This window comes from Vicugna pacos, chromosome 11 (genome assembly GCF_048564905.1).
Source record: "Vicugna pacos chromosome 11, VicPac4, whole genome shotgun sequence".
Taxonomy (NCBI): Eukaryota; Metazoa; Chordata; class Mammalia; order Artiodactyla; family Camelidae; genus Vicugna; species Vicugna pacos.
This window is the reverse complement of record NC_132997.1, coordinates 76,631,495-76,703,583: the sequence shown is the minus strand read 5'-3', so window position 1 is coordinate 76,703,583 and position 72,089 is coordinate 76,631,495. Positions and strand designations below refer to the sequence as shown.

At 40.7% G+C, this 72,089-nt stretch overlaps 1 protein-coding gene and 1 long non-coding RNA gene across 2 annotated transcripts; both read right to left on the bottom strand.

Annotated features, from left to right (window-relative positions):
* Positions 1–31,695: 31,695 nt before the first annotated feature.
* Positions 31,696–44,863, bottom strand: LOC140699830 (uncharacterized). The gene is made up of 3 exons (XR_012078075.1): positions 44,758–44,863; positions 39,990–40,103; positions 31,696–34,336 (listed from the first exon to the last, which is right to left on the bottom strand). It is a non-coding gene; the product is annotated as an uncharacterized lncRNA (long non-coding RNA).
* A 14,047-nt stretch (positions 44,864–58,910) lies between these two features.
* On the bottom strand, positions 58,911–70,394 carry SCD (stearoyl-CoA desaturase). Its single transcript, XM_006210520.4, has 6 exons — positions 70,172–70,394; positions 69,365–69,647; positions 65,351–65,481; positions 63,696–63,901; positions 62,016–62,248; positions 58,911–59,263 (listed from the first exon to the last, which is right to left on the bottom strand). Exons 1-6 carry the CDS (start codon positions 70,196–70,198, stop codon positions 59,064–59,066), a joined length of 1,080 nt encoding a protein of 359 aa, XP_006210582.1. The 5' UTR covers positions 70,199–70,394; the 3' UTR covers positions 58,911–59,063.
* Between the last annotated feature and the right edge of the window lie 1,695 nt (positions 70,395–72,089).

Genomic DNA, 72,089 nt, shown 5'->3' with positions numbered 1-72,089 from the left:
GCTGCCTTAAAACCCAGAGATTTAGATAAATTCTTGCTCTATGGCAGAAAAGAAACTGACCCTGTTTAACTCCTTTGGAAAGAAGCAGAGGTAGTGATCTCTTAAAGCATGAGGGCAGAGCCAGAGTTAACCTCTATATCCCAGTGCCTCTTTCTGATTTGGTGGCTGAGTGGAGCAGAGAAAGAGAGAGAATGAGAAATGGACAGAACTGAGCAAGACCCAGTATCATTATGATACATCATTTGGAGTAAAATGAAGACAAGTTAAGGAAAAACATGTTCTAGGCCTGTTCGTTCCAGATGCCTAAATGTATTGGGAGTGAAAAGTCAAATTGGTTCTTCTCTGACCACCATTATAACCATCGCCATCTGCTTGGTTTATCATGAGTTCCCATTCTCTCTCTTTTTTTTTTTTTGCAGCCTTTAGGATTAAGAAAAGCAAATCTAAATAAGAGATTTTTCTCAAGTTACTAAAGGAGAATTCTCTTCAGAAGTGTCCCAACAAGAAGAAACTGTGGAAAATGCTTTTTTTCCCCCCAATTATCTTGCGCTGAGATACCTAGTAAAACTGCATTGTAGGTGAATGTCATCTTTATTCTTTCCTTTTCAAGCCCAGGAATTTCTGTTCATGGACTCTTGTAGACAGTAATTTCAGGAAAGCCTACAATTGAACAGCCAAGCAGAAATTGTGGTTCTCTATTTGTTAAGTGCTTTTGAGGTCCTTAAATAAAAGGTTGATAATGAAGTATTAAGAGAAACTCTGAAAGGCTGTGGTTGGTCAAATTTCTTTGCATGGCTCAAAGGGGAGGATGACCTTATGCAAAACCCTGATAGTTCCACTCTAAGAATAATCAAGATTTAAAGTTAAGTTTAAAAATCTCTTTGAAATGCTACCCAAACCAGACTTTGGCAAAGTATAAATGTTTCATTCAAATTGGGGCTTATAGGGGAAAAGCAATTAAAATCTAATTGCATTATACAGGAGATTTGTACATTTTCTCCTCAAAGTCAGGCCAGGCGAGAAGGGGTTCTTAAACCCTGTTTTTAAATTAGAACTTTCTTTCAATCTCTTTTTTTCTTGTCTCTTTTTGAATCCAGACACTTGAATTTGGACAGACAAGCAACCCAGCCACCTTTCAGTGTGGCTGTGTCAGTATCAGAATGAAATGAACATGACCCCCTCCAGCAGGGAAGGAACACACAGTAAAGGTATTTTTTATAGAACAATTCTTCACACTGCCCTGGTGACTGGGGAGAGGAATCTCGTGTTTCTCTTTTGCTGATACTGAATCAGCTGAAGAATACCATGAACGTCAGAAGAAATGCTCTGAAATAGTCTCCTCTCCCTTTTGTCTTTTTGTTCTCATGAAGGGGAGAGAAGAGAGGTTTTTTTTTTTTTTTTTAAACATGGAATATTTAATTAAAATGCCAGTTAAAAATTGACCAGTTCTTTGCTGGTTCAGTTTATATTCAGAAATGTTGCAAATGATCACATTAAGTTACAAATCATCGTATTTTGGCATAGTTCTTATTAACTCTAATAAAGATGGCTATACTCATTTATGATAAGAATGTATTCTCAACTAGCACAGGCAGCTGATTTCAGCAAAAAAATTCCTATTGTTGCTTTCTCGACAGTTTATGTAGTAATCGGATTCATATCTTGGTTACATAGATGGTCAAAATTAGAACTGATAACGAGAGGAACTGAGTTTCTATCTTAATTGGGGAAAAATTCCAAACACCCTAGCAACATGCATCTCCCCCGTCCTACTTCTGCATGTCTTTGCCTACTAGCTTATTAACATTTCCATATATACATACTCTATGTGGTTTCTAAGAGCTAAATGAAAATGATGATAATATCATCTATCCTTTGCACAATGGTTTATGGTTTACAAAGCACTTTCACACACATTTTCTTACTTTCTCAGCAATTTAGGAATGTGTGTAAGTGGAGGAAATTAAATAAAATTGTAGAGAAGTTTAGATTTCTAACCTAGTTTATTTCAAATATGTTTGTTAATTCAGTATCAACTCAGTAGCTCAAGTAAATTTTTAGTCTCTAGGAAATGTCAGTATGAGCAGTTACTTAGAATACTCTGAAAAAAAAAAATAAAGTCAGAAAGAGCAAAATAAGATCCCAATGAATTTTGTCTCCAGGCTTCACCTCAAAGATCAGATTCAACACGCTGTAGAACTTGCTTTGAACCACCTTCCTCTTCTTCACAATGCTGATGTCAGGACTTGGTAAAAAAGGCTACTGTCCATTTCCCCAAAACCACTTAGAATATTTGTGGTCCAGCAATTTATAAAAGTAAGAACCCCTCATCTTTTAATCCATTCCTTTATTGCAAAAGGAGTCCTAAAGATTTACTAAAATCAGCCATAAAATTTCGGAAGAGCCCTACCCCATAGAGCAATTCTTTTTTTTTCCCTAGGAGAGATCCCAAGACTTCCCACAATGCTGGAAGTGAAAATAAGTTCTTTCCAACATATTACATACATTTACCTATTCCCAGGTTACTTACCAGGTGTGGCTGAGTTGGAGGACACAGGTGAGAAGGAAGATGCACACGGAAGGCTTCGTAAGCAACATAATCCTCTGGAGTAACAAGGATAGAAAATTCTAAAAACTTGGGAGGTGGAAGTAAAATAGGAAAGTGTTCTCAGTGGTAGTGGGATGGAATTCTCCTCGAATCCCAACTTCCTTGGTGTGTAAGCGATCCCAAACAGAGTTAAGGGGAGGTGAAATGGAGCTGCCAAACTTCCAAAGAAGAGATTATCTACTTAATTAAAGTTTTTTTTCTCCCCTCTAAGTCCTTCAGCCAATCAGAATTCAAGTGCCAGAGAAAGATTGAGTCGATCAAAAGAACACTCCAGGATCCTCCCAGACAAATGCAGAAGAAGGGGACGAGGAAAAGGGGACAAAGAGAGGAACACGGAGAAAGAGGACAAAGAAAGAAAGGGGGGAGGAAAAGGGACATAGCAAATCCCCTCCACATAATCACTGCAAGGAGTCTCTCTCCTCCCTCTCGCCTGCGCCCTCCCACCGCACCCCAGCCTCCCCCACCCACGCGCACTCACCGCAGACACAGACACAGACACACACAGAGGGGAGCCTGGTCCCCAAGGGGATTTAGAAGGGACTGTGCTTTCCCGGTTGTCCTTTGTAGGGCTCTGAGACTTAATTTGCATTTAGGGTAGCTTTCTTCAGAGGAAAATAAATAGGTGAACCTCAGCCCCCTGTTTTGAGAAGGCAGGGATATGGCCCAACCATCTCTGGTATTCTCTAAGCTAGGGAGAAGCTTAGGAAACTTTAGGGAGCCCGATGGTTTCTTCCTTTCAACTTTTCCTTGGAACGCTGACTTGTTGAACACCTATTACATTCTCAACCCAACGCTAGGCATTGTGGACATTTTCTAACACCAAAACATGATTTCTGCCCTACAGACATTTACAACCTAGTGAGGTGATAATACAAGAATGCAATTGAATAAGGTATTAGATTTCTGGAAACTGACTACATATTATATCGGCTTATTTTGGGAAGGTTTTCTGAAGAAGGTAGAATTTGAGCTTCAAAGAAGGGATGAGATTTCAATAAGCAGCCAAGTCCCTACCCTCTTAAACTCAATGGTGAAGCCAGGAAGGCACCCAAGCTTCTTGCTCTCACATCTCTGAGTTGCCATCCCTTCTGTTCCACTAGGAAGGGTCACCTCAGTCACAGTGCAGGGGTCCCCAAAGGGCCCCCAACATACTTCCTCATGTCATGTCTGCTTTAGCATCTGCATCACCTTTCCTCAGGGCTCCCCAGAGACAATGGTCTGTCTACTGTCTTCCCTTTTTCCTTGTTTCTCTTGTTTTTGAATCTTTTCTGGCCAGATCTACACTGGTAATCAGAACTGGAAAATAAAGAATTAGATTAATTCATTATCAGATTCAGGACAGATGATTTAGGGCTCTTGACTTGAATATTTTGACCAGGTAACTGTTATCCATTTGGAGTCTTCCAGACCTTTATTTGAGATTCCTTATTGTGAGATGAGCTCAGTCAGTTTTGACCCCCACACAAACAACTTTAGGTTCTTCACTCTCTTTTTTTCTCCTCAGCTTTACTGAGGTATAATTAACAAATTATACAATTGTATATATTTAAACATGTCCAAAGTGATCGTTTGATATATGTCTATATTGTGAAATGATTACCACAATCAAGTTCATTCACACATCCATCACCTCACATGGTTATGGTGTGTGGGTGGTGAGAACACTTAAGATCTCTTCTCTTAGCAAGTTTCAAGAATACAATACAACATTGTTAACTACAATCACCATGCTACACATTAGATCCCCAGAACTTGTTCATCTTACCACTGAACATTTGTACCCTTTGGAGGTCCTTCAGAAAGGGAGTTGCAGAGTATATTTAAGACCCAGAGTCAAGTCCTAGGGAATTGAGGAGTGATGACTCCTGAATTTCCATCTTGACTTCTTCCCTAATGTGGGGATGGGGTTCTCCCCACTTACTTGACAAAAGAATTCCCAGGAGATGAAAAAACTTGTAGAGGCAGAACAGACGGGTGATTTTTATGTGAAAAGGGTGAGCTAATTTAAAACAAGTTCCTTGACATGCTCCCCCACCCCTCAGAATTTTTTCCCACAAAGGAAAAATTTAGTGTTCTTATTGTTTTGTACAAAGTTAATGTATATTCATTGTGAAAGCTTAACCATGACAGAAATATATGAAGTAGTCTCCTTGGTGACACGCCTCCTCCCCACTCCAGGAGAACAACTAGGTTTTGGATAGTCTCTCAGGTTTTTAAATATACATATTTGAATGCAAATATGTACCTTGACATTTTTCACAAAAATGAGATTATATAGATTATATTTATATATAGATTATATATTTTTCTCATTTAATAATATATTAGACAGCTTTCTATGTTAGGGCCTAAAGATCTCTGTCTTTTAAGAGTGAGATATTATAAATCGTCAGGTATATAAATCGTCAGCACTCTCATTTTGTTGACAATTTGGGTTGTTTTCAGTCTAGTAAAGGAATTGGCAAGTTTTAAATTTATTTCAGTTTGGACTTAAGTATTGCTGTTTTAATCATTTTGATACTAGAAAATAGAGTTATCTCAATGTCTGAGGTCCAATGGATTAGTCATAAAGTTAGGAGCTCCATAATATTTTTGTGTTTGTTTTCAACTTTATAATCTTTTTTTAAACATTTTTTATTGAGTTATAGTCTTTTTACAATGTTGTGTCAAATTCCAGTGTAGAGCACAAATTTTCAGTTATACACGAACATGCATATATTCATTGTCACATTTTTTTATCGCTGTGAGCTACCACAAGACTTATGATCTTTTTTTAAGTGGAAATATAATTGCCATAAAACATTGTGTAAGTTTGAGCTGTACAGAGTGCTTATTTGATATGTTGCAGTATGATCACCATCATTGTGTTAGCTAACTCCTTTATCATGTCACATAATTATCATTTCTTTTTTATTGTAAGAACTATTTAGATCTGGTCTCTTAGCAGTCTGAAATTTACATAACCTTCTTAATCTCCTCCTATCTTCTCTAAATCCTAGGTCTGGAGTTCCCTCTCAATGTCCTCAAATCAAGGGTCCCAGGTAAAAATGAACTACATTTGCATTATTCCTCTAAAAATGAACTATACTGCATTATTTAGTAACTTTCAATATTATAGATATTTGACAATAAGATATTCTTAGGTCTCTTGGAATTTTGTACCAGCGTTTGATATATCGAAGCATTTTATAATCAAATTTCTTAATTTTCATCTATCCTAGTTTATCTTCTGAAGATATTTGCTTGATAATATTCTTTTAGACCTTAAAATGTAGAAATTAAGGCACAGGGCAGAAAAGCAATATACCAAATACTCTACATGATGCCACCTTTAAAAATGATTGTTATTAATGTCCTGACACTCTGCTGTATTGTTTAATCCCTATTTAAAACTTTGATGGGAGCACACTTGCTTTGCTGTACTTTTTCCTGAGAAAACATGAAAATGTTCATATGTCTATATATCTAAGTGGCAAAAGCTTAATGGCTGATGATGTGTCCCGTCCTGTGGATGATCCTGAGTTATAGAGAGAGAGGAGGCTGTCACTACATTTACAGTCTGGAAGAAATGGACTAGCAAACACTCAAAAGTGCTAAGGAAGAGAAAGGCATGGAGCACTGTGGAAGCACAGAGACCAGCTACCTAAAGGGGAGGCAGAAAGGCTTCCTAGAAATGCAAAGACTTGGTTGAGTCTTAAAAAAAATGAGTGAGTTCATCAATAGTGACAGAGAGGAAGGGGATTCTGTATCAAAGGGCTAACAGAAGGTACCACAGCCCTGTGAAGCAACAGGGTCCTTTTGGAGAACTGTAATTAGTCCGTTATTGCTGGAGTCTGTGACATGAAGATAGAAGGAAGGCAGGAGAAATTCGGTAGCACGCAGGTGGGAAAGGGCCTTGGGCTAAGGGTTTGGACTTTATCAGGAAGGCAGTTGGAACCCATCAAAGAGGGTTATGCATATATGTGACCTCAAATGTGTGTATCAGAAGGATTATTGGGGGGCAGTGATGAAAGATGGCTTAGGTGACACTAGAAGCAGAGGCAGTTTAGGGCTAGCTGCAGAAATCCAAGTGAGAAGAGACAAAGGTTAAACTATGATAGCAAATAAAAGGATGGAATGAGATAGCTATTAATATAACAGAGGCTGCTATGATTGCATATTTGCTTGGCATTTCATACTCATTAAGTATTCAAGATTCATTTGTTAGTATTTAATCTATTGCTCTCCATAGAATTTTTAAAAAATCTATTAAAGTTGATCTGAGGACAATTCATACCTAGGTAAAAGCATCTTTTTAGATTTAACTAGGCATCCAAAAAAAAAAGGAAAAAACCTGCTCTATAAACAAAATAAAAATACTAATAGAAAGAGAAATACTTTCATCATAGATCTTAAAAAGTAAATTTATTTAATATATAAAGAGTTATTATGAGCTGTTAGGATGAAAAAAATAGCCCTACTTAAAAATGGCTAATTCACGCTTTGCCTAACACCTGAAACTAACACTGTAAATCAACTACATTTCAATAAAAAAATTAAGAATTTTTAAAAATGGCTAATTCATATGATTAGACTCTTAAAAAAATGCATAAGTGAAAATATCCAAAAGGCAGATTAAAAGATTTGGCTTTCTTGATTATAAGAGAAAAGACAGATAAAAACAATGACATATCACCTTCATTTATCAAATTTTTAAAGGTTAAAAAAAATGAGACCCAATATAGACAAAGGAGTTGTATTTTATCAAATGGTCGTTTTATATACTGCTGGTGGGAGTGTGAATCAGATAATGTTTATCAGGATATATCTACAAGGATATTTATTGAATTATTATAAATAATAGTTTTAGTAGAAAACTATCAGAGTGTCTACCCAGCTCATAAGGACTACTTTTATGGACTGTCTTACTTTTAAAGGGGGTCCTCCAGCAGTGATTTTGTACCACGTGACAGCTTTCCCCCACCCCCGCCGCAGTGGTCATAACTAAATTGGTACTCACTCCAGCTGAGCCGATCAGGTTTCCTTTCCTGGAACTTTAGATGACAGAGAATGACAGAGAGTAAGTAGTACCTCTGTCAAGTTAAACTTCCCAGTGTCTCCTGATTAGTCCATGTATTTTTTTTCAAAAGAAGAATGCTGAGAGTAGAAAGGAGAAGCACGGGATAGGAAAATGCTTTCTAAAGTAGATGACAGAGAATCCAAAAGCCCTATAACAGCTTGTAGCCGCATCACTCCAGTCTCTGCCTCTGTCCTCCCATGGTGCTCTCCCTGTGTGTCTGCATTTCTGTGTTTCTTTTCTTCTTATGAGGACACAGTCATTGGATTAAGAGCCCACTCTGCTCCAGTGTGACCTCATCTTAACTAACTGTATTGACATGACTTTATTCCGGATAAGATCATATTCTAAAGTACTGGGGGTTCTGACTTCAAAATATCTTTTAGGGTCACAGTTGAACCTATAGCACAATTGAACCTATAGAACCTATAAATAACTTTAAACATTTAACTCCGACAAACCTTGAACTCTTGTTCAGATGTTGTATAATCTCATATTTTAACCCTTTCACTTGAGTGGTCAAATGCCACATATCAGATGTTGGGAGGGTCTGTGATTCCAGGAGCCTATATTTTTCATACTAAACCTGTTCTCATTGAGCCATTTGATTTATTTTGAAGAGAACCTTCATTTATTTGCCAGAGGGGTAGATACTTCGCTGATGGAGAGAGAGTGGAGTTGATGACTTGGCTGTTGTGTATACAGACTTTTTTTTTTCATTAGATATGCTTATTCATTCAGTCTTACTCAAGATTGCTGAGATGTCTTGTAGCCTAGAAGCCATCTCCTCTTTTCCAGTTGTTAAGACCCATTATGTATTGATTTTAGGGCCTAAATCTCAGGATTTAATCTTTCTTTTTTTATTGAGTTATAGTCAGTTTACAATGTTGTGTCAATTTCTGGTGTACAGCACAATTTTTCAGTCATACATGAATATACATATATTTGTTTTCATATTCTTTTTCACCGTGAGCTACTACAAGATCTTGAATGTATTTCCCTGTGCTATACAGTATGAACTTGTTTATCTATTCTGTATATACCTGTCAGTATCTATAGATCTCTACAGACTTTTAATTAATAAGTACCATGTCTCACTTGTTCCCTCTGTTGTACATGGCTTTTACCAGTTAAGAGCTTCTCCAGGATTTTGAGGAACTGATTAGTGCCCTTAGCTGTATCACTCTCCACATACTTTGGGCAGTAGCTTCCCCTTTCTGGCTTCATTAATTACCCTTTCTTTATCCATTGTCTCACTTCCAAATATTGGCTGAAATCTTTCATTTGCTTACAGACTTCTTCATTATTTTCACCATTGAAATTTAATTTAAGTGTATGTTATTTCTGTATCATCATTTTAATGGAGTGTGATCCTAATAGGAAATGGGGAAAACTGTGTGTCCATAGCCATCTAAAACTTGTGTATATATGTACTTAGTTTTTTGATAGATATCACCAAAGTGCTTTTCCTTTTTAATATTTATATTTCTTGATCATTTTTCTTATTTTATTGCATTGGCTAAACTTAAATATAATGTTGGTGATGATCATCCTTATCCTATTTAGGTGAAAATATTTCACCATTAAGCATGATTTTTGTTGTAGATTCATATCCTTCATGAAACTGAAATATTTTCTTAATATTTCTGCTGAGTTTTTAAAAATTCATAATGGGTTTTGATCTTACTAAATTATCTTGGTAGTATCTATTAAGATGATAGGTCTTTCTCCTTTAATATGTTTATATAATGAATTATATTAATATAGTTCCTAATTCAAAATCATTCATGGATTCCTGATTATGATGTACTATTATTTTACTGCATTGACAGATTAATTTGCTAACCTGTCGTTTCAAATGAAACATGTCATCTATTAGCATAAGTAAATTTGGCCTCCCCATTTTAAAAATGCCATTCTAGTTTGGTGTTGGTAGCAACATTATGCTAGATTTTTGGAACAAATTAGAAGACTTTCATCCTTTTCTAAACCTTGATACAAATCATATAACATAAAAGTGATCATTTTTTAAAGACTTTTTAGGACTCACATACAAATATCTCAGTCAGATGCTATTGTTTTGATGAGTAGGACTTTTCCATTTCTTTTGTAAATATCAGTCTTTTCAGGTTTTCTACATATTCTTAAGTCATTTAAAAGTCTTTAAAATATTATAAAATATATTATTCAGAACTAAAACATAACAAATCTCTGTATCCATCCTACCTCCATCAAATCCAAACATTTTGTTTCACTTGCTTAATTTTTTAAAAAAGAAATAAGAAATTACAGATATACTTGAAGTCCCTGGCATTTCTCCTCCCAATTCTATTCCCTTCATTTTCTCCCCAGACATATCACTATTCTGAATTTGGTGCTTATCATTCCCTTGCATGTTTTATACTTTAACTACATACATATGTATTCCTAAATAACATTGTTTTGCATGTTTTAAAATTTTATACAAATGCAGTCACATGCCATGTAGAGTTCTATATTTTCCTTGGTTTTTTCTTCTTTAGATATTTATTCATGTAGATACATGTAACCTACTTTCTTCATTTAAACTGCTGTGTAGCACAACTTTCATAAATGTACTAAATTTTATTTATCCATTCTTTCTTGGTGGATATTTAGAAGTTTTGTACACATATATTCATGTTTCCTGGAACTCATGTATCAGAGTTTCTATGGAATATATAACTATAAATGTAATTGTTGGTCCAAAGAAATGTGCTCTTTAGCTTTGCCAGATTCTGCCAAAAGTTTTTCCAGAGTATTCATACCAATTTATATTCCACAAGCAGTATGAAAGTTCTTGTTTCTTCACGTCTTCATCCACATTTGGTATTTTCATTTTCAATTTTTTCAGTCTAATGAATGTGAAATGGTATATCATTTTAGTTTGCATTTTATTGATTACCAGTGACAGTTATTCAGATTGCTATTCTGCGAGTTGCTTCTCCCCATCATTTGTGTTTTATTTTGTTTCGGCTTTTATCTTTACTAAATTCATCTATTTTCACTGGATTTATTTTTTTAGAGCTTCTTACATTATCTACTTTATTTTCAATCACTGTTAATTTCTAATATAGACATTTAAATGTTTTTTCCTGAGAACTGTTTTAGCCACATCCCACATTTTAAAGTTTCTATTTTGATTTCATCTCTAATCTGAGTAATTTAATCAAGCTTTTAAAATTTTCTAAATGGATAGATTTTTAAAAAATTATTGTTAATCTTTAATTGTATTGCCTTGTAATCAGGAAATGTGGCCATATGATCATTAGTTTTTGAAATTCATTGGGAGTTTTTTCAAATTATGTGAATGTTTCATTTGTGTTTGAAAAGTGGGTATAAAGTTTTACATGCACTATTACACCTGGTGTTTTAAAATTGTTTTTGGTGTTTAGTGTTTTAATTAAATAAAAAATAAAATTTATAAATACATATTAAAAATAAAGAAATAAGATACAATGAACACCTTTGTAGCTTAATATAATAGAATAATTCTATTATGTTTGAAATACACTTTATACCTCATCCCATTCTTGTCTTCTTTACTCCCCCTTCAGAGATAAACAGTATCTTGAATTTTTTTCTTTAGCATGCCTTTGCTGTTCCCATGTTTTATTTCTAAACAATGTTTGGTTTTGTGTTTTTGTATTTATATTAATAAAATCATATTATATGTATTCTTTTGTAATTTGCTTTTTTTAAGTTTAACATTTCATTCTTGAGATTATCCCTGCTGTTACGTGTAGCTGTAATGAAGTTATTTTTCATATGAATAACCAAGTACCATTTATTTAAAGAAAAAGCTATTTATCCATTTTTCACTGCTCTTTTTTGGGGGGGTTAGATAATTAGGTTTATTTATTTATTATTATTTTTTAATTTAATGGAGATACTAGAGATTGAACCCACAACCTCCTGTATGCTAAGCATGTGCTCTACCATTGAACTATACCCTCCCCCATCTTTATTACCAGCTTTATTTAAGTCAAGTTTTCATTTATTCATAAGTCTATTTCTAGGTTATTTTATTTCGATAGCTACATTTTTATCACTACATCAGTAAGATATGTTTTAATTACTAGGGATTTATAATAATTCTTTATATTTTGTATGGCAAGTCCTCCCATCTAGTTCTTCAGAATCATCTTGTCAATTCTTCCCTCCTCCCAAAACACTTTTAGGATTTTCATTGGAATTTATCAGATCTACAGATCAGTTTGGGGAGACTTAGCATCTTCATAGCACCCGGCCTTCCTGTCTACAACTGTGATGCAGCCCTTTATTTATTCAGGTCTTCTATAATGTTATTCAATGAAGTTTTATAATATTCTCCACCAAGGTCTTAGATGTATTTTGTTAGGTTTATTCCTACGAACTTCATAGTTCATGCTATTTTAAGTGCAATCATTTTTTAAAATTGTATTTTCTAACTGATTGTTGCTGATGTGTGAAAATGCAACTGATTTTTGTATACTGACTTTATATCCAGAAATTTATTGACCTTAATTCTGATATTTTGTGGTTTATTCTTTTGCCTTTTCTATGTTGACACATCATATGATCTGAAAATAGTGACTGTTTCTTCCTTCTGTTTCTTTTTCTTGTTTTTCTGTGTCAGCTAAGAACCGTAGTTCCACATTTAATAGAAATGATGATAGTGGCAACTGTTGTCTTGTTCCTGAAATTAAAAGGAATAATTTGAATGTTTCATCGTAAAATATTTGACATGGTGTTTTTATAACCAGTCCCCAGGACGGCCTCAAATGATCTTTGCCTGGTGACATTTATACCCCAATGCTGAATAAGGCAGACCTATGTAATAGGATATTGTAGAAATGTTGGTGTGTGACTTCTGAGGCTAGGTTACAAAAGATATTGCTGTTTCCACTTTGCTCTTTCTTGGAAACCAGATGCTGTCTTGGGAGTTTACTCAAACAGCCCTAGGGCAGGATCAGTGTGGCCAAGAGGCCTCCTGCTAGCAGCCAGCATCGATTTGCTAGCCCTGTTAGTGAGCCACCTTGGCAAAGGGTCCTCCAGCCCCAGTCAAGTCTTCGAATGACTGCAGGACTGGCCAACATTCTTGACTGAAACTTTATGAGAAACTCTATAGGACCACCCAGCTTTGTTCCCCTGAATTTCTGACCCCCCCCCCGAAATTACATGAAAACATAAATGTTTATTATTGTATTTAAACTTTAAGTTAATTTGTTACATAATAATGGATAACTAATACTGGGAGTTTTTGTAAAGGCTTTAGCAGATTAAGGAAGTTTCCATCCATTTCTAGTTTCATAAGAGATTCTTTTAAAATTATGAATTGACATTGAATTTTATTATATGCATTTTATCTATCTAGTGAATGAACATATTACCTTTCTTTAATATGCAAGTATGATTAATTGTCTTGGTTGATTTTCTAATGTTAAACTAAGCTTGCTTTTGTAGAATAAACCCAAGTTGGTCATAATGTTTTATCATTTTTGTATGTTATTAAATTTAGTTTTCTAACACATTGTTGGATTTTTGCATATATTATTGAGTAAGTCTGACCTACAATCTTCCTTTCTCATACAGTCCTTGCCAAGTTTTGGTGTCAGCATTTTGCTAGCTTCATAAAATTAATTGGGGTGTGACTCATCCTCTTCTGTACTCTGGATTGGTTTATGTAAGGGGGGATTGTTTGGTCCTTCAGTGTATGTTAGAACTCACTAGTAAAACAATCTGGACCTGATTTTTTTGGGGGAAGATTTTAAACTATTGTTTCAATGACTTAATGGTTGTAGGATTATTCAGGGTTTTTGTTTATCCTTGAGTCAGTCTTAGTAAGTTATATTTTTTTTTCTGGAAACTGGTTCATTTCATGAAAGTTTTCAAATGTGTTGGTATATATTTTTTCATAATATAATCTTATCTATTTAATCTCTGTCATATTTAGAGTGTTCTTATTTTTATACCCATTACTATTTGGATCTTTCCTTTTTCCTTGATTAATCTTGCCAGAGGTTTTTAAATTTTAATAGATTTTTGTTTATAAAAATGAAACTTTGGTTTTGTTAAACCCCTCTGTTGTATGATTTTCTTAGTAACTGCCAAGAATTTCAAACAGTGTGCCCAGCACAGAGGAAGTGCTATGCAAAGTCTTATTTTCTGACGTTATCTTTATTATTTACTTCCTTTTACTTATCTTCTTTAAATTTACTGTTTTCCTTTCTTCACTTCTTAAGTTGCATGACATTTTGTTCCCATTCTTGGATCGCTGGCTCTGGACGAGCCAACTGGCATGTTGGGGGAACATTCAACAACCCTTTAGTGATCATCTTTTTTTCAGAAGCATTTAATGTTATAAAATTCCTTTCAGATACTGTTTTAGCTAGATCACATATGTGGTATATTTATGTCACTCAGTTCTCAGTGTTTTTGAATTCTAAGAAAATAATACACTTAGTAATATTGGGTATCTTCTAGATATGTCCATTAGATAAAATCATGAATTACGTTGTCCAGAATTGTTAAACCATCCTGATGAATTGATCTTCTTTATCTCAAGTAGTGCTTTTTGCTTTAAAGTTTATTTTGTCTGTTATTAATATAGTTAGCCAAATTGTTGTTGTTGTTAGTGTTTGCCTGGTATATTTTTTTCCATCCTTTTACTTGAAAACTTTCTGTGTCCTTATGCTTTGTCTCTCTTGTAAAGCCTCATACAGATAGATTTACTTTTAATCAATCTGACAATTCTTGCTTTAAATGGGACCATTTAATCCATTTACATTTTTTGTGATTCCTGACATATTTGAATTTCCTACTTTGTGATTTTTCCCACCTTCTCCACATATATCTTTTTCTATATTTTCTTGCCTCTCTTAAAGCAACGGAAGATTTTTTCATTCCTTATTTCCCTATAGTAATTTAGAAGTTTACACTTTCTCTGTTCTTTTAGTGTTTACTCTTGAAATTTTATTATCCGTACTCAACTTCTCAAAGTCCAAAGGCAATCAGTGTCTTTACCACATCTGACAATAAAAAGACTGTAGAAAACCTTGGTTCTGATGCTCTCCCTTCCAATTTATGTGCTATCATTTTCATGCACTTTAATCCTGTCTTGTTTTATTTAAACCCCATAAGACTTTGTCATTATTGTTTCATTTAGTTATTGCTTTTTTTTAGATTTACCCACATATTTACCACTTTCTTTGCTAATTATTTTATCTGTGATCCCAAGAAATACATAATTTTCCTTTTGCCTGAGTTAACAACCTTTAGAACTCTTGCAGTGTGGTGGCAAACTCTTATCAGTTTTTATTTGAAGTGTTTTTTATTTCATTCTTGTTTTTGAAAGATAGTTTTGTCAAGTGTACATTTCTAGGTTTACAGTTATTTGAGTATATTAAATATATTATTGTTTTCTGGGTTCCATTGTTCCCACTGAAATGTCAGCTGTAGATGTGATAATTTTTCCTTTGAAAGTAGTGATTTTCTTTCTGTCTGCTTTTAAGACAGTCTTTTTGTCTTGGGTGTTCTGTTTCATTTTGTTGATGGTTTTCTTTGCTGTGCAAAATCTTTTAAGTTTGATTAGGTCCCGTTTGTTTATTTTTGCTTTTATTTCTGAAGAGGGGATATGTGAAGTGAGACCTGAAATACAAGGAGCCATCTGACAAGGGTCCAAGGAGGAGCATCCAATGAATGGAGAGGTTCAGAGGCAGGAACAACTGAGGTGGGTTTATGAAACAAAAGACCTGTACAGCTGAAGCAGAGTAAGCAAGAGGAGAGAATAGTTGGAGATAAGGTCAAACAGGTAGAATGAACAGGGTCAGGAAGAGCCTTCAAGATATTTGGATTTGATTCTAAAAGCAATGGAAGCCATAAGAGGGTTTTAAGCAGAGGAGTATCATGATATGGTTTATATTATTGAAAAATGTATTCTGGCTGCTGTGAAGAATACATTAGAAGAATAATAGAACAGAAGCAGGGAGAACCACTTAGCAGACTGCTGTGGTAGTCCAGGTGAGAGATGATGGTGGTTTGGCCCAGGGTGGTAGCAGCAGATGTAAAGAGAAGTGAACAGATTTTTTCCCCAGGACTTTCATTCTATGATTTTCCAAAGAAATTATATTTCTTTTATTTCCAAAAGAAAATAATATAGACATGCAAGAAGTATGAATATTTAACTTTTAGTATCTGTGATTTCACAATGGCTGGTAAACATCCATTGTTTGGGAATGGGAAAGGCATACTTTGAAATGAGAGCACTGATGGAATCAGTGTTCTATTCGTGTTATGAAATGGTCTCAGGGAGGTACGTTCTCTGCTTGGAACATTGACAATGGCTCTTTCCTTCTTGCCAATCCTCTGAAATCATACCATGCTTGTTAGTGATAAGCCCAGAAAGATAATTTATGGCACATCATGCAGAACCTTCTGTGATTGTCCAAGAACACCATATGTTATTTTGTAGGGAGAGTCATCAAAGATTTTTCTGAATAGAGGAATACTCCAATTAAAATTTTTTTATTAAAAATGTTAATTTTGTTAAAGAATGGCTCAAAGGGGAGAGATCCTGGAGATAAGAGAATCACTTATAAAACTCTTGGAATTATCCAGGCAAGAAGTTATAAGGCTTTGGACTAAGATAGAGGGAAAGAGTTTAGAAAGAAAGGGACTAATGACATGACAAAGATTTTGGAGGCTGATTCAATAAGCCCAAGTTACAGATAGAACTGACTGAAATTAGCAAGTAGAGTAGAAGTAGTAAAAGGTTGTTTCTGAGATTTTGAATCTGGATGACTAGGATGTTGTTAAGTGGAGTATACAAAAGGAGATGGCTTGGGGCAAGAGGAAATAGGATAGATCTGTTTCACAACAATAAGAATTATACTTAACATTTCTAAACTGTACACTTAAAACTGGTTGAGATGGTGAATTTTATGTTATGTATTTTTTACCACAATTTTTATTTAAAAAAAATAAGAGGAAACAGAGTAAAAGAAAGAGTAATAAAGGCAAGCTATTTTGTGTCAACAATAGCAATCCTCCAAAGGACAGGCTGGAGAGAGAGAAGAATGACTTAGTTTGGTGAATTGTAGGGCAAATCAAGGAGACAGATGGCAACCATTCAGCTTAAGTCCTGCAAGAGTGAAACATGATGTCTAATGACCATGTGAGCCTGTCCAAAAGCCAGTTCCCCAGGAAACCCAATGAGATTTTATTTTACTCTGGACTCCTGAGGAAATATGTTTCTTTTCTTTTTTTAAAAAATGAGCACCAAGCAATAGACAAAGCTGTCCCCACCGAACTGCGCATACCTCTGCTAATGTCCTCAGGGAGGAGTGATGAAATCACATCTCATCTATGGCTTTAAATGGCTTCTTGCCTGACCATGGTTTCTACTGTTGAGCTACCAGGTTTCCTGAGCACCAGCTTGGACGGCTCCCTAGGAGGGTGTTTTATTGGTGTGTTTCCCAATAGTCATGGTTATATCTTTCTCACTAGTCATATTTGTCTCTCCCTTTTTTAAAATTCAGCTATATTGAGGTATACTTGGTGAATGAAATTCTAAGATATTTAAAAGATACATCTTGATGATCTGATAGACATGTACATGTGAAAGGCTTCCTCCCAGCTAGTTCATTAACACATCCATCACCTCACATATTTATCTTTCTGTGTGTGTGAGTAGTTCTACTCTCTTACCAAATTTCAATTGTGCAATACTGTGTTATCAACTTCTACGCCTCCCCAGCTTCCTGTCAAGCAACCACTGATCTTTCTGTTACTATAGATTAGTTTGCATTTTCTGGAATTTTATATAAATAGAATCATATAGAATATACTCTGTTGGTCTTGTATCACTCAGTATGTTTTTGAAGTTCTTCCAGATTCATTTATCAACAGTTCATTTCTCTTTTCTTTCTTTTTCATCTTTCTCCTTTTTTTTTCCCATTGTATGAATATACCCCATTTTGTTTACGCAGTCACCTGTTGATGGTCATAAGGATTGTTTTCTGTTCTTAGCCTTTACAAAGAAAGCTATTAACGTTTAGTACAAGTCTTTATATGTATATATACTTTCATTTATTTGGGGTAAATACTTAGAAATGGAATGACTAGTTCATGTGGTAAGTACAGGTGAACATTTTAAGAAACTGAAAAACTTTTCCAAAGCAATTATATCATCCTACGTTTCTCCCAGCAGTGACCATTTTATATTTCTCCCAGCTGTTGGAGATGCTGGCAACACCAAATGCCATGAATATGTGGAGCAACAGGAACTCGAATTCATTGCTAGTCGGTATGCAAAATGGTACAGTCACTTTGGAAGACAATTTGGCAGTTTCTTATAAAACTAAACATACTCTTACCATATGATCCAGCAACCCAAAGGAACTGAAAACTTATGTCCATATAAAAACCCACATACGGATGTTTTTAGTAGCTTTATTTATAATTGCCAGAATTGGGAAGCAACCAAGATGTCCTTCAGTAGGTAAATGGATAAATAAACTGTGGTATATCCAGACAACGCAATGTTATTCAGCATTAAAAAGAAATGGGCTATCAAGCCATGAAAAGTCTTGGAGGAACCGAAATGCATGTTACTAAGTAAAAGAAGCCAATCTGAAAAGGTTAGATGCTGTATGCTTTCAACTATATGACATTCTGGAGAAGGCAAAACTATGGAGACTAAAATCAGTGGCTACCAGGGATTGGGGAGGGAGGGATGAACAGGTGGAACACAGAGGATTTTTAGGGTAGTAAAATTACGCTGTATGATACCATAGTGATGGATACATGTCATTACACATTTGTCCAACAGAAACCCATAGAAACCCTGGCATGAGCCCTAATGTAAATTGTTGACTTTGGGAGATTATGATGTGTCAATGCAGATTCATCAGTGTAGATTCAAGCTCTGATGGGAGATAATGGGAGAGACTACGCATGTGTCGGGGCAGGGGGCATATGGGAGATCTCTGTATTTTCCTTGTAATTTTCTGGTGAACACAAAAGAAATCTTTTAAAAATTTATTTAAAAAATCTAGACAACAGCCTACTGTGGTATTAGAAGTCGATACAGGCAGAGGGCCCATAAGACTAAATTAAGGCCCCTTGAACTGCCGTATGTTTTTGTGAAATTTATAAAAATAAGACATTTTTGTATTCTTTTCCTTAAAGAGGGTGCCCCAAATTATATAAACCATATGACCCATAAAATCTAGATCAGTCTTAGTTATAGGGGAGGCGGTTCTGACCCATGTTATTTTCTTCATCCTGAGGGTTCATTTTTGAAACTAGCTAAACCATACCTTTCCTAGAAAAGGGGGATTTGGGTTCTAATCAGTGAAAAACGTGAAGATCATTGAATGAACTTTTAATCCTTTTTAGTTTAGGATAAACTAAAAAGTTAAACATTTTTAAAACATGTATGTTCCCAGTTTAGTTGGGGTCTCCCCCAGCTCTGAGTATAGAGCTAGAGCCGTCACCTTGCCTGCATGTCGTTGGCTGTTCTTAATTCATCTTTAATATTTGTCATTCTCTCTCTCTCTCTCTCTATATATATATACATGTATATATCTTTATAGTTTACATTTCTTTTTGATTTTTGAAATTTCCCTCTTTTCCACCTTCTATTTCCCTTAAGGAGTTATCTGTTGTGCCTGTTCATTCTTGTGTTCCTAATTGTTTAGTCTTATTTCTGAATTTTTTTCTTTTCTTTCTAATTCTTTTATGAATTCTGTCACAATTTCTGAGTATTTCTGTTTCTGTTTTCTCGTATTCTTTTATGGTCTGGCATCATTTAAAAATGTTTTTCGGTTTGGTGTGAAGCAGAGTGTAATATTTTTCATCTGTCTCTGGTGTGGTTTCATTTTTATTGTCTGTAAAAATGTTATCTGCTCCTTATTCTCCCTTTCCTTATAATAAGTTTTACCAGATTGAACCTTGGTACTTTTCTGCTGCATGTTTTTATGGGATGTTGGTTTTCCTGAAATTTTACGAGATGGTTTTGTAGTTAGTGCTTAAAAAGACGGTGTCTTGCTTTTTGTGACTTCCTGGAGTTGTTGCCCTCCCCTGTGTGAGCCGACCTTCTCTTTCCTTGGCTCTGTTATCCGGGTCTTGCTCACTTTTGATTTGACACCCAGAAGCTTTTCCTCAGTGTGTGGCCGTATCCTGGAATGGATCCCTGCCTAGTCAATTTCCAGAGTTTATAGGGGCCAGACTGTTCAAGTCACTTCAGATTTTACTGTGGGCCCTGTGCCCTCATCTACTAATAGGATTAGGCCAAATCCTTCCAGTTTAATCTCTTGTTCTCAGATGGACTCACCTCACTTTCCTCTTGGGATTTTCCAGCTTGGGGGGGCTGTCAGATGTCCTGTTGCTCCTCTGCTTTCTCCCACACAGATGCCAAAATGATGCAGACGTTGTGGCTGTTGGTAATTTGCCCTCATCTGCTTGTATACAGAATTCATGGAGAAAACTTGTCACCTAGTTTTGCAAAATGCAGTCCATGGGTTTTGGCTTTGCTATCTGTTCTCTCTCGGTTTTTATGTGAGGATTTGCAGGGACTCAGTAGCTATGCCATCATCACTGCTATCTATCTAATACAAAAATCACACATTCTACTTGGGTTTTTTGTGTTGTGTTTTATTGAGATATTATGACATGAAATTGTATAAATTTAAGCTGTACAACATGATTTGATATATGTATATATTGCAAAATCATTACCTTGATAAGTTTAGTTAATATCCATCACCTGGGACTAGGTAGTTTTTAAGGCCATGTTTCTCCCAGTGCGATCGAGGGCTTTGTTAGGGTGAAGATGCCTGGGCTCCTCCCCAGGTTTACTTAGTCAGAATCCCAAGAAGTAGCCTAAGACCCTGCACTTTGCATATGTGCTGCTGACAATTAGATTGCTCACCAAACCTGAAAACTCCTGCTAAGGTAATTTCCACCTATATTATTCTAAAATTATAGATGGGGGGGTGTTAAGGATTGATAAGTATATTTATTTTCTCATTTGCTATGATTCAGAGGCAGGAAGGACATTTTCCTTACTTTACTTTCTGTACAGGTTATTGAAGACAAGGCCAAGCAGCTTTCCTCAAAACAGGGCATTAGGAGGCAAAAGGGTACATAGAAGGTTATTAGATTACACAGGTGCTGGAGAGAAGTTCTAGAGACCAAGGCAGCAGGCTACTACTACTACTATCAATAAATAATACTTATCAAACACCATGTGCTGGGCAGCATACTAAGGACTTTAAATTGCCTCATGCGAGTCTTCTAACAAACAGCCTACAGAGGCAGGTATGACTCTGTCTTATTATAAGCAAATGTTCAGAAAGGTTAGGTAACATTTTTTTTAATGTCCCGCAGTTGATGAGTTGTTGAGGTAGGATTCAAACTCAGTTCTGAATGATGCCAAAGATAGCCCAATCACCCTGTTCCCTAACTGGGATGATCGGATGACCAGTACACAGAAGGGAGACAGTGTGGTCTGATACCAGGGAATTATGAATCTCTTGGGTCACAAAGTCTTTGCCCAAAATGAGTGGGAGGAAACACCGAACAGAGGTCTGTTTACTAAGCTCCTAAAGGAGATAGATGGGCTTAGTCAATAAACTGTGCGCTTATTTCCTAGAGAACTCGCTGCCACAGCCTAGATTCTTGCTACATTGGTTGTTATTGAATTGAGAAATGCAAGCCATGTTTGCTGCAAGAACTGATTCCTTTTAAAATACTGTTTTAATTTCTAAATGTTGTATAAATGAAACACGAATGATTTTCGGGAGAGCTTTTCAAAAAGACTGGTGACTGCGTCCGAGTTTCTTGGGGTGGAATCTGGGGATCTGTATCTTTAAAGACGTTTCCCTGGTGATTCTGTTGATCAGCAAGGTTTGGGAAATATTGGGTTAATTGACCCAAAATGAATTACCTGGGCTAGGGGTGTAACTTTCCTAATTGCAGTGGGTCTGATTTGAGTTTCCAGGCAAGCCCTTTCTGGCAGAAAGAGCCAACTTTCTTCCTTAACTTCTCTCTCCTCCTAATTGCCTTGGTTTCCCACCCTATACCTTCTCGGTGTCACCAGTCTTTCCCTGGCTGGCTGAAAAATGACGTTTGGAACAGCAGCGCCACCTTCTGGAGAGAAACAATATAGTGCTACAAAAAGCACGGGACGCTGTCACGGATCACTGGGGCTGCAGTTGCCACTTTTTCCTGCAGGGTGCAGCACTTGCTTATGTTTTTAGGTGAGGAAGTGTCTTCTAGTTACCTACGTGGATGATGTCAGTAAACATCCCCTATGACAAGGCACGGGGTGGAACATCGCGCCAGATCAGAAACCAAAAACCTCCCCGTTGTGAAAGTAGAATAGTCTGGGAAAACTAAGTGCAAAGGCATGCACAAGCCTTCTGCTGACATTAAAAGCCAATCTCTGTGACAGTCTCGGTCAGGGAAGACCATGGTGGTCCCCATTCCCCAGTCAATATGTCTCTTTATTTAAAAAAAAAAAATCTATCCCGGGTAGTACCTGCTGTAAGATATGTCGTGGAAAGATTTATTTTTTTATATGGTACACGTAAGTCAGGCATTAATGAATAGATCAGGTCTCTTATCTGGTGGTATTTCTCCCTAACCAAACGTTGGTTTATTTTGGTGGAGCGGGTTGGGGTACCATAGTGTGGTTCTGACTATGCATCTTTTGATTGATTCCTACCTGGCCAAGTCTCTGTCTCTCTGACTCTCTCTCTCTCACACACACACATTTTTCTGATATTTATACTCGCACACCTTTTTCAGTGGCCTAATCATCTTTAGTGATCCAGCTAAATTAATACAGCTGGAAAGAAGATGTATGAAAGTTTCATAATCCACTAGTCTCCCTGCTTATTCTTATCTAATAGCTGCGTGTAGGCTCCAGGGGTAGGAGGTAGCACTGGGAAGCATGCCCATCTCTGCAGATTTGCATCAGATTTCCTGGTAGATGATGGCATGGCTTCGTTTCTCTACCTTGAGACTTCTAGCTGCTTGGTTTTCTTAGCTTGAGGGTTACACTGGCAGCCTGGACCACCGGGTTCCAGATCACAGTTTCCTCATGGTCTTGTTTGCTCTAATGGATTTGCTGTCTCCTTATCTAGACTGGAAGCCTTTGACTGCAGTCTTCAAGCCTAGATCCCATTGCCCTCAAACACTCACATTGTTGGACATGCTCTGCTTGCTCAATACCAATGTTTGGGTTGATGCAATAATGAGGAAGTTGTTTTAGAACAGTGAGAAGTGAAGGAGAAAGAGGAAGGAATTGAAAAAAAAAAGTTTCTAAAACACTGATTTAACTGACCCTTGAAAGGAAGTAGTTAAGAAAAGGAAAATGGTCTAATCAAAGGCCACATGAAGGGAGGAAATTTGAATCTCATTTTTTCAAAAAGTGGAAATGCTACTGTGGACAGTAATAACTTTTGAGGAGATATTCATGGTGCACACAGGAAGAAATAAGATTTCTTTACCAACGGAGATAAAAATGAATGAAAAAAAGGCATTCTGTGAAAGGAAGTTATACTTTTCAAATGAGTTCCAACTGGTGAAGGAGTCTACAGATTTAAAACAATAGGCCAAGCTTCAAATTCTTCCTAAATGTTACAGTCAAATATTGAAGACCAAAACTGTTTTTTTTTTATTTTTACATTTTTTATTGATTCATAATCATTTTACAGTGTTGTGTCAAATTCCAGTGTTCAGCACAATTTTTCAGTCATTCATGGACATATACACACTCATTGTCACATTTTTTTCTCTGTGATTTATCATAACATTTTGTGTATATTTCCCTGTGCTATACAGTGTAATCTTGTTTATCTATTCTACAATTTTGAAATCCCAGTCTATCCCTTCCCACCCTCTACCCGCCCCCCCCGGTAACCACAAGTCTGTATTCTCTGTCCATGAGTCTATTTCTGTCCTGTATTTATGCTTTGTTTTTGTTTGTTTTTGTTTTTTAGATTCCACATATGAGCTATCTCATATGGTATTTTTCTTTCTCTTTCTGGCTTACTTCACTTAGAATGACATTCTCTAGGATCATCCATGTTGCTGCAAATGGCATTATGTTGTCGGTTTTTATGGCTGAGTAGTATTCCATTGTATAAATATACCACTTCTTCTTTATCCAGTCACCTGTTGATAGACATTTAGGTTGTTTCCATGTTTTGGCTATTGTAAATAGTGCTGCTATGAACATTGGGGTGCAGGTGTCATCCTGAAGTAGATTTCCTTCTGGATACAAGCCCAGGAGTGGGATTCCTGGGTCATATGGTAAGTCTATTCCTAGTCTTTTGAGGAATCTCCACACTGTTTTCCATAGTGGCTGCACCAAACTGCATTCCCACCAGCAGTGTAGGAGGGTTCCCCTTTCTCCACAGCCTCTCCAGCATTTGTCATTTTTGGATTTTTGAATGACGGCCATTCTGTCTGGTGTGAGGTGATACCTCATTGTAGTTTTGATTTGCATTTCTCTGATAATTAGTGATATTGAACATTTTTTCATGTGCTTTTTGATCATTTGTATGTCTTCCTTGGAGAGTTGCTTGTTTAGGTCTTCTGCCCATTTTTGGATTGGGTTGTTTATTTTTTTCTTATTGAGTCGTATGAGCTGCTTATATATTTTGGAGATCAAGCCTTTGTCGGTTTCACTTGCAAAAATTTTCTCCCATTCCGTAGGTTTTCTTCTTGTTTTATTTCTGGCTTCCTTTGCTCTGCAGAAGCTTGTAAGTTTCATTAGGTCCCATTTGTTTATTCTTGCTTTTATTTCTTCTAGGAGAAAATTTTTGAAATGTATGTCAGATAATGTTTTGCCTATGTTTTCCTCTAGGAGGTTTATTGTATCTTGTCTTATGTTTAAGTCTTTAATCCATTTTGAGTTGATTTTTGTATATGGTGTAAGGGTGTGTTCTAGCTTCATTGTTTTACATGCTGCTGTCCAGTTTTCCCAACACCATTTGCTGAAGAGACTGTCTTTATTCCATTGTATATTCTTGCCTCCTTTGTCGAAGATGAGTTGACCAAAAGTTTGTGGGTTCATTTCTGGGCTCTCTATTCTGTTCCATTGGTCTATATGTCTGTTTTAGTACCAATACCATGCTGTCTTGATGACTGTAGCTCTATAGTATTGTCTGAAGTCTGGGAGAGTTATTCCTCCAGCCTCTTTCTTTCTCTTCAGTAATGCTTTGGCAATTCTAGGTCTTTGATGGTTCCATATAAATTTGATTATGATTTGTTCTAGTTCTGTGAAATATGTCCTGGGTAATTGGATAGGGATTGCATTAAATCTGTAGATTGCCTTGGGCAGTGTGACCATTTTAACAATATTGATTCTTCCAATCCAAGAGCATGGAATATCTTTCCATTTTTTAAAGTCTTCTTTAATTTCCTTCATCAATGGTTTATAGTTTTCTGTGTATAATTCTTTCGCCTCCTTGGTTAGATTTATTCCCAGATATTTTATTACTTTGGGTGCTATTTTAAAGGGGATTGTTTCTTTACTTTCTTTTTCTGTTGATTTATCGTTAGTGTAAAGAAAGGCGACTGATTTTTGAACATTAATTTTGTAACCTGCTACCTTGCTGAATTCTTCAATCAGCTCTAGTAGCTTTTGTGTGGACCTTTTAGGGTTTTCTATATATAGTAACATGTCATCAGCATATAATGACACTTTTACCTCTTCTTTTCCAATTTGGATCCCTTTTATTTCTTTCTCTTGCCTGATTGCTGTGGCTAGGACTTTCAGGACTATATTGAATAGGAGTGGTGATAGTGGGCATCCTTGTCTTGTCCCAGATTTTAGTGGGAAGCTTTTGAGTTTTTCACCGTTGAGAACTATGCTGGCTATAGGTTTGTCATATATAGCTTTTATTATGTTGAGATATGTTCCCTCTATACCCACTTTGGCGAGAGTTTTTATCATAAACGTGTGTTGAATTTTATCAAATGCTTTTTCTGCATCAATTGAGATGATCATGTGGTTTTTGTCCTTTCTCTTGTTGATGTGATGTATTACATTGATTGATTTGCGTATGTTGAACCAGCCTTGTGTCCCTGGGATGAACCCCACTTGGTCATGATGCATAATCTTTTTTATGTGTTGTTGGATTCTATTTGCTAAAATTTTGGTGAGGATTTTGGCGTCTATGTTCATCAGTGATACTGGCCTATAATTCTCTTTTTTTGTAGTGTCTTTGCCTGGTTTTGGTATCAGGGTGATGGTGGCTTCATAGAATGAGTTTGGGAGTATTCCCTCCTTTTCAATCGTCTGGAAGAGTTTGAGAAGGACTGGTATGAGTTCTTCTTTGTATGTTTGGTAGAATTCCCTGGTGAAGCCATCCGGTCCTGGACTTTTATTTGTAGGGAGGTTTTTAATTGCTATTTCTATTTCCTTTCTAGTGATCAGATTGTTCAAGTGTTCAGTTTCTTCTTGATTCAGTTTTGGTGGACAGTATGTTTCCAGAAACTTGTCCATCTCCTCTAGGTTATCCAGTTTGGTTCCATATAGTTTTTCATAATATTCTCATATGATATTCTGTATTTCTATTTTGTTTGTTGTAATTTCTCCATTTTCCTCTCTTATTTTGCTAATTTGTGCTCTCTCTTTTTTCTTTGTGAGTTTGGCCAGAGGTTTGTCGATTTTATTTACTTTTTCAAAAAACCAGCTTTTGGTTTGGTTGATTTTTTTCTATGGTCTTGTTAATCTCTATTGTATTTAATTCCTCTCTGATCTTTATTATTTCCTTCCTTCTGCTGCTTTTTGGGGCTTTTTGTTCTTCTTTTTCTAATTGATTTAGGTGGTGGGTTAACTTGTTTATTTAAGATTGTTCTTCTTTTTTGAGGAAGGCCTGTATCGCTATAAACTTCCCTCTTAGTACTGCCTTTGCTGTGTCCCATAGGTTTTGAGTGGTTGTGCTTTCATTATCATTTGTCTCAAGGTATTTTTTAATTTCAGCTTTGATTTCCTCATTGATCCATTGTTTTTTCAATAACATATTGTTTAATCTCCATGCTTTCCTTTTTTTCTCCTTTGTTTCCCTGTTGTTGATTTCCAGTTTCATGGCATTGTGGTCAGTAAAGATGCTTGAGACAATTTCTATCTTCTTAAAATTGTTGAGGTTTCTTTTGTGCCCAAGTACATGATCGACTCTGGAAAATGTTCCATGTGCACTTGAAAAGAATGTATATCCTATTTTTGGGGGGTGTAATGCTCTGAAAATATCCACCAAATCTAGTTTTTCTATTGTAGTATTTAATTTCTCTGTTGCCTTGTTTATCTTCTATCTGGAAGATCTGTCTAATGATGTTAATGTGGTGTTAAAATCTCCAACTATGATTGTATTCCCATCAATATCCCCCTTTATCTCTGTTAGTAATTCTTGTATGTACTTAGGTGCTCCTATATTGGGTGCATATATATTAACAAGTGTAATGTCTTCATCTTGTATCACTCCTTTAATCATTATAAAATGTCCTTCTTTATCTTTCTTTATGGCCTTTGTTTTAAAGTCTATTTTGTCTGAAATCAGTACTGCAACACCTGCTTTTTTGGCTTTTCCATTTGCATGGAATATCCTTTTCCATCCTTTCACTCTCAATCTATATGTGTCCTTCTCCCTAAAGTGGGTCTCTTGTATGCAGCATATTGAAGGTTCTTGCTTTATTATGCAGTCTGCCACTCTATGTCTTTTGACTGGAGCATTTAGTCCATTAACATTTACAGTAATTAATGATAGATGTGTGTTTATTGCCATTTTGAACTTATCTTTGCAGTTGAATTGGTATATCCTCTTTGTTCCTTTCTTCTTCCTTTTGTGGTTTGGTAATTTTCCTTTGTATTATCATGGATTTTATTTAATTTTTGTGACTCCCTTGTAAATTTTTGGCTTGTGGTTACACTTTTTTGTAAATCTATTAACCCATTACTGTAACTGTTTTTATTAAACTGATAGTAACATGATCTCAAACCCATCCTACTGTTAAAAAATATTTTAAAAAGAAAGAAAAAAATTCTGTATTTCCCTGCCTCCCTCTCCCACTCTCAGTGATTTATATGTCTTCTTTTATAATTTCGTGTTTTCTTTATTTGTAATTCATGAGTTACCACCTTTCCAGTTGTGAGTTTCTCATTTCTGTAGCATCCTGCTGCTTTTCTATTTAGAATAGCCCTTTCAATATTTCTTTTAGCATGGGTTTAGTGTTGCTAAACTCCTGCAGCTTTTTTTTTTGTCTGTGAAACTCTTTATTTCTCCTTCTGTCCTAAAGGATAGCCTTGCTGGATAAAGTATCCTAGGCTGCATCTTTTTTTCATTCAGGGCTTTGAATATATCTTGTCACTCCCTTCTGGCCTGTAGTGTTTCTGTAGAGAAATCAGCTGAAAGCCTTATGGGGGTTCCCTTGTAACTTACTCTTTGCTTTTCTCTTGCTGCCTTTAGAATCATTTATTCATCCTTGACTCTGGCCATCTTGATTATGATATGTCTTGGTGTGGGTCTATTTGGGTTCTTCCTGTTTGGGACCCTCTGAGCTTCCTGTACTTGGATATCTGATTCCTTCTTTAAGTTTGGGAAGTTTCCAGTCATGATTTCTTCAAAAACCTTTTCAATCCCCTTTGATCTTTCTTCCCCTTCTGGGACCCCTATTATGCGAAGATTGGGATGCTTTATATTATCCCATAGGTCCCTTATGCTATTTTCATTATTTTTTATTTGCTTATCTGTAGTTCTTCTGAATGGGTGCTTTCTATTGCCCTGTCTTCTAGATCACTAATTCGTTCCTCTGCATTATCTAGTCGGCTTTGCACAGCTATTAGATCATTCCTCATCTCTGTCAATGAGTTTACCCATTCTACTTGGCTCTTCTTTATAGCTTCAATTTCATTTTTGACATATTTTATATCTCTAAACACTATCTCTTTTAATTCCTTCAGCAATTGGATCACTCCTTTTTTGAAATCTTGATCTAGTAGGCTATTGATGTCTATTTCATTGATCTTTCTTTCAGGGGATTTCTCTTGTTCTTTTAATTGGGAAAGGTTTCTTTGCTTCTTCATCCTGCTCATACCTCTCGGCACTGTGGTTTATGGAGTATCAGTTGTCTATTTTGGACCTTAAGGATTTTATCTATTTAGGAATAGAACTTAGGAAATAAAGAAAAAAAATAAGAGAGAGAGGGAAATAATTTTAAAAGAAGGGAGAAAGAGGGTTTGAAAACAGTGTATAATGAATAATAGAAGAGCGAGTTGAAGCAGAGTATTAATCGCGTTGAGACGTCCTTTTAAAACCTTTAAAAAAAGGGGGGGGAGATGAATAGATGTATTTGAAACCTGTGTCTAATCAATAACAGGACATCAAAACCCAAGAGAAATAGAAATGAATTAAGAAGTAAAAATTAAGAGAGTAATAGAAAATAGAACAGGTAAAAACAGATTTTAAAAAAGGGGGGGAGTTGTTGGTGTTCTCCTGGAGTCTGTGTGCTTTTAATGTGAAGTCTTTCTGTCTTCGTCCTGTTTTGGAAGCTCAGCTTGCTGTTTTCAGAGGCCCTCCATTGGCGCCCTCTTCTGTGCTGCTCCCAGCCCCTGTCGGCAAGCAGAATGCACCTCCTCCTAACACTGGGTCAGGTGCAGCTCTCCTCTGCTGTGGGCGGGCGGGTCACTGCCCCTCCGGATGCCGCAGTCAGATGTTGCAGACTGGCCAGGTAGGAGGGCAGGTCGTGACCCCTCCCAGCACCTCGGTCAGGGGCTGTGTTCCTGCCCAAAAGGCGGGGGGCTGCTCTCCCTGTCCCTACGCCGCCGGTAGCTCCGCTGCTCTGTGCGGCTGCGCGCTCCGCCCTGGTCGGCGCTCCGCAGGTGGGCTCAGGGAAGACCAAGGGACAGCCTTGTCCCTGCTCCAAGCCAAAACCACGCTCCTTGTTTGTCTTTGTGGAGCAAGTTCTCTGAGGGATCAGGACGGAAGGATCCTATCTGCCCCGGGCTGTAGGCCCATCTCAGTCTGGCCTTCGAGGCTGCTAAGCCCTTCGGTGCGGATGCAGGTTTCGCCCCCGCCTGGGTGCTCAGCGCCTGAGGATATGGCGGCTGTGCCTGAGCCCCGCCTCTCTTCCCCCCCGAAAAGTTTCCGCGGGTTTTCAGAGATGGCGGTATGCACCCTTCCCTCGAGAGCACATCAACCTTGCTGTTTTATGGAGGGCCCAGGTTGTTCTGTCCTGTACACCCACAGCCCCGGCGCCCAGCCCCTTGCAGTCCCCCGGGGCTGCCTCCGTGCAGCCGCCCCCGTCCTCCGCCCGGCTTGTGCAGCCTGGCCCTGCCCGCCGCTGCCGGCCCGCGTCTCAGGCTGGGTGTCGGGGGGACGCTCTGTGCCCGTTTAACTTAGTTCTGTCAGACAAGGGCTGCTCTGCACAGATCCGAGCCTCAGAGGCTCCCCCTCCGTCCCGCTGGCCTCTCAGTTGGAGAGGGGAGACCCAGCGAGTGAGCGAGTGTCAGTCCTCCTTTTCCGCTCCCTCTCCCGCGCTGCTTTGCCTTTTGTTCTTTCTTTTTTCCTTTTCTCCTACCAGATTTTTGGCGTCTTTATCTTTTGAAGAGGGCGATGATCTGTTGGAGTTCCGCAGGTGCTCTGGTTGGCTGAGTGGGTCTGTAGATGTGGGTCTTGGTGTATTTGTGGGAGAGGGTGACTTACAAGCGTCCTTCTACTCCGCCATCTTGCCCGGAAGTCCCCAAAACTGTTTTTAAACCTTACTTTATTATTCTGTAAAGTTGAACCAGTTTAAGTGTCCAGTAAGATTGCAAAGTTTTGTTTCCTCTTTAGCTCCTTAGTGAAGGGAGGAGAGCCCAGCCTTTCTGATACAGTGTCATCAGTGAGGTACCCTGACATACATAGCATAGTCAATGCTTATAGAGATTCAGAATTTAGAAAGAATTAAGATTTATGAAATAAAAACAGACTTGGAAAATAAATGTTTTATTTCTTATTTTTTACTTGCTTTTGAATTGCACGTATACCTGAAAGAATGCATCTGAAGTGTTATAAAGCAAAACTCAGCTTTATCGTTTCATTCATGTCTCTTTCTTCCTTTCTTTTTCTTTACAATGGAGGAGAGCAGGAGTGCATGTTCTTTTCTCCCACCCAGGCCACCAGGACAAGAGATCACCCTGCCTCTGTAACAAATGTGTTCTCAAATCCCAACCCCTGCCTCTTTAAATGTCTTCCAAGCTTGCCCTGAGGCTCTTTAAAATGTCCTGCTCTCAGGAGCACCTACCACTTTAAATGTCCTCTGTCCCTGAGCTGTCTCCCCAAGTGTCTGCTCTGTCTTGGGTACCTGTCCCTGTAAGTATCTACCCTATCCTGGACCTTGGCCCCTTAATTAAAAAGAAAAAAAAAAAACCCTCAGAATTTTATCACTTCCCTCACATCAGTTTCTTATTTAAATAATTATTTTTTCTGTCTCGGAAGTGATTGTTTTGGTGGTAGCATCTCATATTGTTTGAGGGGGAAATAACCCATTGATTTGAGCAGTATGAATGTGAAATGGCTGGGATCTGGATCAGTGATCTGTTCATGGTTGTAAAGAAGAATAAATAAGTCTAAAAACAGTAATCTCTTGGAATATAGCATACTGGTTAATTGGGTTTCTGATTAACTATGGGTTAAGGGAAGACACTTGTGTTTGAAATCGCTCTAAATTTGCCTCCATGCATTTTGTTGCTTTAATAAGTAGTCAGATGAGCATAATTAAATCTTCTCTTACTGAGTCAGCATCCTGCACTGCCTCAGATCATTACTCTGAACCTAATAAAAAATTCTATACGTACTGTAGCTACAGAAGGTAGAGGAGTTTAAAATAGCTCCTGAACATTTCTATACTTAATGTATTTCTATACTTTTGAAAAAGAAATCTCAGTGATCTGTGTATTTCACTGTATGTAAATTGACCTTAATTAAGTAAATGCCTGTTACATATCATAGAATAACAGACTATATGATCCAGAAGAGACTCTTGAGATTAAGAAATTTAATGCCACTGTTTAACAGAGAACACAAAGACTCAGAGAGTAACAAGGAAGGTCAGTACAGCTAGACCAACAATCAGTGTCTCCTGATTGCAAACCCAGTCGCCCTTTGACTCTCTCATGCTGCAACTTTCAAATGATTTGGGATTCTTGTCATTTGTCTCCTTCCCCCATAAAAAGTGGAGTTCTTTCTCAACACTGGTCATTTGGGGGTTTTGGTTCAATGAATGTAAGTGGCACTATAACATAAGGTCCCTAGGGGAGCCTGTTTTGTTCCCCGATGTCTTCTCAGCACCTAGAACAGTGCCTGCCCCTTGGAAGGCCCTCAGTGAATGTTTGTTGAATGAAAGAATGAAATGAAATTGTGGGATATTTTCTCTATACAGGATAACCTGATTTCAGGCTCATGGGCTCCCTCTAAGCTCTATGTTAATTTACTCAGTATTTATTAAGGCTGACAGTATACGGATTTCAGGTTAGAATCATTATAGTCAAAACTTTGAGTTCCTAATTAGAAAATGAAAGGAAAAGGATAAATGTTAAAGAATTATAGTGAAACATCATAAACTTTTGTCTCACTTTGACCGTGTATCTCAGGTCCAGACACCACGTGTTTGAAGTGAGGTGCCCAGATGTTAAATTGTAAAAACACCCTTGAGATGGTCAAATGAATTAACAAAAGAGAATATGTCACAACTCAGCTTTGCAAAGCTGTTTGACAAATATAAATTCTACACCATATTTAAACACATCTCTTCAAATGAGGCAAACAAAGCCATCAAAACTAGGCAGAACAGATAATTCTCAGACACTGTACCCTGGGCTTATTATCAGATATGCTCTTTGACACTCACAATTTGTGGGTATGTTTAAATCATCTGATAAGTGCTTCAGTGTTAAGAAATACCTCAGAAACAAACTTAAGAATGAATGAATTGCAAAACCTCTCTATTTAAGGACCAGTTTAAAATTTAACAGTGTAAACATCTAAGGTTACATGCATTCACAGGTGGATTGAGACTTGGAGTCGTGGTTTCAACAACAATCAGAAGACAGTACTTATCTACAAAACTAGACCCAGATGTTATCACCTTTATAGTCCAGAAAACGCTTTTAGGTTGCTGGAATTCTTTGAATTTCTCTTTTATTTATTAAACTGTAAGTTCCTCGATAAAGTTGAAGATCATATCTAATTCCCACTTGTATCTACAATGCTTGTTGCAATGGTGGAAAATAAGAGGAACTTAATAAGTATTTGTTGAATGAATGAATAAATTTTCGGGCCAGACTTAAGGGCCTTCTTGTAAAGTATAATGATATGTGGAAACGTCAATAGAAAGATGCTGATGGCATCCAGGGAAACTTAACTGGAGTACAAGAGGTGGATAAGGATGAAAGGAAGTGTACGCTTGTCTTTTTGGACTCCAGTTGTAGATGTGTGTGACCTCACCTCTAAACCCCTCAATCCTCATTATCTCGAATGTCCATTGCGAGAGCCTTGGGAGAAATGCATACACATGAAGACATCTTGGCTGGTACCAAAGTACATTGAAAGGACAGCTTTCCTCTAACTTCTTTATTTCTAATTTTGCCTTATTTCTGAACTACCGTGCCTATTAATAAAGAATTTTATGTGTGCCATGGAGATACTGCTTTCCGGGTGGAAATCTGACTTTTCTGCCTTCTCTAAACTCAGACTTCTTTTCAAGTCAACTTTAATCTCTCCTGGACAAGAAGTTATACAGTAGGAGAGATTACAAGGTAGTGAAAATGATTGGGCATGGAGAATGCTGGGAAGCTTTCCAGCCCCTTAATCAGTTATACACAGCCTTTAGGAGGCAAAAGAACTGAGAAGCCGCTACCCAGGCAGAGTTGGGTTGGGCTTCCCAGTGGGTTTCCTATTCACTCAAGTGCTTTAGGAGCCAATGTCCCTTGGAGGTCAGTTTGAGACCTCAGGGGTCAGGGCTGTTCTGAAGGCCTGGTTTTCTGTCCTTAAGGCTTGGAAAGTCAATATTCATGCCAACTTTTCCTGATCTTACAATTCTAGAAATTTCAATATCAGGGACAGAATTTGTATTTTATCCCACCATTTTCCTAGTTAGTAATTGGGGCTGAATGTGTAAACCTCCAGTAATAAAAAATGGCGCTTTAGGCTAATGTTTAATTTACTAACCCTTAGGAAAGGAACTGTCCCCTTGTATTTTTTAAACATTGACTTTAAAGTTTTAAGCATTTTGCACAAATGCTTTTATTCTTCCCAACATCCCTCTAACTAGATAAAGGGCAAGAATAATGATACACATCAGATCCCTGAACCACAAACAGAAATTAGCTGACTGTTAATCCTATTTTCTCAGCAAAAGGAAGTTGAACATTCTTTGCTCTCTCCAACATTCTTTGCTCTCTCCAATGGTTAGCTTCTTTGCAGGGGAGAGGTTGAGAAGCTTGGAGAAGTGTCCTAAAATTTCTCAATAGAGCTTTGCTACTTGAGCTACTTGAGCAAGGACCTTAACAAAACTTGAGCGAGGACCTTCACAAAACTCTATCTGCCAGAGGTGGAGTTCCACGGGTGAAATCCTGACAGTAAATTCTTCAAACTTCTTTGAAGTTGAGAATTAGGGCTGACCTAAGGCAAAAGGATGAAATAATCAAAGTTATCTACCCTCCTCTCCTCCCACTTATAGAGACCTCCTCCTTAGCCCCAACCTCCATGTTATCTCCTCATAAAGGGCTTGGTTACATTCATCCTTTATTGCCTCTCTCTCTTTTTTAATTCAGGTTTTTCATTTTGTCCTCTATGAAGTTGAAATTGTTTTCAAAGACAACAGTGAATGAATCTGATAAGTTAATGAATGAGCTGCTGACATTTGCTAAATCCATTTTCTCTTTCCACTTTCACCTTAACTCACTCTGGCTTTTTTGTCCACTGCTAAAGTGAAACTGGTTATCAATTACTTTCATTGTTTGAGTTCTTAGATGCACTGGACATGTTGACCCTTCCTTCTTCCTTAAAATTCATCCCTTAACCCTCAGGTCCTAGTTCTCCTGGTTTTCCTCCTCCCTAGAACACTCTGGCCATTTCTCAATCTCCTTTGTCCACTGCTACTCCTGTGCACGGTCCTTGAATATTACTTCCTGAGACTGCTCTCAAGCATCTCTTTTCTTATTCTAAACCTTCTAATTTGGCTATCTCATACACTCCATGGCTCTGACTGCCTTTTCTGCGCTTATGACTTGCATATCTGTCCAGCCCATCTCTCTCTCTTCTGGGCTTTAGATGTGACATTTCCAATTGCTTTCAAGATGTTTTCCCTTGCATGTTTCACAGGCACCTGCAACTCAGCATGGTCAAAACTCACCCTCCACATTTCTTCTTCCTCCTCTGTGTCCCTAACTCAGTGAGTGGATATCAGCATAAACCCATTTCCTTATAACCAAAAACATAATCAAACCAGCATACAGTTTTTAAACACTGTTATGTGCCTCATACCATGCTAGAGCATATACACAAGGAGTAAGGTGTCGGATAAGATCGATCCCTGTCCTCAGGTTGCTTCTAATCCAGTAGGGAAGGGAGACATGAAATAAATAATTGCACAAATAACTGTTTCATCATAATTGTTATAAACACTATCAAGGAAAAGATAAGTCATCCATGACTAACTGCACAACTGTTTTGTCATAATTATAAGCACTGTCAAGGGAAAGATGAGTCATCTGTGACTCTTCCTCCATCCTACCTTGCATCACTTATCAATTCCATCTGTCTTATCAGTCCTAACTCCCGAATGTCCCTTCAGTTTGTCCTCTTGCTGCCACCAGTAGCTCTCCCTCTGATGCAGGAAAACAGATGTGGGGCATGACGAGGGCCAAGTCCCAGGTCTTGGTTGAGCCTCTGGGATGTGCCCTGTCAAGTGTGGGTCCCTGGCTTCGCGCAGGAAAGAATTCAAGTGCAAGCCAACGTTGAGTAAAGGTAGATATATTCAGAGAGATACATACTGCATAGAGTGTAATGCAAGAGAAAGGCAAGGAAAGAAGTGTGGGAATTGGGTGCTCAGGTTAAAGTAAAAGTAGGCACACACTCCATAGACAGAGTGCGGGCTGTCTCCAAAGGGGAGACAGTGCAAAGGGCCACTAGGCATGGTGTTGTCACTTTTTATGGTCTCAGTAGCTTCACACGCCTACAGGTTGGATTAATCCGACTGCCCTAGGGAAGGGGCTGGGATTCCCAGGGATTGGGCCACTATGATTCTTTGGCCTTTTGCGGTTAGCCTTGGGGCTGTCATGGCGCCTGCGGGAATGTTATTTGATCATGCTGTTACAATGAGCATATAATGAAGTTCAAGGTCTACTAGAAGGTAAACCTCTTAATCCTTAAAGCCAACTAGGAGGTGCACGTTCCACCATTTTGGTGAATCTTCCACTATTTTGGTGTTAAATTGTTGTCATTACTTGAGTGGTTGTGCCCTGCCCTGTTCCATCCTGTCTCACCTTAACCCACTGAAGTAGCTTTCTGGCAGGTTTCCTGTGCTGCTTGCTTCGTTAGTCAGTTCACCTCACTAGAACCTCAGCGATCTTCTACTAATGCACATCGCTTCCCTGTTTTTAAAACCCTTCAGGGGGAATCTCCATACTGTTTTCCATAGTCGCTGCACCAAACTACATTCCTAACTGTGTAGAAGGGTTGCTTTTACTCCACAGCCTCTCCAGCATTTATCGTTTGTAGACTTTTGAATGATGGCCATTCTGACTGGTGTGAGGTGATACCTCAATTTAGTTTTGATTTGCATTTCTCTGATAATTAGCGATATTGAGCATTTTTTCGTGTACCTATTGGCCATTTGTATGTCTTCATTGGAGAACTGCTTGTTTAGGACTTCTGCCCATGGTTGAATTGGGATTTTTTTTTTCTTATTAAGTTGTATGAGCTGTTTTTATATTCTGGAGATTAAGCCCTCATCAGTCTCATCTTTTGCAAATATTTTCTCCCATTCCGTATGTTGTCTTTTTGTTTTTCTTATGGTTTTCTTTGCTGTGCAAAAGCTTGTAAGCTTAATTAGGTCCCATTTGTTTATTTTTGCTTTTATTTCTGTTGCCTGGGTAGACTGCCCTTGGAGAACATTGCTGAGCTGTATTTCAGATACTGTTTTGCCTATGTTTTCTTCTAAGAGGTTTATAGTGTCTTATGTTTAAGTCTTTAAGATACTTTGAGTTTATTTTTGTGTATGGTGCGAAAGAGTATTCTAACTTCATTGATTTATATGCAGCTGTCCAGTTTTCCCAACACCATTTGCTGAAGAGACTGTCTTTACTCCATTATATGTTCTCGCTTCCTTTGTCAAAGATTAATTGATCAAAAGTTTTTGGGCTTATTTCTGGGCTCTCTATTCTGTTCCATTAATCTGTATGTCTGTTTTTATACCAATACCATGCTGTTTTGATTACTATAGCTCTGTAGTATTGTCTGAAGTCTGGAAGGGTTAGTCCTCCAGCTTCATTCTTTTTCTTCAGTAATGCTTTGGCTATTCTGGGTCTTTTGTGATTCCATATAAATTTTAGGATTATCTGTTCTAATTTTGTGAAAAAATGTCTTGGATAATTTGATAGGGCTCACATTAAATCTGTTGCATGAGCCACAAATAGGAGATGTTTAAAGGACTGTCTCTTAAAAGCTTACTGTCTTTCAGGCAGTAAATGTGCATTTAAATAAAGACTTTCTGGAAGCTATATCCCAGGGTTTTTGATTTACTTGTTTTTGTTTACTTCCTTGAATGTGTGGGCTTCAGGATACCTAGAAAAGTAGAGTGGAGACACCGATAAATCAGTGGGAAATATTTTTCCCGGCAGATATTTGGGATCTCACAGTAGCCTTCAGGTCACACTGTACAGGCACCACTTCTACCTATATTTTCTAAGCAAAAGGCAAGAGCTGGCCAGGTGACAGCAAGAGAGACAAAGTGGCCGTAGACTTGATCCTCCAAAGTTTTGATCCTAGCTCAGCAAATCATTTGCCATGTGGCCTAGAGAAATCTTTCTAGTTTTTCCACGTTAAATGACTATCACAGTATGAGCTTATCTTGCTAATAAGGAGAAAGACTCATAATTAAAAATTAGTGTAAAAAATGAACATTTATCATTTTCAGATGCAAAAGAAGTGTTTTCTAACGTTGAATTGACATTAATTCAGATTATTTGCATATTCTCCATAATGACAGTAAATCAGAATTGTTCTTTCTCTTCTCCTTCCTCTACCTTTTCCCCTCACCTCTCCTTCCCCCACCCCTTCCCTTCTTCCCCTTCATGAACAATTTCAATCCGAAAACCACCAGGTCAGCACGGGAAGTGTCTTCTGATGGGAGTGTTTAGGGGGCAGTGGCACTTCAAGTGGGGTGTGGGAGTCTAAGGAGGTGAGGCAGCATCCATGCAGGGGGCTGTATGACACTAAATGTTAGGGGAGAAGCTATTGAAAATCCTTCTGATAGCCTTGGTTTCTCCCTTACCATTAAAAGAAAGAAAGAAAGAAATTAGGAAAAGTGTGGTTTTAAAGCCCTCTTGCTGTCTGTGCCTTTCATCATAATATTTAAAATTGCTTCTAAACATTTAATAAGCCAAGTCGGCACAGGCGTAACTCAGCTATGGCCAAACCAGCATGTGCCAAGAGGCACTTTGGGTCAGGCACTCAGGTCAGTGACCACAGATGACAGGCCCCGGTCAAGTTGGCCGCAGCTCCCTCCAGCGTTTCAGGAGGCTCACCTCTCTGTCTTAACGCTCTTCTGCCGGAACCTAACTGTTCTTGTGTTGTATGTGACCATCCAAATGATTTACCTCACTCTCCCATAACAGAGATCTCCTGTTCACTTTACTGAGCATTCATATTTTCAAACTGGCCTAAGTATGTGAAAAGTTTGAATTTGAAAACTACTCTGATTCTCTCTCTCTCCTTTCCTTCCTTCCTTCCTTCTTGAAGACAGGGATGTATGTAGACATTTGTTCCCAGAAAAAGCAAGTTATTGAGAATTTCTTTTGTCTTGAAAGTAAACAAGCTTTTCATAGGGAAGAACGCAAAACAGCTTGTGGACCCAGAGTCCAGGACTCTAACTTTTCATCCCATTTCTAACAGGGTCCCATTATGTGCTTGTAAGCAAATTCAGTAGCTTCTTCATACCTCTTCTTCTTAATCTCTAGCTACAAGGAGCAGAAGCTTCTGTCCTCCTGCCCAAAGGAAGTGGCTATCTGCATCAACTGAATAAGGAAAGAAAAGTACAAAATGTCCTGTGAATATGTTTTATTCATGAGAAACAGTATGAAACAAGAGTATGGTGATGAAAGAACTATTGGGCACAGAGGGTATTTTTTTTCCAGCCACACCCACACACTGACAAGCATCTCAGCCAGTTGTGTTTTCTCGGATTACAAAGAGATAACAGACAAAAAGCATTCTGGCTGCACCAGAGTCTCACTTCACATAAAAGGGACATTTTTGGAGGCAAGACTCACGGGTAGCAAAACTGATGGGTAGTCACAAGGACAAAGGTCTCTTCCAGTTCTAAGATTCTAGAATTTTAATTTTTTTTTGAAAGTTTGAAAGTAGGAATGCTCAGCTGAACAGGAGAATGACCACTTTTCTCTGTTAGTGTCAAAATTCTGACATAGCCTGGTCTGTCCGAGGTTGAAGTTAACACTTTATTTTAATGTGGGCTAAAGTCAGTTGACCTCATAGGATTATAAATGTAGGGTTTTTTTTTTTTAAGTCATTAGCTTTGTTGGATGAATAGGGAAGATAGGAAGGTATTTTACTGGACTTTTACTGGCCTCCAAAAAGCTCCACCAGCACCTTTCCCTTTTATTGAATTACTCTTGTAATTACCAGACTGAGGAGATAGTATAGCTTTCCAAAGCCAAGGATAATTGCAGGTAAGCCCTTCAGCGGTACACCAAGAATTGGGGTATGGAGAGGTCGGGATCTGTCTCTTCTCCCACAGAGGGTGGAGTGGGATGACTGCTGAGCACTGACAGAGAAGCTTATGTCTCATAAAATGGGAAGGAAGAACTCCCGACAGAAGAAGCAGAGGCAGCCCTCATTCATTCCTGCCCTAAGCACTCCCTCTGCCCTCCGGCTGGCACCACTGAATTTTAGAGCCTACTCCTGGCTACTTTAGAGCCTCACCATCCTCCTTCTCCGGGGCCACATCCTTATCCAATCCCTTGTCGAATAACATGTTGTGAAGAGGTTCCCTTTCTCCATACAAGTCTGAAACTGATGGAAGTATTATACTCACCTTGAAGTTTGGAAACATAGTGTAAGTCTTGTGCACTGGTCCTCTACCACCAGAGTGAGCTGAGTGAATTCCTGTGTGTTTCCTCCTGATTCTGGTGGTAACTAAATCACATTTCTGTAAAATGTTTAAAGAAGATAAAAAGTATTGCAGTTGATGCTGCAGGTGTCTTCCTGAAAAGAACCTTTTTTGCTTAGAACCTCCCATCTTGGTCCTAAAGATGGATGCAGATTGGAATTTCCGTCATGAAGGAAATCTAAAGATTCTTATCATGATATGCAAGTAATTACCTCTTATCATCCTTAATGAAAAATCATCTTCTCCCATAGCAGTTCTTTGTAAGGGGTCCTAAGATAGACCTGTTAGTAGATTTTGAATCCAAAGCCCACTTCCATTGATATGTCCAAGTGACTAGTGTAGCTCAGGTGGCAACAAAGCGTCTATAGGGAATGTTTGTTGTCTGCTCTATCTCTCTGCCAACCTAAAGTTTGGGAAGGCTGCCGGTTAGTTTTTAACACAGAGGATTTAAGAGCCAATATTTAAATATTCTTACCCAAGTATTTACATAACTCTCTCTCTATAAAAGATAGTATCATTAAAAAGTTAGATATAAGAAGCTATGGGGAAAAAGTGTTCATACAGGTCTGTTAGTAGTTATATGTGTTTCTCATGAAATTCTGGAACAGAATCAAACTCCCAGTTTCATTGTGGGGTGAGATCTCAGTTTAGAAAAGAAAGAAGACTCATTACATAGAAACTATAAAAGCCACTAACTTCCAAGCTCTGGATTGCTTCCAATTTCATTTCCCCATTGCTATACCAAAGAAATAAGCAAATAGTTTTCATTCTGCTGATGGGCACAGTGATAATGAACTAATGTTGGCAAGATCTTTTGAAATGAGAATGCAGAGATTATTTAAAAAGCAAGAAACAAGACTAGAGAAAGCCCTTTTGATTGGCCAGATTTTATAATGTTACATAACATGTTTTTTGCACCAAAGGAATAGGACAGCTGACTTTAAGAAGAAGTTTGTCTTTTGGTTTTTTTTTAAGTCTTCCTGTTACTTTGATAATAGCAAAAAGCAGTCTGATGTAGCAATTACTTCAAATGTTTGAAGAGTCAAGGGTCTGGGAGAATGGGAGCCAAACAATGTATCCTCTACTCCTTTGTTTTAATCTTTCATTCAGCAACATTTACTGAATCCAGTGTGTGTCAGCAATCTTCTTGGCCATATGGGAGATATAAAGATGTCTGAGGGGAATACCTTCCACAAATGAGTTTATAACTTAGTAGAGGAGGTAAAGTATACATATACAGTTATATACAACACAAGACAGTGTCATGCAGGCTATAAGGACGTGCAAAGTATTTTCCTGGGGTGATTGGGACAGTATGTGGAGAGCTGGCCTTGGAGCTGGCCATGAACAGGACAAGATCTTCCCGGGTGAAAACATGGACAAACTAAGACAGGAGGGGTGCAGGAAACAGCCATTCAAATAATGCCACAGCAGTTAACATCAAAATGGTGAAAGATTCAACCCCCAGTAGGCCTTGAGTCTCAGGATGATGAGAGATTTAACTTCTAGCAGAACTTGAGCTTCATTATACGCCCATTGTAATATATTAACATGGTGAATAACATGACCACAGGCACCATGGCAGTCCCAAGGCTAGCCACAAAAGGTCAAAGAGTGGGAAACGGCCAGCTTCCTGGGAATCCCAGCCCCTTCCCCAGACTACTTAGAATGGTCCTTCCACTTATTAGCATATGAACCCAGCAAGCCCATAAAAACCAGCAATAGGGGGCCTTGTGGCTGCCCCTCTCTCTCCCTCTTCAGAGACAGCCCACATTCTGTCTATGGAGCGTGTACCTACTTTTAATCTGAGCACCCAACTCCCACACCTCATGGCCTTTCTCTTGCCTTTCATTGTAACTCTCTGAATAAATCTACCTTCACTCAACTGTGGCTCGCTCTTGAATTGTTTCCTGTGCGAAGCCAAGGACCCACACTTGGCAGGGCACACATCCCAGGGGCTCAACCAAAGCCTGGGACACGGCCCTCCTCACACCTACATCTGTTTTCCTGCATCAACTACCTCTGTGAAGGCTTTTCTGACCCTCTCCCCACTCCTCTTCCCTTCCCTGCCCCAAATAGAGGTAGATTTGTGTTCTCCTGCTGCCTTACTACATATTGTAATTTATACAGACTCTCATCATAACAATTACAGTCTAATTGTTGTTTGCAAGTCTTGTCACTCCAGGGAACTCTAAAGTCCTTTAGGACAGGAACCCCACCATTTCATGTTTCCTTTCCTAACATTTAGCAGGGTTTCTGACATAGTGTACCTACTCAGTAAATACTTGAGGGAGAAAGGAATTAAATTACAGAATACATTCAGGGATCAGTGAGTACTACAGTTTGGCTAGAATCAAAGATTCATGAAGGAGAGCAGTAGGAATTAAAGCTACAAGAAGAGGTTGGAAAGTAGGTCTGAAACTATTAAGTGTTGGTTGAGTAAATGGAACAGTGGAAACTCTTCTACGCCACTGGTGCAACCATTCAGGGGAACAACTTATTAACATCTGATAAAGTGAAAGTTGCTCATATCTTGGACCCAGAAATTCCCATTCTAGAGAAACTCTTGCTCATGTTTACAAGAAGACAGATATAAAATATTCATAGCAAAAAGTTGGGAACAAACTCAAGGTCCATCAGCAGGAGAATGGATGAATAACTATAGATACACCAATAATAAATAACTATAGCATTAATTATATCTATGTTATATATATCATATTAATATGAGTTATATAAAATAATAATAAATAATTACAGATACATCAACATGGGTGAATAGTATAGATTATAGATATAAGTCAGGGGAGAAAAAAACCCAAGACTGCAGAAATATTCCTATGTTACCTTTTATATAAAGATTAAAATACTGTAAAACAGTATTATGTATTCCTTAGGGATATATATATATATATATATACACACACACACACACACACACACAAATGCCTAGACAGGATGGATATCAAATTCAAGACAGTAGGAAAGGAGATGTGATTGGGGAAGTTTATAGAAGGCCCTCAATTCTATTGACCATGTTTCATTTCTTAAATTTGATGCAGGGCGTATGGGTGTTTTGTTGTGTTCTTTTTTAAAATAGTCTGTATATCTTAAATATTGCATAAACATCTTATTTTAAAGTTAGTTGGATCCATATTGTGGCAGGGCTAGAATACCACAGTAAGGAGTTTAGATACTGTTTGGCAGTTAACAGAGAACTCTCACAGGCTCTTGAGCAGGTAAGAGATATCCTCACAGGTGTGCTTCGAGTCAGCTTAGACTAATGCTGTGTAAGATACTGGGCAAACTCACAAAGGTGTTAATGCTGTGTTGGTAGATATAATTGAGATGGATTCCTTGTCTGTCCTCTAGTTTTCTGACCTACACTATTTCTTTAAATCCTGAATAGCCTTTCTCCATTCTTAAAAGTATGTCTTTTTTTTTTTAATCAGTTGATTCCAGATGCTTCTGTCAACTCTTGATATTCCTTTCTCATTTTATTTGTTTTTATAAAGTCCCCTCAATACTCACTCTGTCCAATTTTCCTGTTCTGGCCTCCTGACCATTTATTATGTTATTCTTTATTTGGGAATATCTCATTTCCAGCCTTTTTACATTTTTCCTAAATTTACCTCTGCTACAAAGTTTTCTTGGACTAACTCAAAACCTTCAATTAAAAATTTCCAAGATGTAAAGAAGATGTGATACACACACACATCAGCAACACACACTGGAATATTACTTAGCCATAAAAAAGAATGAAATAATGCCATGTGCAGCAATATGGATGGACTTAGAGATTATTGTATTAAGTGAAGTAAATCAGAGAGAGAGAAAGACAAATATCATATGATGTCATTTATATGTAGAACTAAAAAAAATACAAGGTTAGTTTATAAACCAGAAATAGACTCCCAGACATAGAAAACAAACTGTGGTTAGCAGGGAGGAAATGTGATGGTTGGGGAGAAGGATAGGAGTTTGGGATTAACAGATATACATTACTGTACATAAAATAGATAAACAACAAGGACCTACTATATGGCACAGAGAACTATATTCAATTCCTTACAATGAGCTGTAATGGAAAAAAACTGAAAAAATATATATGTACGTATGTATATGTATAACTGAATTATTTTGCTGTACACCTGAAACTAACATTGTAACTTGACTATACTTCAATAAAAAATAAGAATAAAAAAATTCCAAGATAAATATGTTTGCAACACAATCTATCCTACACATAGGACATTTATCCTACAATAATAGCTGACTAAATGGCTGAGTATGTGCCAGGCATTGTTCTAAACACTTTATATGTATTATCTCATTTAATCCTCATAACAAATCTATATGTGCTGTTATGATCTTCATTCCACAGATAAAGAAACTGACCCAAAGAGAAGTTAAATAACTTGCTCAAGAATTCTCTGCTGGAAGTCAGTGCTGGAGCTTGGAGTCAAACCCGGGGAGCCTGGCTCCAGAGCCCACATGCTGAATTCCACCTCATTGAGCTGCTTCCCCATGTCAATAAAGATATCCCCAAGTGGGAAGCAAATGTAGGCTGTCCTGCGGGGTCTAGGTTCAGTTAAAGGCAGAGTTATTCTATCAGTCTGGGTCCATTTAGGAGACAGACAGAAATTACACAGGAGTATACAAAAAATTGGAGCTAAGTAGAATATTTACATACCGAAGGTTAGACTCCACAGTCCCTTCTCCTCTTTCAGCTTGTAAAATGCTGGCAGTCAGGCTGAACTATTCAGTCAGGAAATTGAAGGATGCTTCTTTGCAGACTCTAACAGCCTTAAAGGAAAACTCTGTGATATTGAGAATGACTCAAAGAAACAATCCAGTATGGAAGACAGAGATCTGCTTGCACTGAATGTGCTGTCACAGCCTCAGAGCTGCTGCTTGGCTTTTTAGTGCCCTGCTATTGTACATGAACAGACAGCTAAGGATCTTCGGTTACTGGTGGAAACACATCTGCCAAAAGAAAAAACAGGAGAAAGAAAAAACCTGGAGGATAAGAAACTATGCAAAGAGAAGGGAAATATTCCCTCAAATTATGATTAATATTCTTAAAGGAATAAGAGAAAATATTGCATCCATGGAACAAGATAAGATGCAATAAAAAGGAAAATTCCAAAAGAACTTTCAGAAATTGAAGTATGATAGCAGATCTTAAAAACTCAGTAGAAGGTTGTAGGGTGAAGTTGAGGAAACCACCTAGAAAAATCAAACAAGAGTAAAAGATGTGGAAAATAAAAGAGAAAGTTTTTTTTTTTTAATTGAGGGTCAATTCTGGAGATTCTAGAGTGAGAAGAAAGAAAATGGAAGGGGGAGGAAATAATTAATAAAAAAACATTTATCAGAACTGAATGACAAACATTTCTAGACTGAAAGAGTGCACCAAATGTCCTTTATGCTGGACAAAATGGTTTCATTCCAAGGTACAGAATCATGAAATTTTGGAAAACTGAGGACAAAGAGACTATCTTAAGAACACTATTTTTTCATGAGACTAACAGAGGATGAGTTTCTTCAGAATAAGGAGAAACCAAGAAAGAGGGACACAAAGGATCCAGGAGCAGGGAATCCAACCGAGGAGAAAAGAAAAGGGAATCTCTGGAAGAATGCTGAAGAGAATTCCTGGGACAAGAGCTCTGCAGCAGCTTAGAGACCAACCAGGCAGGGTTGGAGCAGGTGAGAGGGCTCCAGGGCTGAGTTCTTCAAGAAGATGAAATTGATAGAATATCCAGTGGGACCAAATGTATTGAGAAGAGACATAGACAATTGGTGGATAGGTTGGGTTGAGTTAATGATTAAGTAAGTAATAGAAAGCTAAAAGAAAATAAAATGTAATCATTAGGTCCAGAGAAAATAAAATGCTGTGCAAGAAAGAAATCGTGGATATATGACATGGCTCATGTGTGAGCAGTATTTACACAGTCATAGTAATATAAACACTGAATTACACAAAAATTACAACACAACTGTTTTGGGAGGACAGGGAAAGGGAACCCTGCCCATGTGTATGCAAATAAGTGAGAACGTGATGGTGGTGATGAGGGTGAAGAAGGTGAAATTTTCATCTTCTATGGTGGGAAGTCCATAAATAATGTATTTTAAAAATCTAAAAATCAACAAGTAGCCATATAAGCATGTCATTTAGAGATACAGAGGTAAATGCCAAAAGAGTCAGCTAAAAAGAATTGAAAATGGTTACCTCTGAGGAGTAGAAAATGGTGAGGAGAGGTGGATGATGTACTGCTATTTTCAAAACAAGTCTTATAAAACTATTTGACTCTTTATGTACAAGTATAATTTACGTATAAATTAAAAACAAAATTCAAAGAAACTATAAGAGACTTTTCAAGTGAACAGAGCCCATTGGGAGATTTCCCCAATACTGCTCCCCGACCAGTCTTTTATTACAATATTGTCTGATCTCATATCTCACCAACCTCCCCCTAATACCACCGCCACCTCAACAAACCAGGTACTAAGAGAGGAAAGGGAGATGCTGGTTGAGTCTGGGATCTGCTCTGCCAGGAGCTTGTTAGAAGCCCTGGGTCATCTTTAGTCCATTATCAGTAGATAACTTCTCCCTAAACCGTTTAAAGGTTTTCTACTGAAATTACAAATATCAAAATTCAGATGGTCTCTCCTAATGTATTTCCTCTTCGTTACATTTCTCTAACTATCTTGACTCCAACACCCTTGATTCTAAATGCACCTTCTATTCCTTTCTTTAGGTTGTCTTTCTTTAGAGGCAGAGATGGCCTGCTTTTGGCAAATATTCACACTTGCCAAGGGTAACAGACTATTTCTGCTATCCTTTCACCTCATTCTATTGCCTTCACCATGGGTGAAAGACAGAGGTACTATTAGCTATGGTTACTTTTTGTATAGGACATTACCCGTAACCTACCAGATTCTAGAGTATTTTTTCTTTTCACTGGCTAGTCTTCTGGCTCTGATTCTAAAGTTGGTCTATGACATAAATTAGGGAACTTTTTGGAGGACACAGTTAAGTGACCCTGGTAGATCCGGTGAGCTCATCCATTCACTGAACAGTACTCAGGGGAGAAGACTACCTTATTTTAGATCAGTTCAAAAGCAAATAAAACGTTTCACACTGTCCTTGGCTCTGACCTAGACAACCCTCTCATCTGTGACAGAGAAGGTATACTTACTCTGTTTTCAATCAAACAAAATTAGAAGAGGGATTTAATATCTTGGAGGAATGAATTGAGGATTCAAAAAGTTCTCAACTGGTTGCAAAGTTAGGATTAACAAATTAATGAAATTTACCAGGGATACTTTTAAAGTCCCATATTTATGTTTAAAATATTACTTTTCACAAACATAGCATGTGGAAGATTTAGCTTAACAGTTCAAGTGAAAAAGGCTATGAGCATTGACAAATTGCAAGCTTAGCTAGTTGACAGTAGGAAGTGGCTGCAGAGTGACTACCAAAAAAATAAATGTTTCTCTTTCTACCTCCCTGAGAACATGGGCAAGTTGTTTTATGCTCTAGTAATCAACTCACCAGTAAATATTTATTGAGGATCTGCTAGATGTTTAGTATGAGGAAAGCCCCAAGGCAGAGAATAAGGGGAAGAACTTAATCTTTCAACAGGTTGACAGTCAATATACATGTAGGAAATGAGAACAGTGATGATAATTTATATTTGAATAGTGCTTGAATTTCTCATGTCCAATCATTTATATCATCTCTTTTGACTTTTATCTGCCCTATGAGGTGGTAAGTCAAATACAGTCACCATTTTCAAGATAAGAGGCTCAATTAAGTAAATCACTGATTCTCAAATATTTTGCTCTCTGGACCACTTTACACTTTAAAAATTATTAAAGTACCTCACACCATATACAAAGATTAAACCAAAATGGATCAAAGATCTAACTATAAGAGCTAAGCTATAAAACTCTTAAAATAAGACATAGTGTAAATCTTTGGGATCTTGAATCAAGCAATCATTTCTTAGATATTGACATCAAAAGCATAAGCAACAAAAGAAAAAATTAATTGAACTTCATCAAAATTTTAAAATTTATACCATCAAGATACTACCAAGAAAGTGGAACAACAACCCACATAATGAGAGAAATACAGTTGACCCTTGAACAATATGAATTTGAACTGCATGGGTCCACTTTTATACTTTTTTTTTTTTCAATATGTTTGGCCAACCATAATCAGCTGATTGATTCCACAGATGCAGAACCCAGAGATATGGAACCTGCAGTTACCGAGGGATGACTGTATTTGCAAATTGTATATCTGATAAAAGACTGGTATCCAGAGTATATAAAGAACTGTTATAATTCAATAATCAAAAATAATAATCCACTTTTTAAATAGTCACAAAGGATTGCATATTGTATGATTATTTATATTCATACAATATGTGAAATGTCCCAAATAGAAACATCTATAGAGACAGAAAGTGAAATAGTGAGTGGTTGCCTAGGACTAAAATAGTGAGTGGGGGAAGGGGGTAACTGGAAGGATATGAGTAATGAGTACTAGTGAGTAGCGCGTTCTTTTTTTTGGAAAAATATGTATTTTTTCAGTATAGTTGATTTTCAGTATTATATTACTGTCAGGTGTACAGTATAATGATTCAAAATTTTTGTAGATTTTAGTCCATTTATAGTTATTTAAAATATCAGCTATATTCCCCATGCTGTACAATATATCATTGTGGCTTATTTATTTGCTACATAGTAGTTTGTACCTATTAATGGGTAGGGAGCTCTTTTGGGGGCATTGAAAATGTTTTAAAATTGATTGTGATGATGGTTGCACAACCCTGAATACATTAAAAACCATTGAACTACACAGTTTAAATAGGTGAATTTTATGATATGTGAGTTATATCTCAATAAAGCTGTTATTAAAATTATTATAAATAATGCTGCTATTAATAGCAGGATATATGTATCTTTTTGAATTAATGTTTTTGTTTTTCTCAGATATATACCCAGGAGTGGAATTGCTGGGTCATACAGTAGTTCTTTTTTTGGAGTTTTAAGAAACCTCCATATTGTTTTCCATAGTGGCTGCACCAGTTTACATTCCCACCAACAGTGTACAAGGGTTCCCTTTTCTCCAAAAACAAGTACTATGCATAAAATAGATAGGCAAAAAGGATATATTGTAAAGCGCAGGGAATTACAGCCATTATCTTGCAATAACTTTTAATGGAGTATAACCTATAAAAATACTAAATCACTGTGCTGTACACCTGAAACTAATACAATATTGTAAGCCAACTTTACTTCAATAACTAATAATAATTAAACTTCTACCAGAGGCCTAGCTGGAAATGCATTTAGTAGTTATCAGACCAATATGATCATTTTAAGCTCATTTAGTCCAGGTCATAAAGATAGCTTAAATAGATGTGCCTAAAACCATGAAGAGACGGGATATAGCTAGAAAATCAAAAGAGGCAAGTCTGACATCCATTCCATGGACTGAAAATAACAAAACATAACTCCTATAACCTTCGGAAAGGGCTTTCATGTACTTGAAGTCATAGTCTTAAATCTAGGTAGAGCCTGAGAGGTAATTTCATCCATTATCACATCCCACATAGGAACCTCCTCACAGAATCTCCAGAGGTTGAACAGATCTGATAAGGAGTGGCTTACTCTGCCCAAGATCTTGTAACAGCTGTCCTTGGGTTTCATTTTAATTAGGGGACCCCTGTATGTATGCAATTAAATTTGATTTTCTCCTGTTAATCTGTCTTAATGTTGATTTAATTTTTAGGCCAGCAGAAGAACTTAGAAAGGGAAGAGGAAAAATTTTTTCCTTCCTCAACATTTCCTTCTCCACTGATTAAGCCCTTTTTGTGTTCCAGGCTCTGTACCATTTAATTCCCAGAATAACCCTAGAAAGTAGACATCACCAACAGCCCCCAGCTCCCTGCCTTTTTTAAGGCATGGTTTGAGGACTTTTGGTAATTGTATACAGCTGTGTAACTACCGCTCCAATCATGATATAGAAAATTCCCCTTCACCCTAAAATTTCTCTCATGCCTTTTTGCAGTCACACGTATAATTTTTAATAAAATAATTTTGTACATAGTATTTTTAACCTAAATGTTTCTTTTAACAAGATGTATCAAACATCTTTTGATGGCAATTAATACTTTTACAAGATAATCTTAATGTCTGCATAGTGGTTCATTAAATGAATGTTTCATAATATATTTAACCAATCTCCTTTTGTCAGATATCTTTTTTTTTTTTTACAATGTCTTGCTCCCTCTTCCTGGAATTAATTTTTTATTTCTCTATTTCTAGTTTGCTTGGTTTTTTTTTTGTTTGTTTGTTTTTTTCATATCTCATACTTCCTTAGTCTAGGTTTTGCTGTGTCCTCTTTCTATCTGTTAAGTATTGGTACTTCCCAAGATGCTGTCGTTGAATTTTCTTACTCTGTAACCCCTTCCCAGGTGATCAGTCCTAGATTCACTGTAAACTCTTTGGACCTAATTTTTATTTCTCTTCTAAACACCCCTGTCTACTGGGTCTTTTTTCCATGAGGATATTCTTGTAACTCAAACCCTACACGTCAAAAATTGAACTCCTGCTCCCTTTCCAAACTCTGCTTCTTTCTCTCTCTTTTGTTAAAAGACCTGTTTCACTCAGTGCAGGTGCTACCTTTCCAGTCACCACAGAAGAGAAACCTCAAAGTCATCTCTGACTCCTCGCCCCACTCATCTCACATATCCAATCATTTGAGTGCTATTGATTTGACTCCAAAATACCTTTCAACCTATGTCCTTCCTTTCCCTTTCCACCATCACTATCCTAGTTTTTAGGTCCTGTGACCTCCTCCTAACTGATCTTCCAGCTTGAATCTGGTCCTTCTTTGATCTGTTCTTTACGTTGCCCTCAGTGTCAACTTTCTGAAACACGGAGATATTTTCCTTTCCCTCTTGAAAATAACCAGTGGTTCCCTGTAGTTTACAGAAGCAAGTCTAAGCTCTCCAGGCTGGCTTTCAAGCCTCCTCTCCACGTTCCCTCCCACTTGCTCACTCCTCCGGTTACATCAGCCCTCACTGTTCCCAAACAAGCTCCTGCTTCTGCTCGACCCTGTGACTATCCAGTCTTTAGCCTGTTTTGCTGATTCTTTGCGCTCTTACGTGACAGGTGTTTGCACCATTGCAGATGAGAATACAGATTAGCAGTGCCTTCTGGGCTGTCATGGTTAGTAAGGTCTCACACCACCTCAAAGGCAGCTGTGGATTAAAAGTCCACGTAGATAATTCTGCCTTAGGGAGGGGCAAGCAGTGAGGGGGGAGAAATTTTCTTTACATTTCTTCAAAGCGGAGAAGCACTGGATCTGTGCTGGGGAGGAACAGCGTTCTCCATTCCTGTGTAAAGCTCTCCCAGAATTCCCCAGTGCAGCTATCTCCCGAGCTGAACGGTCTTTCAGTATTTTTCCCATTCCAGAGAATGGCAAACTGAGGTCTTGGGGAGCCGAGCTCTGAGTCAGGTTCCCCTCCCCAAAAGAGGCCGCGGCCGACCTCTGATTCAGAGAGAGGCTGTAAGGATAGCATCTCCTGATTGGAGCAGCCGGAGTCAGACAAGCTCCGGCGCTGTTGATTGGCTCCGGCTAGATCAGGCGCTGTTGGGCTGTTGTAAATGTAAATAGCTCTGTGACCGGCAGTAACCCCGGTGAGAGGGGTGGAGAGGGAGGCTCTTCCCCTCCATTCATGTCTGCTACCAGCCAGGCCCAGACAGGCCCAGACAGGCAGGCCCTTTAGCGGGGAAGCTTGGGCAGGGCAAGGCTGAAAGTTGTGTCTTCGGAGATTTTAAGCTTGAGGTGAGAGTTAAAACACTTGCTTGCAGGTCTGAGCCAGGCTGACAGCTTCCGGACAGAGCTTCCTTTCCTGCTCTCAGCTTTGGCTGCTCAAGATGGTTTAATGGAATGTTCAATGTAAGGATGGAGGTGTTGGAGTGCGCTCAGGGGTGGGGTTAGTTTTGTGGGGTGACACAAATGGCTGTGGTGGGTGTGCCGCAGGGAGATGGGAGCCTGTCCTCGCTTGTTCCTGGTCACAGAGTCCTATTTGTGGAAAAGGCAAGAGCAAAAAGGCAGAGCATGACAGAGGGGTTCCCACTGCCCAGCTTTGTGCCATGATCATCTTTCTACTAGAGGTGCAGCTTCTCCCACCCTCCACTCCAGGGTAAAGGGAAGTCTGTGGGGACTGGCTTTCTTGGAAGTAAGAAGGAGGAAAGGAAAAAATGGGCACATATTAAGAATAAAAGGTGACCTCACCCATTGCTGGTGGGAATGTACAGTGCTGCAGCCACTGTGGAAAACAGTTTGGTGTTTTCACAAAGAGTTAAACATAGACTTGCTGCATAACCCAGCAGCTCCACTCCTAGGTAGAAACTCAGATGCACTGAAACAGGTACTCAGTGACTTATACACGAGTGTTCATAGCAAAACTGTTCACAGCTGTCAAAAGGTGGAAACAGCTTAAATAGTCATGAGCAGATGAATACAGAAACCAAGTCTGGTATATTTATACAATGGAATATTATTTGACCATAAAAAGAAAACGAAGTACTGGTACAGGCTACAGTGTGGTAACCCTCGAAAGCATTATGCTAAGAGGAGGAAGCAAGACATAGATGGTCATATATTATAGGATTCCATTTATAGGAAACATCCTGAATAGGTAAAGCCATCGCGACAGAAAGCAGACTCGGGGTTGCCAGGGCCTGGCAGGAGGGGAGGAGATGGAGAGGGGCTGTTGAAGAAGTACAGCCTTCTTTTGATCTGATGAAAAGCTTTTGGAACTGGATAGAGGTGGTGCTTGTACAACATTGTGAATGAATGAAATGCCACCAAACTGTTCACTTTAAAATGGTTACTTTTATGGTATGTGAATTTTACGTAAAACATATATATAGGAAACCAACAAACAAAAAGACCCAAGGGTGAATCCTGACTGCTGTTCAGAATTGTCTAAGGATTCCAACCACCATGTTAAGCAATTCTGTGCCCTTTCAGTTTCACTTTCCTCTCATCGCTCATCCCTCTGGTCTGTCACAAAGTTCTAAAGCCTGGCATGGCCCCAGCTACTCACTGCTCCTATGGGAGCTGGCCCCTGGGCCCCTCTGAGCTGGCCTTAGCCTGGATGCAGAAGTGCCAGGAGTCAGTACAGCAGACACTTGGGCTTTGTGAGCTCTCTGTGGCCTGAGTACAGCAGGCTGGGCTGGCCCGGGTAGGGGAGGGGCAGAACTGGGTCCCCAAAAGGGACTTTCTTTGCCTCCAGCAATCCCAGTATAGAATCTCAACTTCTCAGAACCTACAATTAAGGCCTGTGGCATTTGCTCCAAAGCCTCCAAGAATCAGCGCTTTCCCAGAGGCATTATAAGTTAACTACAGGTCACAGAATACAGCTACCACTCCCTGTGACTTTTCACACAATTTGTTGCAGAGAGAATTTTAAAACAAGACATGAGCTCTTTCAATAATTTTAGCAAGCACTGATTGTTTAGGTGCAGGAGACACTTGTAAAAGAAGAAATGCCCATAAGGATCTCAAAACATGACAGGAGGGTGCAGTATGGTTTGCAGAAGTTTAGAGGAAATGTCAAAGTCAGGTGTGGCTGAATGTTAAAACAGGGCACGGGGTGGAGTGAGTTGGGTTCTTCTGGGACAGAGGACACACCTGCAATTTGACTTTGCAACCAAGCTTTGCCTCTGAGTAGAACTGAAGAGCATGGGACATCTACTTGCATATGTGAGATTTACGGATTCCAGGCTTATCTAGTTTGTCATCTACCTCACACCCACATGGCGAGCAGTTAAAGAGCAAAGTCCTGGAGCTGGATCACAGCAGCATAGCTCACTCTCTCGAAGCATATTTTCTCTCTCAGTGAATTCAGTTACCTTGTCAGTAAAATTGGGGTGAGAATAGCACCTGCTTCTGGTATGATGCGATAATGCACTGTCAAGCCCTCAGTACCATGCCTGGTTATGTCATCATGGCATCTAGGGGTCTGGTGGACTCAGAACTTGGGTTTCCTTCATCAAAAGTTTGCAAGGTTTGTGTTAATGCATGGCCTCAACCCCTTTATCTAATAGAAAAAATGGTGCATATATGGATTTTCCCAAGGCACCTGGTATCACAAAAGTATCATCCTAGACTCGCTAGAGTTTATAGCAGCCGTCCTTTTGTCCTGTGTCTGGTGTCTTTGTCTCCAAAGGCAAAGCAGAGACTTGGAAGGAACAGTACAATTATAGAATAACAGAAAAAATGGTCCAACCTGAACATTTCAAACAAAACAGAGGGAAAGAGGTGGGAAACCAGAGATTAAGGAAGTGTCACTGTCAAGCTAAGTTATTAAGGTCTGGTAAGGCCTCAATTAATATGGACTTGATTTTAGATGCTCAGAATCACTGAGGGAGCCTTGCTTCTTGTCCAAGGTGAGGGCAGCCTTAAATTAGAAAATGAGGGGCGTTGGTTCTGGGGAATGTTTAAAAAGCCTAGTTATTGTCCAGGTGGCTCCTGTTAGAGGATGGTGCTTCTTCAAACTGTAAAAAGTCTTTTTCTTTCCCACGCAAAGTTTCTCAGATAAAGTAGGAAAAGCTAAAGCCTTTCCTACCTAATGATCCTGAAGCCCTCTCTGTTTCAGGAATTTACAAGCCTTCCCTCAGATTGTTTTTCCTTTCTGCCTGCTGTTGTTAATCAGCAGTTTCAGGAAGCTACTCCCCTCCTCACCCCCCACCCGACCCGACCCTCCCAACCACCAGGAGGAAATACATTTTAGAACGACCTGGACGGGCCCAGCCTGGGTTGCAAGGTAAAGCACTGCTCTCCAGAGTGTGGCTCCTGCTGCTCTCTTCCTTGCTCAGTATCTTTATTTTGGGGCCATATGACTATGGGACACACACAGAGACCTGGGGAAACCTAGGTCCAAAGTGCCAGCTGGTGTTAATGTGTTTGCTCTAATGGCAGCAGACTCCTGGTTTCCTGCGCCAAGGCTGAGTTTAACCTAGAGTTACCCCTAGGAAAGGCAGGGAGGGCAGGGCCGGTTACTGGAGCATGAGTCAACCATTGCAGCTTCTGCTTCTTTTTCACTCTTAAAGGTACAGGAGCAGGACATAAATAGGATGGTAGGTAAGTCCCAAGAGACTTTGAATTGCAGCCCAAAAAACTCCCAGACACAGGCAGGGCAATCAAATTCACTTCACTTTTATTATGAACAAACACAACCTCAGATCAGTACTACTAGCTTCAGAGTTGATATTAATAGAAATTATTCCGAAATTATTCCAAAATTATTCTTAGATCACAAATAACTACTATCCCACATAAAAAGGGAAAAATCCCACCCAATCAAGGAAAAGATATCCTTTGTATGTTTCCATGGCAATGAGTTTGCAGTCTCAACTTTTGTCTGGCTAGTTATCCACCACTTATCTAATGGGTTTATATTCCATCACTCAGAGAGAACCATATGGATTGAGGATAGCATCCAGGACACATGGTTCATGGTGGACATGGTTCATGGTGGATACTGCTACTATAAAAATATTCAGGACATAAGAGAATTCCTCTGCTGAAGGATCCCAAAATGCTTTATAAAAAGCATTAGTCACGCCTCAAAACTGCCCTTTGAGGTAGGTCAGTATTATTATCCCATTTTAACAGAAGGAAAACTGAGGCACATTATAGTTAAATGACTTGCCCAGGGTCACACAGCAAGTCAGTGGCACAGTGGTAGGAGAGGCCCTGGCCGTAACCAACTGCATTAACATTGACATGGTGCTTTCTTTAACTTTTCACGCTGACCCATCTGAGCTACACTTACAGAGAATACACTCAGGATACTAGCTAACCAGGAGAAAAAGTTTCCATTTTAAATGCTATAACCATCTTTTAATCTAAAAAAAAGAAATTATAAATCAAATACATTCAGATTCCTTCCACCCTCCATCAAATGTGGGCACTTTTAATAAAAACAGCCCTACAGAAAGTTTCCAGAAGGGAATTCTGCAAATAGCTATACTGATCATTCTCCAGTTAGGCCCCCCTTTCTCCCAGCCACTTCCGCAGGCTCTCAGGTGCAAAGGACCTCCACAGAGGGAGAAAGGAGGGAGCAAGAGCAGGCTCTGATGCAACACTGATTAGAAAAGATGTAAGGCACCCAGATAAGTTGTCAGCACGCCTACAAAGCAAGGACTGTTAGAAATTCACACTCCATCAGATCTGAGTTTCTGGGTCATTTGAATTCAGCTTTAGAATCTTGAAAAAAGGATTCCTTACTCAGCAGACACCCCCTCGCCCCACCTACATGTCCACATACACACTGGGGCCTTCGGCCTGATGAGCCCATCCAGCCTTGCATAAGAGTTGTGGTATGGATCAGATCCATCAACACAATCAGAAGAGAAGGGTAAAGTTGTCTTTGATCATCAATTAGAAATCTATTCAATTGATATAGGAAGAAATGCCCTCCTCCCTTCCATCACTGGGGCTCAACCATGGACAGAATGTTTGGTACTGTACATTTCCAATCTTGAGAGAGTAAAGCCAGGCTGCTGCATTGACAACTAAGGTTACAGGGACAGGAGTGGTCCAAGGTACTCGAAACACTGATCTTGTTTTTCTCAGACCTCTTCTATGCTATTGTCTGCCCTAGGCTATGTTGTGGGGAGGGCTGGTTAGTTTGTTAAACAGAGAGTTCAGTAAAGTTCATGGCCTCTCAGATCTCAATTCTCAGCCAAAGCTTTGCCATATACCCTGGCTCCGGGGCAAGGGGTCTCCTCTGGAGTGAGGCACTTTGGAACTTTGCCTTTGCTTTTTGTGCTTCCCAGTGAAGACTAGGCTCCCTCCTAACTCTGCAAGCATCGCACCCATCAGCTGGGAGCATTGACTCAGGTTGGGCAGGCCTACCGAGTGAGCAGAGGCATCCAGCATGCTCTCTGGTTTGACCCAGGCGGAGGAGACTGAAAACAAACCCTCTTTTGCTCCATGGCTGGCTCACTGATACAACACAAGCATTTGGCTTGGCTGTGCCTCATGAGAGAGAATGCCTGTGCTTGGGATGTTTCTAGCAGGATCTGCCAGCCTTGTCTTGAGTTATTAGTGTGGCTGGGGAGCACAAGGGTGTAGGTGGAGACTCTGGAGGCCAAGTGAAAGTGGCAGCTAGCTCAACTTTATAAAGAGAAACAGTGGTTCAGTGACCCTGAGCATTCTGTCTGTAGGAGAGGGAGCTGCCTCTGAAAACACACAAAGGAGGCGTGCCTGTCCAGAGAAAGAAGAAAACAACAGGGAGGAGATAGAACCGGCAGGAGAAAATGGACAGACAGAGCAGGAATCAATAGTCGGGGTAGTTAAGAGATTCCCACCTCACCCCCCTAGGCAGTCTTATACTTTAGGCTAGGAGTTAACAGAAGGAAAGGGTGAAAGGGTTTGACACCATAGGGAGAAGCCTTCTAGTTTTCACTCATTCCGAGGGAAACTGGAATGAATGAATGGACCCAACATCTAACTTGTTTGTATAACCAGCCAGCTTCCATATTAGGGCACCCAACACCTTACTCAGTAACCTTCTGAATCCCCCAGCAACACGTATTCTCAGAGCCCTTCTCTTGTAATGTTGTCTCTTAGAAACTGCCTACAGACCCTGCCCCTCAACCTCTCCATCTCCTGTCCAGCAGTGAGAGGAAAGCAGACAGATCACCTAATTCTTCTTCATCTTCAAAGCCTCCCTCTCCTTTAGAGGAAAATACTCCAAGTGAATGATTTTAATATTCCAAGCAAAGTACCTGTGTGTGTGTGTGTGTGTGTGTGTGTATCGTTATGTTTGACCCAATTCCACTGCCTAAAATCCTTTCTTTTTTGGAAGGCATATATGTTCACCACTGTCCCACCAAAGCATCCCTTCTTTGGATATCTCAAAACGCTGCAGCCACCTTATTACTATGAGGGGAGTTGACCAACAGCCCCAAGATGGCAAAGCAGAAAGATGAAAGAGTTGTGACGATTCCATAAGCTGCCGCATTCATCAATTCTGGAAACAGCCAAGCTGAAGATTTCTTGTTATATGGAATAAGAAATCTTCCTACCATTTAAGAAGAAGAAGAAAAAAATTCTTCCCCAGCAGAGACCACTTTTACCAAAAACTAAATACTTCTTTATCTGCAGCCTAAAGTATACTGGGACGTAGAGATTTGCTTTTGAGTTTGAGCATTGCTGAGCTCTACGGCCGTTCCCTGGGCAGAGTCAGGGGAGAAAGGCGGCGCGCTGTGTGGTGGGGCTTGAAGCTCTCACTGGGCAGGCAGCTGGGTGTCTGGTCATAACAGGAGCTTCGTGCCTTGTTTCCTACCTCACCTCATCCTCACGTATCCATCATACCATGCATGCTAACTCGCTCCCCTGAAAATTTACCTGCTTTCAAAGCTGTGCCAAAATACAGTTATTTTTCCATTTCATCTAGAAAAAGCCTAGGCTGAAGATAATTAACAGGGGCCTTCCCAGAAGATGTCATATCTCTAGCTTGAGCCACCCACCTTAAAGCTCAGGACAGCTCCAGGAAAGAGTTATCCTTTGGACTCAAGGAAGACTGTCTAGGCTTTGGAAGCTGGAAACTCACCAATGACTGACCAGCTGCTTGCCTGGGAGGCAATGGGGGTTGGGGGGAGAGACAGAAAGAAGGTGATAGGAACAAGGCAAAGAGAAGGACAATAGGACGAGAAGAGAGAGAAGAGAAGAGAAGAGAAGAGAAGAGAAGAGAAGAAATAAGAATATTAGCTTAGCATCATGAAGGCAGACTTGTTGGTTCTCAATTTTAAAAGAAATTTTAAAAGAATACTGTACTGGAATGGGTTAACATCATCATCTTTAGCATCCTGGTAGCATTATTCAGTAGTTAATAAACAGAACATTAAACCTCTGCCCAGCTGGCTTTTGGAAGAGGAGCCCGAGGGACCCCAAACTCAGCCACTCTTGTAGCTTCCGTCTCCAGTTCTTTTAACCCTGGCCAAGATGGCAGCCTTGGATACTTTCTTCCGGTCATAAGCCAGACCAAGGGCAGCCATGCAATCGATGAAGAACGTGGTTGGGTTGATGTGCCAGCGGTACTCACTGGCAGAGTAGTCATAGGGAAAGGAGTGGTGGTAGTTGTGGAAGCCCTCACCTGGAACAAAAGTGGAGATAATTAAGGAGCTACACTGTAGATTGCTGATTTCCTGATCTTGGCAGACCAATTACCTAGCAGAGTACCTCAGACTTAGTAGAAATTGGCTGTTGTGGAATGAATGAATGAATGAACATAGTTTTTCCTAACTTTTTTTTTGGGGGGGGTGGTACCTATATTTATCTATCTTTGGAGGAGGCACTGGGGATTGAACCCAGGACCTCATGCATGCTAAGCATGTGTTCCACCACTTGAGCTATATCCTCCCCCCTAGTCTTTTCAACTCTGAACCAAACAGATCCCCTCAGAAGCATCTTAAGAAATGACAGGGGAGATGCTGGTTGCCATAGCTCTCTGGGAGCCTCTGTGGGAGGAGGACTGGCCATTTCCCTGAGGAGAGATGACTGGAGAGAGGACTAGAAAGAAACTGCTGTTGCTGAGAATGGATTTTAGATGGGACAGTTTCAGAGCTTCACTAAATACCGGTCTGAGACCCTGAAGGCTCTCCATTGTATGTGCAAGTGTTAGGGTGGGGAGAGGAGAGAGCCCAGAATGAAGAACTTCTGCTATGTTTTTTACAAAGGTGAAAAAGGAGTACACCTTTCCCCACTGCACTGGTACTATCTCTAGGCGTGGAAGGTACCAACAGAATTAGGCAGCAACAATCAAAAGTCGGAAGAAAGTAGGCCCAGCCCAGGGGCCTGATTCAGAGTGGGTTGTTCTGGCTTCTAATTCTTTCAACTTTAACCCTGGTGCAGAGGTGATGTCGATAAAACAGAAGCTCTCAGAGGGAACAAGAATCAAAAGGCTTAGGTATTCCCTCCAACCTCGAATAACCTGAAATGAGCAGTTCACTTGGCTGGACAGAGGAAAATCAAAGAAATTCTCGATTCAGGATAATTTTTGTAAAGGGTAGAACCGTGGAAACTCCACAGACAAGAGTTCTCCAACATTTGGCAGGATCTTCTTTCTGAACCCCCTTCAACAATAACAATACCAGCCCTTATAAGGTTGGAGTAAAGTTGGGTGGAGAATAGCTAGTAAAGGAGCAAGTCCAGCCCTTTGAAGATGAAAGGGCCCCAGGAGAGCAGTGAACTCACTAGGAGGGTGAGAGGACCCTAAGGCTAAAGGTACTGAAGGAGGATTGCTCATTTTCATAACTGACTTTGCAGCTAGGTCCTGTTTAGGCACTAGCCAGGCCGATACTCATCAAGCTTAAAACAGAATCAGACACACACTTGTTGCCGAAGGAGAAAAAAAGAGAAGGGAGGTAGAGATAAAAAAGAGAGTGGGTGGAAGGATAAGACTTTGCAACTGGGGCAGTGAGATACAGCCCAAGATAGAATTAAGGGGGGAGGTCAGCTTTGGCAGAGAGAAGATGTGCGTGTGACTTGGGGGAGGTAATTCAAAAAGAAAAAGATTCGAATGGCACAGAAGCCAGCTACCAGAGAACAGAGGGTGAGGCGATAAGAGGGAGAACCACAGGTATGGGGGAACAATTGATAACTGAGACAAAGGAAGATACTGGCAGTCACTTTGAATGGACGGTCATAAAGAGGTCAGAGTTGGGGAAGATCCATTTGCAGTTAAAGACCAATCTCATTCCAGAAACTTCTAGAGTATTTATAAATTTTCTGTGAAAATAGACTCTATGATTGATTTCTAACATGGTTCAGAATAAGAACATGCACATGGTGGAAGGTCCCTGAAAGGAAGGGGAAGATGCATAAAGGTTAAAAGGAGATGGGGGGAAAAATGCCTTTAGTACAGAGAGTAAAAAAAAGATGGTCCGAGTTGAGAATATAAAGGAAGATTTTAGAGAAAAAAGTGGATGCCAGGCCATGGTGCACATAAATGTGTGGTGCGGGGAGGTTGCCTAGATATGCTGGATGACCAACAGCAATGATCACTGGTGTGGAAGAGGCTGTGGGGTTTGCATAAGGAAAACTGACTCCAGGCCTTAGTCAAGATCTATATTTAGTTCAAAAGAGAAGCAGAAAAAAAGTGCAGACAGATGGTAGAACCCTGTTGTCTTCAGCTCTGGCCACTGGAACTGGAATGACAGAAACAAATTCTTGAATAGTCGGCATTAGATCAGTGAACTTGAGTTGTGATCAAATGAATGGCTTTATCAGGAGTTTCCTAAGCCATGCTGAGGGGAAAGAGTTTTCCCAGAACAAAATAGCAGCAGAAGACAGAAAAATAAAGGATAAGAGATGAGAGTGGTAGGTGGTGATAAAGGGCCACAAGCAGTTGCTTTGATGACCCTCAGACTGGCATCACCAAGCAATAAGGCATAAATAGAGCAAGGTGATAAAATAGAAGCTTATTGGATTAAATGACAAGTGTTTGTTCTACATGTTGTCCAGCATGTCGAAATATAAAAACACTAGGCTTACCAGCCACCCAGATGATCCTCCTGGTCTACTTATATGTATTCCCTACCCCAAGCAAGACCACCACCCAGCCCAGAGATGACTGGAAAAAGGACAACTCAAAGGGGCTCATCACACACAACATCTGGGGGTTATTTGGGAACCTGGAATCAAAGGCATTGCTATTTTTTTACCCTCTTCTCTTTACATAGGACTTATCTCACCCTCAAGGATTTTCTAATATGCCCCTTAGTTTTATGGTGGAAAGACAGCTAGAGAGGGGTCATAAAACAGGCTAATTGGTTTTTCTCACTCCTAGCCTAATATCCCAACCAGCAGACCACTTGATGTGTTCTTGCTGTGGACTGCGGACTTACCCACAGCTCCCAGTGAAACCAGGATATTCTCTCGAGGGTTAATAGTCTTGTCGTAAGGGCGATATCCGTACAGGTGAGCAGCACTGTTCACCAGCCAGGTGACATTGAGCACAATGGCGTAACGAAGGAAAGTGGCAACGTACAAGCTGTGTTGAAAAGTTTCACCCCAGAAATACCAGGGCACGAGTGTGGGCATGATGAAGCACATCAGCAGGATGCTGGGTTTGTAGTACCTACATGGAGAGATCACATGCCTGGTCAGCAGAGACAGGACTCTGAAAACCTACCTGATTTTCCACTCTCACAGGGTTGGGCTGTCTCCTTCCTTCTACACTGGTGAGTACAATGTGGCAGGAAACAGAGCAAGAGGGAATGGGGTGGGAAATCTTTTGAGAATTATCATACTTTTCAGATGAGGTCATGAGGGTCAATGACTTTTCTAGGGTCATACCACCAGGAACCGGTGGAGCAAGGATTGGAATGCTTTGTCTCCTGACTCTAAATCTATCGCTCTTTTTTTTTAACTGCAGCATAATACCCTATTGGTTAAAGAGGTGAGGTCCAAATTATAGACTAATGTACTGAGTTCTCCTTCCCAGGTTTTCCCATTCTGCCTTTGGGCTCCTTCCTGTCTGTCAGTGCTCTGTGCAGAATCTATGTGTAGTATCTTGCCTCCATTTCCTGCTAGCCACCCTCTAAGCCGTCCTCTTCTTTTCCCTCAGCAAGGCACACTGAGTGTCCTGGACGTCTGCAGGCCTGTCCCTCTGGAGGCCCTGTCCCATTCCCCCAAATGGAGAGCAGGCCACTGACTCCCAAGGGACTGATTGCCTGCATCTCTTGAGCAGTCAAGTCTGATCCGCTCATATCATTAGCATTCCCTGCCTCCAACTCCTCTCCATTCTTCCTTCCACTTCCCCGGCACCAATCCCCATTTTCCTGACTTGTCACCCTGCTTCTCACCTCAGTGGCTCAATGGCTTCTCTCACCTATTCCGAGAGTCACCTTTCTAAAGCACACCTCTGACCATGCGACATTCTGGCTCAAAAACCTTTCCATGGTTTCCTACTGCCTGGGTTCAGTTAAGCCCTGCCTGCTTTGAAAACTCCGCAAGAATGGTATTGGTCTCTCTAGTCTTATTTCCTACCACACCCTGTACTTCAAGCAAAAGGACTCGGTTGCTGGAACATGCTTCCCACTTCAGCTCATTCTTTGTTTGCTCTGTCCCTCCCCCCCGCCCCCACACACCTGTGAAAATCTCTACCCATCAGTGGATTCCAAAGCTACTTTCTTCACAAACCCTTCCCTGATGTTCCCCACTCCACGATCTCCCTCCCCTTGGTGACTCTCATGGGTATAGAAAATATTTTGCCACCTATCAAAGGTATTTGGACCCTTGGCTTGTCTCTCCTCTCCCCCATGGGCTGCAAACTCCTTAAAGGTAAAGACTATGACAACATTCAGCTTTGTATCCATCATTGTCCTAGGTCAACAAACATTTGTTGAATTTGATTGATTTAATTAAGAAAGCTCAGAGAGAAAGAAACAACAACAGTCTAAGGTTGGGGGCCCTTGGGCTGTTAAAAACTAGGGTTTCAAACTCAGTTTCTCAGCTTATTGTTGTAGGAGTAGAAAGGGGTCCCCCGAATGCCAGGTGCCCATCTTCATCATGGCGCCACTCACCTCCTCTGGAACATCACCAGCTTCTCGGCTTTTAGGTCAGACAAGTCTAGCAAAGCACCTTTCTCTTTGACAGCGGGGTGTTTGCGCACAAGCAGCCAACCCACATGCGAGAAGAAAAAGCCTCGTCGGGAATTGTGGGGATCAGCATCTGTTTCCGAAAACTTGTGGTGGGCACGGTGGTCTCGGGCCCATTCAAAAATGTCATTCTGGAGGGACAGAGAAGAAGAATGAGGCTTGAGGAGAGACACCCTCTCAGGGGATGCCCACGTGAGGTGTCTTCAAGAGCCCAGGGCTCTGCCCAGCCTCACAGAACACCCAGGAATCGGGGCTCCAAAGGAAGAGTTATAGAGTTGCCTCCTCTCTTCCCCCAACTTGCCGCTGAAGCTTAGGTGGAAAAGCAACTTAAAGCCTCAGGAGCATGTGAATAGGGCTGCTGCTTGAGGGTTACATGGTGGGCAGAATGGAGGTAGATAAGACAGAGCTCAGAGAGTTTCATCAGGAGAGAACACTGCAATTCTTCAAGCAAGAAATCGTGGCAGAGGTCTTCGTGGGCTGCCTAATTCCCTGGGCCTGGAGAATAAGAGGCAGGCAGCCTTGTGACCAAGCGTCCCGGTCAGTGGCTGAAGCTATAGGCAGCTCCATTCTGATGCCTTGGCAAGAGACAGCTCATACAACTTAACAAGGCCAGACACATAAATCATGATTTGACATTTCCGAAGGAGCTCTGGGCTCCTCTGGGGCCCTTTGTATCCCTTAGAGAGGGTTCCAGTATCTTCCTCCTTGTTGCCCTACAAGGACAACATCAAAAAGTGTAAAGCACTATGGCTGAGGTGATCATGTGACTGTGGGATATTGCCATGACGAAGGGGACCAATTTCCTTCTTTTTTCCTCTTGCTTCAAGCTAAGCCCCACACTACATGTTATCCTTTGCTCATTGCTGCTGCTGAATAACTGTGAGTTCTCACCCTCCAAATCCCTTCATTCTATCTGTTACAAACTTTCTGCTTCAACAAACCTCAATGCTTGACTTAGGCAGCCTGGCAGCCCAACATAGGACTATAATGTTGGTCTACCTAAATGCTCAGTGACACTATTTCCCCATCTGTGAAATGGGAATAATAATAGTATCTACCTCCTAAGATGGCTGTGAGGATTTAATGGAGTAATCTACGTCAGGGGCTTAGAATAGTGCCAGGCACATACGCGGCACTATGAGTGTATGTTCTTCTTACCTGAAAACAACAGAGTTCATGAATGTGTGAAACATTAACTTCAACCCCACTGTGGTGAAATAAGTCATTCACCTAAAAGAGTGAACTTATTGTCCAATGTATGCCCAGGAAACCAGGGTCAGTCCCTACTCAAGCACTTAAGAAGAGCCACAACAGCCAGACTGCGCGATAACGGGGCATCAAAAACGATCCAATACACTGCGAGTACTTCCTCTTTATCTCCTATTTCCCTTTTCCAGCGACTCAGAAATATGCTCATGTTTTATGGCCGTGAGGACTGAGCCTGGACTTGAGGTGACCGTAAGGAGAGAGGAAAGTGAAGTGGCTCTCCAGGTGCTGCTCCTCTCTAGGCACCGATCGCCACCATTCTGCCCTCGTCGACAGAGTGAGGAAAGAAGAGCTGAGCACAGCTGGCTTCTTACCTGGAATGCCATGGTGTTGGCAATGATCAGGAAGACCCGCAGCGGCAGCCGAGCTTTATAAGATCGGTGACTCCACAGGCGATGAGCTCCTGCTGTTATGCCCAGGGCACTCATCATATAGTAGAAAAGCACTGCCGGGAGAAGACAGAGTGGGAGTCACTAATTTGGGAAAGCATTTTCATGATGTTCTCCCTAGGTCAGAGTGTGTGTGTTCTAATCTCAGGCTTCTGGTAAGACGCTGCTTTACCCTGAACTTGATGGATACCCTGATCTCTTGGGCCTCTTTGATTTTACCACTTGAAAAATACCATCACCTCCCATCCTCCCAACCTAGGAGCTGGAATAAGCTTAGGAGTTCCAGGAACTTCAGAAAGGCAGGACGGAGAAGAGAGCTCTCACCCCTCCCCCCCGCCACCAGCCACTTGTCCTTCTCAGTCATGAGGGATGTTATCCCAGGTCTCATCTCCTCTGACCTTCCGCTCACCTTCTCCAACATTTTTTGGACCACAGACCACTCCTACAGAGCTTAAGACCCATAAGCAAGGGTAGTATTAAAATATTTAGCAGACAGTATGGTTTGGGCACCAACAATTTGGGGGACCCTAGATTCTAGGGGACTTTAAGGGGGCTTAGGACTAGGGCTACTGACCCACTGGTACAAAAGCATTTCAATCTTTTAGCAGGCATAGAAGGGGAAAATTCACCCTGCACTTAAGTCATATCTGCACAGTGTCTTAAGCCTCGCCAAAGATTTTATATTCCCAGATTCACTGGATACCCTGAATGGGGTTTAAGAGCCTTACCTTGCAGTTGAAGAAATAAATGCTCAGAGAGGTTAAGTGTTTATCCATGGTCACACAGCTAGTAAGAATTGGAGCCATGGTGTGAAACAAGGTTTTCTGTTAACAAGCAGTTCGTGTTCCTGAACTCTGGCATGAGTATGTATACCATCCACCTCCCCAAGATATGCACACAGTTCCCGCATCTCTCTTTTGCTAGGTCCTTCCTTCACCCATACACCCTCCGGCAAGGCTAATTCTAGACAATGGGACAGGCTCAAAGCTGTGGGTGGAGCACCCCAAGGCTGTCTTGCCTCACCTTCCCGGAGACCTGCAGCCCCGGGGGGCGCCAGATAGTCTCTAACTGGGAAGTGAGTAGCTGGGTGTACCCACCTTCCCCTGTTCAGTAGCTCTAGCAGGCAGAGGCTGGGGCCTTGGTAGAGCAGTGACTGTTGACAATGTTTCATTCCTAGGGAAGCAGCTAGAAACAATGGATCCTCAGTGGCCACTGAACTTAGTTGCTGTTGGTGACACCACACATTGCAACAAACTGTCCTGTGTTCTTCACCAGCCATAGATACCAGTTTCCTAAACAAGCCCCCATCCTGCCCATCTTCCTGTACCCCATCCTGTTCCCCCTACAGGATCGGGAAGATAGCCATGGAGCCAGAGTCCGTCTCAATGAAAATTCTACCTGTAGCCCCTCTGGACTGGATTAGGGCCCCAGGTGGTTTGCTGGCCTCTGGCCATGTGATAACATCCTCCCAGATGCAGCCTTTGCCTGCATTTGTACCTGGATAAATGACAGCTGAGCCAAAGCCCGCCAATAACCAAGGGTGAAGAAAAATGTCTTTGGCACAAAAGAAGAAGCACTTAGCTCAGAACCAAGGAAGCTACTGGGGTTGTTCCATGCCGCAGAAGACCCTGGCAAGTTGACTCAGAAAGCACAGAAGATCCTAGCATGAACAGAGGAATTGGGAAAAGCACCCAAGACCTCTGGTGCCTTCTATCAGCCCCTCTAAGCCTATCTAATAGAAGGCCTTGTGTCAGTTGGAAATTCATTCTCTATTAAAGTCCAAATTGATAGTTAAGCAAAACCTCATAGCTATAGCCATAAGAGACTGGAGAAGTTTTGCCCCATGGCCCCTCAGGTGGCCAGAGATAACTCTGCTGCTCTTCCCTCAGGGCTCTTCCGAGACACACTCAAAATTGCTCAGTCATGAGAAATACTGGAATCACAACCATTTGCTGATTTAACACTGTCCTTAGGGATAAAACAAGAAAAGGTGAAGTCAAGCTCCTGAACTCTGAAGGTGAGACCTCTGACCCTCCCCCCAACCCCTCTTGTTCCTTAAGGCAGAGAAGTTCTCATATCCCTTACCAAATTTCTCATTCCATCAGCTAAGCCATCCACCGCAGGGCCCAGGGACAGGAGCAAAAAAGTCACCAGTCTCTGCATGACATGTTTCTCTGTCCAAAGGCACAGCATACACCCATGGGCAGGGCCCCGAAAAGGTAGCAGGCACAGCCCTGGTTTGGGGTTCACATTCTGCCTCCTGCACTAGCAGCCGATGGGGAAGAGCGAAGCAGCCAGTCTGGCCAAACTCTGGACTTAAAGAGGCTACTGGGACTCCTGAGACTGGAAAGGGCTTGGAAGTGACTAAACACTTTGTGAACACTCCTCTATTGGGCAGAAGGGATAGAGAGAGGAGTCCACAGTCTCCCTGGGGAATCCTTGCCCCTGCTCTTGATTCCTTATGCTGCAACTGAAGTTCTGCTGGGTTCTCAGAAGGGCTGGAGAACAAATGTCCCCTCCACTCACAAATATAAGAGCCTGTCCTGGTCTATAGATGAACTGATTTCCTGCACCTGGCCGGCCCCACCAAATGATCCATGTGTAACTTAAGGAGCACCCTTTCTAATCTTAAAAAAATAAAAAGTACTGTTGTCCCCAGTTTGTACCTGGAAAAACTGAGAGAACGGATCTACCCAGATGCATTTCTCTGCCTGTGGCATCAAGAGGATTTCCTAAGACAAAGCTCCACAGACCAGATCTACCATCTTTAGACCAAAGAGGTCCTGGAAGACTCAGGTGAAAGTAGGCCTACCAGCTCTTATACTACTAACCACCCTCCAAGAGCACAGCCAATTGCAAGCAGCCCATGCCTGAGACTGCTCTAGAAACCCTCAAGTTGTTTTCTGGAGAGGGAGTTCTGGCCCACCCCGCCTTAAGGAGTGGCAGTATGGGGCCCCTGGGTCTTTAGAGTTCCCTGCTCTCCCTTCCCAAGTCAGACTTATGGTGACACAGGTGGAAATGCCTGCAGAGCACATGTGTGTGTGCAGGGGGCAGGGCCCTGCTGTCAGCCAAAGCCCATGGATTCCTCAAAGAGCTGAGCTAAGGCAGGTCAGGGACACACTGGAGACTGTCTCCCTACTGCAGCAGCCTCAAGGCCAGGGCTGCTCAGGGCTTTCTTTTCTGGTCTGGCCTGGCCTTCCCGGGCAAGGAGGCACTTCATGGCATCAGGAGAGAGGGGCTAATGGGACCCCAAACACTTCTTCAATCTTATTTCATGCCAAGAACATTTTGATGAGTGGCATGTACAGTTCCCTGGAGAGCTACGTGGAGTCCTAGAGCAACCCATCTTGGTAACCTGGGTTATGCAGGAGCCTTCTTCATCTCTCTGGATAACTAAGCAGCCTGATTGGGCCACATATCAGGGCAAAATCATTTCATGAATGACCACCTCTCTCTTTCTCCCTCTTCTACTAACTCTCTTCTTGAGTAGTTTCTCTTGCTATCCCATGACTGTGTTCAGCATATACCCCCTAAAGCCACTGGTCTAGTCCCATGGTCCCATGCCTTCTAGGCAGGGTCCCTGATTCTTTCGTGGCTGGCAGGGCTGGGATAAGCAGTCAAGCAAATGACCTGAAACAGAAAAGTTCTTTCAGGGAAAGCAGACTCTCTGGCACAGGTCTACTCACTTTAAAGCCTGCAGCACATGGTCTCAGCGTTCCCTCCCCAACACCTAAATTAAAGGACCCCCAGAACTGACACTCCTGCATCCGAAACCCCATAGGCTCTGTTCCCAGCCCACCCAGCCTCTCATGACACCAAAGTGAAGTGGCTGGGAAAGTCTGTGCTGGAGGTGCTGGTGTTTTTATGTAAGATCCTACTTTATTAAAAGAGTGGAGAGAACCTGGGGTACTGGGTCAGGAGGACAAGGGAACCTCTTACCCCAGCAGAAGGTGTAGAACTTGCAGGTAGGGATCAATGTGATCCCATACAGGGCTCCCAAATGCAGCAGACCCATGAGGATGATGTTTCTCCAGACATACACAAGCTTGGGCCTTGGGCCCTCCTTATCCTGGTAGCTTGGGTCATATATGTCATCTTTCATTTCAGGGCGGATGTCTTCTTCCAAGTATAAGGGAGTCTTCTCCAACTTGTCCCCTCCATTCTGCAGGACCCTGGAGGGAGGCGCTGTGATGGTGGTGGTGGTTGTGTAGGAGCTAGAGATCTGGAAGGGAGAGGAAGTGGCGAGTCAGGAGAGAGGAGAGGACACGTGGAGATAGTAGGAGCCACTTCACTCCCACAGCAAGCTGAGGAAGGGTGGAGTATAGGCACAGATCTTGCTCCAATACCCAGATTAACAGAGGGCAAGGTCTATGCTAAATGGAAGTGAGGTAAGTCTCCAGGAACTGTGTAGAGAGACTGGGGAGGAGGTTGAAACCTCAAGGTGAAGGGGCAATAGGAAGGAGTAAAACACTCGCATCTCTACGGACGCACAAAGGAAAACCCGCAAGCCTACATCCATAAAGATACCGGCACAACCGGATTTTTCTTTAAAGCTTAAAAGACAGCAGTTGGGGGAACTACGTTCCCAACTTGCAATTCACATTCCCAACAAATTGAAGGTAGAACAACTCGCAAAAGATGGCTATGTCCTCCGCGGGGATCTAAACTCTCTCCTCACCGAGTCACCTAGAAGCCCAACCAGCGCCGGCGAACCCGCGGTCTGGGAGCCATTACTTGGAAGCTCACCTCCTCCTGCAGCAAGTGGGCCGGCATCTGGGCTCTCGGACACCGGGATCACTTTCCCAGGGCTGAGACTGCGGAGCTGAGTTCGGGGCAGCCCGGACTGAGCGTAGACTAGTTCCCGAGCCCTCTTGTGCTCGGCGATCCTCGGCGCCACTCTTGGAACCCTTTGCTGCACCGTGCGCGCTGGATTGGTGTCCGGACTCGACCCGCTGTGCGTGGATCTCCCCAGGTTGGGGATTTAAAGGCTACAGCTGGCAGTGGGTGACCTGTCCCGTATTTCCTCAGACCCCTTTTATTCTCTGCCAACAAGAGGGAAAGTGCGCAGAGTTGGCTCACCGTGGGAGAGCCGCATGGGCGGGAGAGGGGAGGAGACAGAGAGCCGCGGCGTGCTGAGGGCTGGAGGCGCAAAAACTGGATGCTGCAGACACACCGCGTCTCAGCCCCCACAGCCCCAGCCTCTGCCCCTGCCCCTGCCCCTGGGGAAATGCTAATAGGCTTCTGTAGACTCTGGCGCGTCATTGGCCGAAGGGAATTTGGTGCCACCTCGTCCTGCCGTTGCCATTGGCTCGGCGCAATCTGCTGTTCCCCCTGCCGCGAGCTCCTCACTCCCCCTCCCTTTCTCCTTCTCGGCTTCTCTTCCACCAGCCGCTGGGCCTCTGCCCGGCACCCTGCCGACTCGGGGGCGCTCGGGAGCGTTCTCTCTGGGAGAGAGAGAGAGGACCCGGTCCCGGAATAGGGGGCTGGGTGCCAGCCCAGGACTGGCCCCAGGCACTTCGGGAATGGATGGTCACTGGGGAAGTTTCCCGGGAAAGAGTGGGGAAGCCAGGCGGGCGACCACTAAGCACAACTCCACCCCCGCCTTCCCGCTCGCCGAGACGCGTGGGAGGGGAGGCGGCCTGCAAGCCCCGGGTCGGGGGCCGCCGGGCAGGGTGGAGCCCCGTCTCCCTCCGTGGCGAACGCGCCGGGAGGTGGTGGGGGGGTGGGGGGAGTCTGTCCGCGGCTGAACAATGGCTCTGCCCTGCCCCCCGGCGGCGCGGAGCAACCCCGGGACTGCTGAACTCGCGGGTCTCCGGGCGGGAGGTCGCACACACACACACGTAGATGCACAGATGTGTGGACCTGCACGCGCGCACGATGTTCAGCCACTGGGCACGCCCAGCAGGGGACGTTCACCGCCAGGCAACAGTATACGATCTCATCCCTGTGCCAACGCCTCCGGAAAGTGTGCGGGATGTTTCGGAGATTCTTCAGATTGTTGTGTTGTAATTTTGGAAACGCCTTAATAAGAAAAGGCAGGAAGCACAGGCATGTACTTTCTCCAAAAGCAGGAGAAAGGACTTGTATGTGGAACAAGAATATCTAACAGGTATTGAAGTATTACTGTAAGACAATTCACATTTAATCCTTACTCGCGTGACCTGTGACCCTGTGAGGTGGGGAGTCCATTATTCCTTTTAAAGATGAGAAAAGTGAGCTATGGAGAGATTAAATAACTCGCCTATGGTCACAGCAGGCAGTAAGTCGTGGAGCTCGGAGTTGAACCAAGAAATGTGATGACAGAATCCAGGGTCTTAATTCCTGCTCAGAATTCTTGGTCCCTGAGATTTTCTGACTCCTCTGATCTGTACCTCATGCCCCTGCCTTTTCTGGGGCTGTGGGAGCCTTACCATGAGAGTAAGCTGGGAACCAGGCAGGCTGTGCATCCTCCCAGCCTCCTGCCACACCCGTTCGTCCTCAAATACTGTCCCAGGACCCTTCCTCTGGGAAGAGGAGAAAGTGAGGAGTTCTGTGCCCACGACAGGCTCCTCAGGAAGAGGGCATCTGGGGATGCCTGGAAGGAGAACTAAGGAGCTCCTTAGCTGGCCACCAGTCTTAGGTTCAGGGCAACTCCCTGGCCAGTCACCAGCCACCTCCATTCCAG

Excerpts from the sequence above, each read along its gene's own strand:
- SCD (XM_006210520.4), bottom strand. The coding sequence starts at position 70,198 with ATGCCGGCCCACTTGCTGCAGGAGGAG. Across the intron at positions 69,648-70,171 it reads CCCACTTGCTGCAGGAGGAG|ATCTCTAGCTCCTACACAAC; the intron begins GTGAGCTTCCAA and ends TCTCCCTTCCAG. Across the intron at positions 63,902-65,350 it reads CCAACACCATGGCATTCCAG|AATGACATTTTTGAATGGGC; the intron begins GTAAGAAGCCAG and ends CTGTCCCTCCAG.